Source organism: Somniosus microcephalus, chromosome 3, assembly GCF_052327205.1.
Source record: "Somniosus microcephalus isolate GS21.2 chromosome 3, FLI_Smic_1.0, whole genome shotgun sequence".
NCBI lineage: Eukaryota > Metazoa > Chordata > Chondrichthyes > Squaliformes > Somniosidae > Somniosus > Somniosus microcephalus.
This window is the reverse complement of record NC_140989.1, coordinates 217,880,509-217,952,597: the sequence shown is the minus strand read 5'-3', so window position 1 is coordinate 217,952,597 and position 72,089 is coordinate 217,880,509.

Here is a 72,089-nt window from a genome sequence, read left to right as displayed (position 1 = left end):
GGGGAAAGTGGCCTGGAGCGCGTTCTGGTCGACCATCCGGTCCATCTCCCGTTGAAAGACTGAAACCCCGTTGGTGACGCCGAAGGGAACTCTGAGGAAGTGGTAGAGACGACCGTCAGCTTCAAAAGCTGTGTACTGGCGGTCCTCAGCCCTGATGGGGAGCTGGTGGTATGCCGACTTCAGATCAATCGTCGAGAACACCCGGTATTGTGCTATCTGATTGACCATGTCAGATATGCGGGGGAGTGGGTATGCATCTAGCTGGGTGTAGCGATTGATCGTCTGGCTGTAGTCAATAACCAGGCTGTTGAGATACCGCGGCAAACGTGGGAGTCGAGACAGAGCTATTGAAAACACAACTGCTTTATTCTGACCACATGGCAAACAGGTACTAGAAAAGCCCGCGCATCCACTTAAATACTTCCCAGACAGGAAGTGCTCCCGGCAGCCTGTCCCTGCGGGAAACAAGTTGCTGGAGGAAAGGGCCCCCGGCTGGGGGCTTCTGCTTAGACTGTCTGTGCCGCCGTGAGCGGATTATGTCCAGTGGTGGCGTGTCGCCACAGAGCTCCCCCCAGAATCCGCTTAGGAGGAGTGGACGAGTCGTGACGGTGGTCTAATGGTTCTGCCGCAGCGGCTCTGAGTGGTCGCCGGTCTGGTTGGTTGGGTCGGGCGGTTCGCCGCCGGCTGTGCTGGCTTGCCGGGGGGACGGCCTCTGGCTGGAGGCTGGGCCACGGGGACCTGTTCCCCTGGTTCTGTGTGTGCTGGTTTGAGCCGGTCGATGGAGACTGTCTCGACCCTGTCGCCGAGTCGCAGCTTGAATACCTTGTCCCCGGTTTGTAGAACCTCGTACGGACCGTCGTACGGGGGTCGCAGGGGCCCGCGGTGCGCATTGTGTCGCACGAAGACGAAGCGCGCCTGCTGTAAATTTGGCGGGACGTGAGGTGCGAGTTCGCCGTGTCGGTTGACCGGAAGTGGGGCAAACTGCTGAGCGGAAGAGAAAGAGTCGAGCCGCTGCTGTTCGGCCGACCAAGGCTTGGTAGGCTCCGGAAGGAATTCGCCTGGGACGCGCAGCGGTTGTCCGTAGACTAACTCCGCTGCCGAGGACTGGAGGCCTTCCTTGACCGCGGTGCGTAGGCCGAGTAGCACCCACGGTAGGCGGTCAGTCCAGGTACTGTCCTGCAGGCCGGCGCGGAGTGAGGCCTTGAGTGACCTGTGGAAGCGTTCACAAAGTCCGTTGGCCTGCGGGTGGTACGCCGTGGTGCGGTGGAGTGTCACCCCGAGGTTGCGTGCTGTGGCCGTCCAGAGTTCGGAGGTGAACTGGGCGCCTCTGTCGGAGGTTATGTCGGCCGGTACGCCGAACCTCACAACCCAGGTGTTAACGAACGCCCTGGCGATGTCGGCTGTGGTGGTGGAGGTCAGCGGCACTGCCTCAGGCCAGCGTGTGTAGCGGTCGACCATCGTGAGGAGATAAGTTTGGCCTTGCGATGGCGGCAGGGGACCGACGATGTCGACGTGTACGTGGTCGAAGCAGCGGCTGGGTACCTCGAAGTCTCCCAGGGGTGCTTTGGTGTGCAGCTGTACCTTAGCCCGTTGGCAGGCGAGGCAGGAGGTGGCCCAAGTCCGAACATCTCTGCTAAGGCCGCGCGAGACGAAGCGCTTGGAGAGGAGTTTGACGGATGCGCGGGAACCCGGGTGAGAGAGCCCGTGGAGCGCGTCGAAGACGCGGCGGCGCCAGGTCTCAGGGACGACCGGCCTGGGTTGGCCGAGTGAGACGTCGCACGTGACTGCCGTGGCTTCGGGCCCGTGCGCGACCTTGGCTAGGCGTAGCCCTGGCAGGCTGGTAGCCGCCGAGAGGAGGTCTGGGTCCGTGAGCTGGGCCGCTGCTAGTTGTGCGTAGTCGACCGCGAGGTGATTCGCACAGACGGCGGGACGGGAAAGGCAGTCGGCGACCACGTTGTCTCTACCGGAGACGTGCTGAATGTCCGTAGTAAACTCGGAGACGGCTGCGAGCTGGCGTTGCTGCCTAGTGGACCAGGGTTCGGTGTGCTTGGCCATCGCGTATGTGAGTGGCTTGTGGTCCACATACGCGGTGAAGGGGCGGCCTTCCAGGAGGAACCTGAAATGGCGGACCGACAGGTGGAGTGCGAGAAGCTCGCGGTCGAAAGTGGAGTATTTGACCTCCGGGGGGCGCAGTTGGCGGCTGTAGAAGGCAAGTGGCTGCCACGCGCCATTGACCCACTGCTTGAACACGGCCCCGACCGCGTGGTCAGAGGCGTCGGTGGTGAGCGCGACCCGGGCATCGGCCCTCGGGTGTGCGAGCAGAGTGGCGTCGGCGAGCGCGTTTTTGGTGGCGTCGAAGGCGGCTGCCGTGTCAGTGGTCCAGGCTACGTCCATCTTGCCGGATTTTCCTCAGAGGGAGTCGTATAGGGGCTTCATAAGGGCTGCGGCTCTGGGGATGAACCTGTTGTAGAAGTTCACCATCCCGAGGAACTCCTGGAGGCCCTTGATGGTTGTGGGGCGGGGGAATTGCTGGACGGCCTGCACCTTGTTGGGCAGGGGGACGGCCCCAGCAGGGGTGATGTGGTGACCGAGAAAATCGATCTCGGTTAGGCCGAATTGGCACTTCGCCGGGCTGAGGATGAGCCCGTGTTGGGCTAGGCGCCCGAACAGGATGCGAAGGTGTTCGAGGTGTTCCTGTTTGGAGGAGCTGGCCACGAGAATGTCGTCTAGATAGACGAATAGGAAGTTCAGGTCCCGGAGGACTGAGTCCATAAGGCGCTGGAAAGCCTGTGCTGCATTCTTGAGGCCGAAGGGCATCCTCAGGAACTCGAACAGGCCGAATGGGGTGATGACGGCCGTTTTGGGGATGTCCGCGGTGTGTACGGGGACTTGGTGGTAACCGCGCACCAGGTCGACTTTGGAAAAGACGGTTCGTCCGGCCAGTCGGGCCGAGAAGTCCTGGATGTGTGGCACCGGGTACCGATCGGGGGTGGTGGCGTCGTTGAAGCGGCGGTAGTCCCCGCAAGGGCGCCAGCCTCCGCCGGGCTTGGGGGCGATGTGGAGGGGCGAGGCCCAAGGGCTGCTGGAGCGGCGGATGATGCCGAGTTGTTCCATGTTGGTAAACTCGGCCCGCGCAATTTCCAGCTTGGCCGGGTTGAGTCTGCGGGCGTGGGCAGAAACTGGGGGGCCGGTGGTGGGGATATAGTGTTCCACACCGTGCTTGGCGGCTTTGGCCAAAAAGGTCGGGTTAGTGAGGGCGGGAAACTCAGCTAGGAGTGCCGAGTAGTCGTCCGTGGCTCTGGCGAGGCAGTAGGTCGTCGGGCCGGCCGAACGGGCCGGCCGAACGGGCCGGGGTAAAGGCGCCGGGGATGGGGGCCATAGTGTTGATGTCGACGAGGCGGTGCCTCGGAATGTCGACAAGGAGGCCGTGGGCGCGTAGGAAGTCGGCGCCGATGAGTGGGCAGAGGACCTTGGCTGTCAGGAACTCCCAGCGGTAGCGGCGGCCCGCGAGGTCGAGCGTGACCATGCGGGTGCCATATGTGCGGATTTCAGAGCCGTTGGCTGCAGCCAGTGTGATACCCCATGTGCCGCGTTGGATCTCGAGGGCGGAGGCGGGGGTGATGCTGTGCTGGGCCCCTGTGTCGCACAGAAATCGGCGGTTGGTTCTGTCGTCAGTGACGTACAGTAGGGGCTCCTTCTGCCCCGCGGCCATCGCGGGGGCCGGTGCGGGGGGGGGTTTGAAGGAACACGGTGGCGTGCAGCGTTGAGCCCTAGCACCAAAACGGGTGTGGTAGTAGCAGTGACCCGGAGTGGTAGGGCGGTCAGGCCTAGCGGCCCGGGAAGACCGCGTGGTCGTTGCCGTGAGGTCGGGCGCGACGTCGCGAGCGGCCTGTGCAGAGAGCAGCCGGTCGGCCTTTTCGGCTATCTCATTCAGGTCCGTGGAGTCAGACTCCACAAGGAGCGGGCGGATGCTGGCGGGGAGCTGCCGAATGAAAAGCGTGCGAAAAAGGGCACCGGGATTTTTGTCATCTGAGAGGGACAGCATGTGGGAAAGCAGGTCTGATGGTGAAGCGTCACCAAGGCCGGGGAGGTCCAGGAGTTGGCAGTGGCGCTGGTAAGAGGACGTTTGAAATTTTTTAAGTAGCGCAGCCTTCAGATGCTCGTACTTGCCCTCCGCTGGTGGATTCTGCAGCGCTGCCCAAACCTTGGGGACTGTAGCGTAGGTGAGCGAGGCGACGAGGTAGTCGTACTTCGTGGCGTCGACTGTAATGCCTTTCAGCCGGAATCTGGACTCAGCTTGAACGAACCAGGCTTCGGCGAGGTTCTCCCAAAAGTCAGGTAATTTAACTGTGACTACGTTTGTATCCGCCATGCTAGCTTAGGATTCGTCCTGAGCGTCGGGGTCACCAGTGTTGAGATACCGCGGCAAACGTGGGAGTCGAGACAGAGCTATTGAAAACACAACTGCTTTATTCTGACCACATGGCAAACAGGTACTAGAAAAGCCCGCGCATCCACTTAAATACTTCCCAGACAGGAAGTGCTCCCGGCAGCCTGTCCCTGCGGGAAACAAGTTGCTGGAGGAAAGGGCCCCCGGCTGGGGGCTTCTGCTTAGACTGTCTGTGCCGCCGTGAGCGGATTATGTCCAGTGGTGGCGTGTCGCCACAAGGCGCTGTTTTTCGCCAGTCTTCACTACCACCACTTGTGCTCGCCATGGGCTGGTGCTACTTTCAATAATCCCTTCCTTCAGGAGTCTTGCTACCTCGGATTTAATGAAGCTCCTATCCCCGGCACTGTAACGCCTGCTTTTGGTAGCGATGGGCTTACAGTCGCGGGTGAGGTTAGCGAACAAGGAGGGGGGGGGGACTTTAAGGGTGGAGAGGCTGCAAATGGTGCGCGGCGGGCGATTTAAAAGCTGCTGGCTGCAGACTGTGAGTGGGGGGAGGGGTCCGTCGTATGCTAATGTGACACTCTTAAGGTTGCACTGAAAATCCAACCCCAGTAGAACGGCAGCGCAAAGATGGGGCAGGACCAGGAGTTTAAAATTTTTGTATTCTGTGCCCCTTACTGAAAGGGTCACTACACAGTAGCCACCGACGTCCGCTGACTGGGCTTTGGAAGCCAAAGAGATCCGATGTCGCGTCAGCAGGACCGGGAGAGAGTAACTGCGCACCGTGTTGGGGTGGATAAAGCTTTCCGTGCTCCCGCTGTCAAAAAGGCAGGTAGTGGCGCGGCCGTTTACCTTAATGTCCATCATGGACCTGGACAGTTGATGAGGGAGAGATTGGTCCAGTGTCACGGAGGCCAGCGTATGGTCGAGCGAGTCGATGTGGTCGTCAGATGAGGCGGTGGTTGAGTCCGGGTCCCCCGTGGTTGAAGTTGGAGACGTCCGAGATGGCGGACAAAATGGCGGCGCCCATGGTCCCGATCCCCACGCGGCTGGGGGAGCCCAAGATGGCGGACAAGATGGCTGCCCCCACGGTTTGCACGTGGCGCTGCTGGCGTTAGCGGTTTTACCTTTGCAGGCGCTGACATAGTGTCCTTTCTTCCCGCAGCCGGAGCAGGTAGCGTTTCTCGCCGGGCAGCGTGCTCTGGGGTGTTTTGCCTGGCCACAAAAATAACACTTCTGTGCCTTGGACATCGCAGCAGCAGTTGAAGGTGGCGGTCCCATGACCCAAGGTTGTGGCGTCCACGTTGCGGAGCGGTTAGGGGAGAAGGCGTCCATATTCCTGTGGGCCGCGTTGAGCGAGAGCGCGAGGGACACTGCCTTTCTCAGGTCCATTTCTCCCTTTTCCAACAGTTTCTGCCAGGAGCAGTCGGACCTTAGACACGCAACGAAAGCATCTCGGATCAGTCCCTCCGTGTGTGCTGCGGCTGATGCTTCTTTGCAATCGCAGTCTCGGCCGAGTATCCGTAGTGCCCGTAGGAAGGCCTCCACCGATTCCCCGGGCTGCTGTCTGCGGGATCTTAAGAGGTGCCGGGCATAGACCGTATTTACCGGGCGTGCGTATTGCCCTTTTAGCAGGCCGATAGCCGCCGCGTAGGTCGTCGCGTCCTGGATTATTGTATAAACTTGGTGGCTCACCTTTGAGGCCAGGATTTCCAACTTGTTTTCGTCCAGGGTCACAGTTGAGGCTTGCAGGTAGGCCTCGAAGCAACGCAGCCAATGCGCGAATTTGGTAGCCGAACCCGCTTCTTGCGGGTCTAGGTCCAGGCATGTTGGTCTGAGGGCTCGCAGCAGCTCCTGTTGCTCAGCGTTTGGTGCAGCAGCCTGCTGTTCAGCGTTTGGTGCAGCAGCCTGCTGTTCAGCAAATGTCAACATTTTGTTTTTGCTAATAAAATTGATGCGCTATCAATTACTCATAAAAGACTGAGAGTTAAGAGAGTAACTAAAGGCTTTTATTTGCAAAGAACAGAGCATGCCTCTCGTGGTTGACTGGGTTCCAAGAAGGCAGGGGGCTGCAGGTCAATCACCTTTATACCTGGGCCTGTGTGGGTGGAGCCAGCCGAGACATGTTGAGGCATGCACAGGTACAACCGTGTGTAATAACAACAACAACAACAACAACAACAGTGGTTTACCACAGAAGGCAACAGTTCCCTCTGAAAATTTCTTTTGCTATGTCCATCAACAAGGCCCAGGGGCAGACTTTGAAGGTTGCTGGCATCAACTTACACACGCCCTGCTTTTCACATGGCCAGTTGTACGTGGCATGTTCCAGAGTTGGTGCATCCAGGAATCTGTTCATTTTAACACCGTCAGGAAAATCACAAAGGCCTAGAAATTCAGTATAGCCACGTTTGGGGCACTAAAGTCGGGCGGCCGCTAAAGTTTGCGCCCGGCGCAAAGTCGCGCCACCTTCGCCGAAATTCAGTCGCATCGCCCCAAGAGGTTGCTGCTGCGCTAAAACAGGCGATGCACGACTATCTTTAGGTGCTAAGCCGGCGGTGCTGAGCGATACCCCCGAGGCCGGGCGCAGCGCAGGTGCGGCGAGTTGTTGATTGACGGCAGACACTCTGGCGCCGGTCAGCTCTTAAAGGGGGAGGGTGGATTTGTTTGCCTGCCACGCCCTGCACACTGCAGCCCTCAACCTAGGCCTGACCACTTCTGCTTCATCTGCACAACGCCCAGGGCTATGGAGAAGGCCAGGGAGAGAGCGCAGCGCTTTAGCGACGGTGACCTGAGGGTGCTGGTTGGCGGAGTGGAGCGCAGGCGCCATGTTCTGTTCCCAGAAGGTGGCAGGAGGCCGCTGGCCAGCGCCTACCGGAAAGCCTGGAGGGAGGTCTCAAACAGGGTGACTTCCAACAGCGTGGTTGCCAGGACTCCTGTGCAATGCCGGAAAAAGTTCAACGACCTCACTCGGGTTGTCAGGGTGAGTACCCTTTCCAGTGTCCTCCTCATCCCTGCATGTGCACCTCAGTTTATGGGCAAAGGGACCTGAAAGCCCTAATGGCCAGCCCTCATCCAGCAGCTATGGGACTGTCATGAAAATCACTTGCACATTCAGCACTTTACAAACTGTACAAGCTATTCGACCATGGGAGGCAGTGCAGACAAGATCAGTGCTTCACACTGTACTTAGAGGCCGTCCTTTCTCTTGCAGGCCAAGGTGGCGCACAACCGGCGGAAACTAAGTGAGACTGGGGGAGGCCGTCCTGACGTCAAAGAGCTCTCCGACCTCGACCAGTGTGTGGAGCGCATTATGGCAGGCCGGCTGATTGGCCCCGTCGCCAGTGGAGATGCCGACCCTGTTCTGGGCACCAATGGTAAGGGCATCACCTTTTTGACCTCTCTCTTTCCACTTGCGCCTCAGATCAGCATCCTTTGCCACTGTCCGACCAATGCAGTGCATGGCAGCACTCATGCCTCCCTCGCTGCCGCCCTGTCCTCACTCTAAAGCTACTCTTGTGCCTTCCTGCTTTCAGATGGTGAATCGCCAGGTGAGGAGGCGGGCCCTCAAGCTGCCACTGTCAGCGATTCCGAATTCGAGGAGGAGGAAGAGGAAGCCGGCCCATCAGTGCCACCCTCAGCCGTGCCAGCCCATGGCGATGAAGGGGACACGTCTTCCCTGGAGGGGAGCCGGGGGGAAGGGTCGGAGGAGAGTGAAACTCCGGGACCCAGCGGCCTGCAGCAACGCGGGAGGGGTGGGGAAGCTCGGCGGACTTCTCCCCAGAGGGTGAGTGCGGCCTCCAGTCCTGTGACGGTGAGCGCAGAGGAGGTGCGGCTCCTGGAGGAAATGGCCGTCCAGGCTGAGCGCAGGCACAATGAGCTCATGGCTGCAGTGGCAAGGATGCCTGACTCCATTGAGTCTCTGTCAAGGAGTGTGCAGCAATTTGGAGCAGCACAGGCCAGGAGTCTACAGGACTTCGCGGCAGCACAGGCGGCTTCGAGCCAAGTGCTCAGTCGTGCCATCCATTCACTGGCTGTTGTCATGCGGACACAGACCAGGGCCACACGGGCACTAACTGCTGCCACCCTCGCTGGATCAGCCAGGCATCGCCAGGGCACTCGCCGCGCAGCAGCAGCCTAGCAGTCTGTTCTTCAGCTGTTTGCTGCGCATGCTGCAGTGCTGGCCCGTGCGAGTGCCAATGTATCAGGCGACCAGGGAGCACCTGCGATCTGTCAGGTTGGCACCATTCCTGCAGCCGACACTGGCGCTCCGCCATTGCAGCTGCCACGAGCCGCTGGAGAGACTGCTGCCGCCCAAGCAGAGTTGGAGCAGTCAGCAGCCGGCCCCTCCAGGGCCCGAGCTGGTGCAGGCCGACCCCCAAGGGCATCTGCCGTCTCGCCATCTGACCCACAGCAGCCTTCCCCCAGCCTTGCTGCAGCCAATGGGCTCCCATTGAGGAGGAGCTGCAGGGCGGGCAGTGGCCAGGCAAGGATGCGAAAGGCATCGCCCTCGCAGGGCAAAAAGTAGAAGGTCTGCACAAATGCTTTGTGTTTGTTGAAAGGCCGAGACTGGTGTAGTTGTGTTTTTGTAAGGCCGAGACTGGTGTCTTTCTTTGTTTTTGTAAGGCCGAGACTGGTGTCTTTCTTTGTTTTTGTAAGGCCAAGACTGGTGTCTTTCTTTGTTTTTGTAAGGCTGAGACTGGTGTCTTTCTTTGTTTTTGTAAGGCCGAGACTGGTGTCTTTCTTTGTTTTTGTAAGGCCGAGACTGTTAGTTTTGTGTTTTTGGAGGGGGCTGCTCAACATGAGGTTGTAATGTGGGAAGGGCAGATGTTTGTGTATTGATTTCTTTGTGGGTTCAATGACGAGACATTTATGAAAGAGAATGAGTTTTAATCTACAGTCTGTTCAACTCTTTATACAGCTTTACAGGAGACACGATGCTAGTGATCCATCTAGAATGAAACTGAAACTAATCTGAACTGCCTTGCTTGTCTCGGTCACATGCCCTCTGCTGGTCAGGCACAAGCAATCAATACATACAAACATGCTGGTAAGGCATCATAATCAAACAGGCAAATACCATCTCTATTTGCTGATATCATTACATCTCCTTTTCTTAAAACAAAAGTATTTTACTTTTAACTAACAACATGTTTTCTTTGTATTAATCTGCATTTTAACTGTAACACTTAATGAACTTACATTATCATTAACATGATCAAGGTTTTTTAACCTTGCTTTGTGTGTTCACATGAAATATGTAAATACACTAGAACTTGAAGAAAGAATAAGATAACATTACTTCCTTCTATAACAATAGTCCTTAAATTTGCTCAATGAGTCTCTCAGGAGGCTTCATGTGTCTTGAGGATTTTCTGATTGATTGTCCTTGAATCTGAGTTGTTGCCTCAGATGATGTGTTCTCAGCTGTGTGATCAGGTTGTTCAACAGTATCAGTCTCTTGACCTGCTGTGGCTGGTCCCATGAGAAGATCTCGACGATTTCTTCTCAGAACAGCACCCTCATCTGTCTGAATGGTGTATGATCTTGGTTGAACTTCACTCAGGACAGTTCCCTTCTGAGTCCATGTGTTTGTTTTGTCTTTGAACCTTACTTGGTCACCAGTGTGGAGTTCAGGTAGGTTTTGTGTTCCTCTGTCATAGTAGTACTTTTGCTTTTCTTTCTTTTGCTCTTTGAACTTCCTCACTTTCTCCCCCTCTTTTGTTTTCAGGAGGTTCTCCGGGATGGGTAGGTTTGACCTTAGCCGACGTCCCATAAGGAGATGGGCTGGTGACTTACCACACTCGAGCGGCATTGTGCGGTATACAAGCATGCTCTGGTAGAAGTCAGTTCCACTGTCTTTTGCCTTGCACATCAGTCTTTTCACTGTCTGGACCGATTTTTCCACTAGACCATTGGACTGTGGAAAGTGAGGACTTGACGTTGTGTGGACAAAGTCCCACTCTTTGGCAAAGTGTCGGAAACTTGCATTGTAAAACTGGGGTCCGTTGTCTGTGAAGACCTCGCTTGCCACGCCATGTCTGGAGAATATGGCTTTCAGACATGTTATCACAGCATCTGCAGTGGTGGCGTACAGTCTACAAACCTCTGGATACAGGGAGTAATAGTCTGTGACTACAAGGTAGTCCTTCCCTTGACATACGAATAGGTCAGCGCCTACCTTCTGGTAAGGTCGGTCTGGTGCTGGGTGTGGCTTTATTGGTTCTACCGGATTGCTTGCTCGATATTTCCGGCATATTGTGCAGTTTGACACCTCATTTGTCACATCTTGGTTGATTCGTGGCCAGTACATCACCTCTCGTGCTCTTTTCTTACACTTTTCGATTCTCAGATGTCCTCCATGGATCTTTTTTAACATCTCTTTTCTCAGACTCTTTGGGATAACTATTTTACTTCCTTTGTAGATGATGTCTTCGACCACTGATAGTTCTGCCCTGCAGTTCCAGCACTCTGCCATGTCAGGTGAGCAGTCTTGCTTCATGTTGGGCCATCCATCCAAGATGCTTTTCCTCAGTCGTCTCATTGTTTCATCTTTGTTTGTCTCAGTCTTTATGAGCTCCATTTTTGCATCTGCTATGGGCAGTGCACTTGTGATCATGTCCACGTAGGTGTTCACTTTTTCATCCATTGTGGTGTTTGCGGGTTCACTTGGGTCAACAGCTCTGGACAACGTGTCTGCTGTATACATCAGTTTACCCGGTGTGTACGCAACATTCAGTGTATAGCGTTGCAGCCTGATCATCATTCTTTGAATTCTAAGCGGGCAGCTTTTAATGGCTTTTGGAACAATGCAATCAAGGGCTTATTGTCAGTCTCTACAGTGATTGCTTGTCCTGCCACAAACTGGTGAAATCTTTCACAGGCGTATGTGATGCTGAGCAGCTCCTTTTCTATTTGAGCATATCGCGTCTCCGCGTCTGTCATTGAGCGCGATGCATATGCAATAGGTTGCCAGTAGTCATATTGTTGCAGAAGAACGGCACCGAGCCCACTCTGTGATGCATCTGATGATATCTTGATGGGTCTCGTTGGGTCATAAAACCTCAGAACTGGTTCCTCTGTGAGCAGTTTCTTTAGATCGCTCCATGACTTCTCATGCTCATGATTCCATTCCCATTCTATGTTCTTTTCAGTTAGTCTTCTCAGTGGCGCTATCTTTTCTGAGAGGTTGGATATGAATTTCCCCATGTAGTTGATCATTCCATTAAACCTCTGCACGTCCTTTTTGCATTGTAGCTTTGGCATATTCTCAATGGTGGACACCTTTCTGGGATCTGGTCTGATGCCCTCACAGCTAAGGATATCTCCCACGAATGTCAGTTCTGTCACCCTGAGCTGGCATTTCTCTCTGTTCAACTTCAGGTTTGTTTTCCTTGTTGCTTCCAGCACTTTTTTCAGTCTCTCGTCATGCTCAGTTCTCGTAGTTCCCCATACTATGATGTCATCCATTGATGTATCAACTCCCTCCAGGTGCTCATAGATCATATGGATAGTTTTGTGATACACTTCAGGAGCTGAGGCAATGCCAAATGGTAACCTTAGGAATCTGTATCTGCCAAATGGACTGTTGAACGTGCACAGTCTTGAACTTGCTTCGTCCAATTTCATCTGCCAAAATCCTGATGATGCATCTAACTTGCTGAAATACTTTGCATTTGCAAACTGTGACATGATTTCCTCACGTGTAGGAAGCTTGAAGTGCTCTCTCTTTATTGCTCTGTTTAGATCTCTTGGATCCAGGCAAATTCTGAGCTTTCCATTCTTTTTGTCCACTACGACAAGGGAACTCACCCATTCAGTTGGCTCATCTATCTTCCGAATCACGTTCAGGCTTTCCATCCCATCCAACTCTGCCTTCAGTTGCTTTTGAAGAGCAAACAGAACTTTTCTGCATGGATGTATGACCGTTGGCATACTTTTATCTACTCTGATCGTGTGTTCCCCTGGCAGGCAGCCTAGACCCTTAAATAGGTCGTTGTACTCTTTCATGAGTTCATCATAGACTGTCTCTCCTTCGCTTTCCACAATGAGGACTCTCTTTACCAGGTTCAGTCTCTCACAGGCTTTTAAACCTAGTATGGCTTGCACATCCTTTGGCACCACAATTAATGCTAGCGTGTGCTCTCTGTCCTTGTGTGTTACTTTGACAATGCATCTTCCTTTCACTGGTATATCAGTACCTGAGTATCCTGTCACTTTCACTTTTATTCCATGTATCTTTGGTCTGGGTCTAATTTTCTTAAAATCAGTCTCTGATATCACATTAACTTGTGCTCCAGTATCCAATTTAAATGGAATGTGTATGTCATTCACTTTTAGTGTCAACATCCAGTCTCTTTCTTCTTTTTTGTTTTCAGACACAACATCTACATTGAACTCCTCTATCTCGCTTTCATCTACTGTATGGACCTTGCTTTGTTGCGCTTGGTTCTTACAGCAACGGGCATAATGGTTGTTTTTGTTGCAACTATTGCATTTTTTACCATATGCTGGGCACTTTCTTGTTGGATGCTGTGTACCGCATCGACTACATGTCTTTCGATTGTCCCTTTCATTTTCGTTCACTGGCCACGCCTGTTTTTTCACATTGGCGCTCTTTTTGTTAAACAGTTTGTATCCGTTCATTCTCACTGCATCCACGTTGCAGCTACTGTCACTGAACAGCTCCTTTGCCTGCGACTTCACAGTCTCTGTAGCCTTACACAGTGCTATGGATTTTCCCAGGTCTAGATCTTGCTCTCTTAGCAGTCTTTCCCTTAGACCATTATCTGGAATACCACACACCAGTCTATCTTTTATCAGCGAGTCTGTCAGTCCCCCAAATTCACATGTTTTGCTTCGGTTTCTCAGTTCAGTCACATGCTGATCAATAGTCTCTCCCATTTTCTGTACACATGTGAAAAATCTGTGCCTCTCAAACATCACGTTACTTTTAGGTATGCAGTAGGCCTCAAACTTTCCATTATTTTATCTAACTTCATTTTGTCTCCATCAGCAGCGAATGTAAAGTTATTATACACCTCCAGCGCTTCATCACCCACGACATGTAAGAACAGTGACGCTTTCATTTTATCACCTTTCTCGTCAGCTCCGATTGCTGATAAATACAACCCCAAACGTTGTTTGAACCTCCTCCAGCTTTCAGCCACATTACCTGTCAACTGAAGCATCGCCGGTGGGAGGAAACCTTCCATTTTTCACTTCGTTAGCTATTCTCTAATGGTAAGTAACGATGTTCTCTTTTGGCTTGCTAATCTGTGGAGAGCTGATTTAACTTCAGATTTTTCCTCTTCATCTCTTTCAATCACTTCTGACACCATGTATTGATTTCTTTGTGGGTTCAATGACGAGACATTTATGAAAGAGAATGTCTTTTAATCTAAAGTCTGTTCAACTCTTTATACAGCTTTACAGGAGACACGACGCTAGTGATCCATCTAGAACGAAACTGAAACTAATCTGAACTGCCTTGCTTGTCTCAGTCACATGCCCTCTGCTGGTCAGGCACAAGCAATCAATACATCCAAACATGCTGGTAAGGCATCATAATCAAACAGGCAAATACCATCTCTATTTGCTGATATCATTACAGTTTGCAATAAATTAATGTTCTTAAATCGCACTGTGCATGGTTTTTTTTGCAAGTCCTGGTTGCCCTGCTTGGCTGAGGGCTTGTGGAGTGGCTACATTCATCTGCTGACATTGGCACAAGCCATTCCCTGAGAGGGGGCCTAGAACCGACGTTCAATAAGCCGGCGATGGGCGGCCCTTGCACTTTCTGCCTCCCTCCTGTGCTGGTCCTCCTCCTCCTCCTCCTCCTCCTCCTCCTCCTCAGGTGGTCCTCCAATCTCTGGTGGCAGTGGCTGAGTCCTGTGGATATCCAGGTTGTGCAGCATGCAGCACACGACCACGAAATGGGAGACTCGCTCCGGCGAATATTGTAGGGCTCCACCGGAACGATCCAGACAGCGGAACCGTTGCTTCAGGACGCCGATTGTTTGCTCAATGATGTTCCTGGTCGCTTGATGGCTGTCGTTGTATCCCTCTTCAGCAGGGGTGCTGGGCACACGGAGCGGGGTCATCAGCCAGGTACACAAAGGATAGCCTTTGTCCCCGAGAAGCCATCCTCGTGGGTGAGGCTGGGCCTGGAACATGTCTGCCACAGAAGTCTGGCGCAGGATGAAGGCATCGTGGCTGCTGCCTGGAAAGCGGGCATTGACAGCTAGGATGAGCTGCCTGTGGTCACACACCAGCTGGACGTTGAGCGAATGGTAGCCCTTCCGGCTGCGGTAATCCTCGGAATTCTCCAGAGGTGCCCGCAAAGCCACATGTGTGCAGTCAATGGCGCCCTGCACCATGGGGAAGCCCGCGAATGCTGCAAAGCCCATTGCACACTGTTGCTGCTTGGCAAGGGCCATGGAGAAGGAGATGAACTGACGTCTCCTTTTGAAAAGGGCATTGGTCACCTGGCGGATGCAGCAATGCACGGCGAACTGGGAGATGTTGGAAATGTCCCCAGTAGCGGATTGGAAGGAGCCGGTGGCATAGAAGTTGAGAGCCACCGTCACCTTCACTGCCACCGACAGAGACGTCCTGCTCCTCAGATGTGGCTGCAGATCACCGCCAAGCAGGTGGCAGATCTCTGTGACCACCTCCCTTCAGAATCACAGCCTCCGAACACACTGCTCGTCAGATATGTTCAGATAGGAGAACTGCTGATGGTATACCCTGGGTGGGTAAGGCCTCCATTCCCGACGCCTGTTGCCCCCTCTCCATCTAGCCAGGACTGCCACTCTCTCACGGCATCTGTGAGCCCTTTGGATGCAATGGAGAAGGCCAGCGTTTGCACCCATTGCAGCCCCCATTATATGTTAGCAAACAATGATATGTCAATGAAGGCAAAGACAAGTGGAACGCTGTGGCCTGAAGCCACAAATACCTGTCCGAGTGTTGAGCCAAAGCAGAAAGTGTAGTGTCCGTGTGTAGATAAAGACACTGAAGACAGGAGTTGGTTCATAGGTATTTACTAAGCAAGTCTGGGGGGGGTTTCTAAAGGATATACGCAATACACAGGCTTATATAGCCCAAGTGGCAATTACCGGCATTACGCACACCTGGGGCTCTTAAAGGCACATACACCACAATTGCTCTTAAAGGCACATACACCACAATTCCTCCCCTTCTAGCTAACTAGTACATCATATTTTAAGTAATTATTAATTACATGTTATATGCAAAATAATATACATTGCTGTATTAATTAATTATAAGTTAGTCTCTCAGGAGGCTTCCTGACTCGGTCCGGATAATGCCTCGGGGGTGTAGTAGTTTCTGGTGGTGTAGTAGGTTCTTCTGGCAAGGCTGATTCGGCTTGAAGGCCAGTGTCGGGTTCATCGGGCTCCAGTGTCACCGGATCGGAGGTAGATATGGGTATCTCTACTTCATCGTTAGATGTATAGAGTGGTGGTGTAGGTTGTCCCTTTTCGGATGACTTGATGATTTGGTCAGCATGGCACCTTATTATGCTGTCTCCGATGTCCACGGTATACATCAGTGGTCCTAATCGTGTGCAGATAGTTCCAGGCTGCCATTTCTCGGTACGGTAGTCCCGGGCCAAAACCGATTGGCCTATCTGGAAGGCACTAGTTGGCCTTTCATTCATGCCCTGAAACTGCCGGTTCTCCACGTCCCTTCGGATGTTGGGCTTGACCAAATCCAGCCGGCATCTTAGGTTTCTATTGTAGAACATCATGGCGGGAGTTTGGTTAGTAACCATATGCGTTGCATTCCTATATGCAAATAAGAAGTTATCCACCTTGTGCTGAAGTTTTATGTCTTCATTACCCATGGCCTTGATGGCCTTCTTGAAGGTCTGGACAAACCTTTCAGCCAATCCATTGGTGGCGGGATGGTATGGGGCGGACGTGTAGTGCTTTACCCCATTGTTCTTTAAGAACTTTCTGAATTCTTCGGACACAAATTGCGGTCCATTATCAGAACATATCTGCTCCGGCAGCCCATTCCTGGCAAATATGGTCCTTAATACTGTGATGGTTTTTTCCGTGGTGGTGGAGGACATCTTTATTACCTCCGGCCACTTGGAGTGTGCATCAACTGCAATTAAGAACATTGAGTCCATAAATGGACCAGCAAAGTCGATGTGCACCCTTTGCCAGGGAGATGAGGGCCACTCCCATGGATGTAGAGGGGCCTGTGGCGGAGCATTTTGGACCTTCTGGCATCCTAGGCAGCTCTTGGTCATGTCTTCGATGTCTCCATCGATACCTGGCCACCATACAAATGCCCTAGCTAGGTTCTTCATTTTCACTCCACCCAGATGCCCCTCGTGAAGCTCCTTTAGCACTTTATCCTGGAGTTTGGGTGGAATCACCACTCTGGATCCACACATCAAGGTTCCTCGGCACACTGACAGCTGTTCTCTTCTTTGCGAGAATGCTGGCAACAGTGGTTCGCCATGTGCTGGCCATCCCTTCACTGTTAAATCGTAGACCCGTGAGAGAGTAGGGTCATTTCTTGTCTCCCTTTCAATGGCAGAATTTGTCACCGGTAGACATTCCACTATGGTAGAGTGGAATATCTCTACTGGGTCTACTGTAGGTGCCTCTTCTATCGTTGGCAATGGTAGGCGTGATAAACCGTCAGCATTACCATGCTGTTTTGACCCTTTGTATTCAATGTTGTATTGGTGTGCCCCTAGAAAAAGGGACCACCTCTGTAGTCTTTGTGCCGTCATAATGGGGACACCTTTTTTAGGGTTGAATATGGAGATGAGGGGTTGATGGTCAGTCAGCAAGGTAATTTTTTGTCCGTGTAGGTAATGGTTGAATTTCTTCACTCCCCATACCAGGCTGAGTGCTTCCCTGTCTATCTGGGCATAGTTACGCTCAGCTGAGTTCAATGAGCGTGACGCAAAAGCTATCGGCCGTTCCGAGCCATCAGGGAATCTATGGGACAATACCGCTCCTATGCCGTAAGGGGATGCATCGCACGCCAGTCTGATTGGTAGTGATGGGTTGTAATGAGCCAAAATTTTCTCGGATGTGATTAAGTCTTTACATTTATGGAAGGCACGTTTACAGTCTTCGTTCCATTTCCAAATCGCTCCTGTCTGTAGAAGATCATTAAGAGGGTGTAGAATAGTTGATAAGTTCGGTAAAAATTTATGATAGTAATTTATTAATCCCAGGAATGACCTTAATTGTGAAACATTCTCAGGTGCTGGGGCTTTTATAACTGCTTCAATTTTTTCAGGTGACTTATGCAACCCTTCCTTATTAATTATGTGGCCACAATATGATATCTGATTTTGGAAAAATTCGCACTTGGGGCGATTTGCTCGTAGGCCCCGTTCTTTCAGCCTAGTGAGCACCTGCTCCAAATTGGCAAGGTGCTCGTTGTCGTTTTCTCCTGTTATAAGGATGTCGTCTAGGTAGCATTGAGTCCCCGGAATCCCTTGCAGGACTTGCTCCATAGCTCTTTGCCAGATAGCTGGAGCTGATGCTATTCCAAAAACGAGTCGATTGTACTGGTACAGGCCTTTGTGTGTGTTTATTGTGAGATACTTTTTAGAGGTCTCCTCAACCTCCATCTGTAGATATGCCTGTGCCAAGTCAATTTTTGTGAAACGTTTCCCTCCGGATAGCGAGGCGAAAATATCTTCTATCCTCGGAAGAGGATACTGTACCGTGTGAAGGACCGGGTTTACAGTCACCTTAAAGTCCCACAGATGCGAATTTTTTCTGTTCCTCAGAGTTATTTTTCAATGTTTTTTTCATGACTGGAACGATGGGTGTTGCCCATTCGCTCCAATCTATTTTGGATAATACGCCTGCCTTTTCCAAATTCTTCAGCTCTGCCTCGACTGCCGGACGTATTGCGTATGGCACCGGTCTTGCCTTAAAAAATTTTGGAATTGCTGTATCTTCCACTTTTATTGAGGCGGGGTGATGCCTTTCAAGGTTCCTAGTTTCTCTTGAAACACTTCTTTGGCGTTGGCCAAGATGTCTTTTAATAGTTCAGGTATGATGTCATCATTGTTTTTTTCCTTACTGGTCACCGTCAGTGCCTGAATGGAGTGCCAGTCTAAACGTATCTTCCTTATCCATTCACGTCCCAACAACGGTGGACCACCATCTTGTAGAATGTATAAATACAACTTTTGTATTTCTTTGCCGTTGTATACCACAGGCACCCTTATTTTTCCTTTGGGGTAGACTTTCTGCCCCGTATATGTTTTTAAGATAATGGATGTGTCTTTTAGAGGTATATGCGAAAATAGCCTCTCGTAATCTCGTCGATTTATTACGGTTAGAGCTGATCCTGTATCTAGCTCCATTTTAACTGGGGACCCTGCTATTGTGAGGGTAACCCAAATGGTTTGGTAATCCTCTTTGGCAAGTACATTATGTAATTTGAGAGAGCTTAGTCTCTTGTTTCCGGAGTCGATATCGCTATTCTGTTCTTCGGAGCTATTGTCCGTCATCATTTGTACCTTCCTGTAATTTTCTTTATTGATTTTTTGTTTTCTGTCAGTGGATTTATTTTGTCCAGATTGGCATACCCGTGCAATGTGTCCAATCTTACCACATTGCCTGCATGCTTTGCCCTTGAACCAGCAGTCCCTCTGGTTATGGGTGGATCTGCCGCAGCGATAACATCTTCCGAACTCCTGTGTCATTTTATGGGTGCCGAAGTCTTGTGTCTCTTGTTGTATCTCTGCAGCTCCTTTTGCTGCTGCTTCGTATGATACAGCCATACTGAAAGCTTTGTCCAATGTTAAATCTTTTTCAGAAAGCAGTCTTTTTTGTGTTCCTTCACTTAAGAGACCGCAAACAAATTTGTCTCGAAGATAATCCGATAGTCCTGCTCCGAATTGGCAGTACTTTGATAGCTTTCTTAATTCGGTTAGGTAATCAGCGTTACTTTCATTCTTGTGTTGATTTCTCTTGAAGAACTTGAATCGTTCCGCTATCAGCAGCGGTGTTGGGTTTAAATGCTCCTGCAGGGTATCAACAATTTCTTTAAAAGTCTTGTCCTTTGGTTTGGCTGGAGTGATTAAATTTCGTAACAGCCCGTATGTCTTCGCGCCCATTAAGTTCAGAAGTACTGAAGCTTTTTTTTCATCTGTTATTCCATTTGCAGTGCAATAAACCTCTACTCTTTCCACGTATGTGGTCCAATCTTCTATTTCACCATCAAAAGCCTCAATATTACCAGATTTAGGCATTTCAGAAAAGATATGGCGCTTCTCGTGCGTTTTTTTCTCTCTCTGTAGCAACGATATGGCGCTTCCCGCGCTTTCCCGCCGCTGCTACCGATAACAATGCTGGTTTACTGTGGTTTCCGTTTATTCTCTGTTGGAGACTCGTTCCCGACGGAGGTCTAAACGCTGACCTGCTTGCCGCGCCGGCCGTCTCTCGAGTGCACCCTCCCAGTCCGTTATTGCTTGCCTCCGATTTCGCTGCCTGTCTCAGCTGTAGAGCCCGCCGCTGGAGCTCCAGCCTGACGCCCAGGAAGGATTAGCGCAGTACCTGTCACCAGCTTGGCCAGTTGGTGAAAGCACAGTTTCTCTTACTTCCTTGAGTCTTCTGGACGCTGGAGGAATCGATGTCCTTGAGGTGCTGCCGAATTGCAGGTAAGTCCGTTTCCACTTCGTCACCACTGTAATGTTAGTGTGTAGATAAAGACACTGAAGACAGGAGTTGGTTCATAGGTATTTACTAAGCAAGTCTGGGGGAGGTTTCCAAAGGATATACACAATACACAGGCTTATATAGCCCAAGTGGCAATTACCGGCATTACGCACACCTGGGGCTCTTAAAGGCACATACACCACAATTGCTCTTAAAGGCACATACACCACAGAAAGCTCTCTACCTTGGTCTCTCTGCAAGGATCCGTCGCTCAAGAAGGAGTGCTGCGAAATGGCAGCCTTTTCTAGTGCAGGAGGAGTGCCCTTTAATTTGCGCCCCCTGCGCCCCGCATCAACTGAGAACCGTTCCCCTCTAGCAGTCGCTAGGGGCGCCAGGCGCACAATCGGGCGTCGTGACTGAATTTCCGGTTTGGGGCGCACAAAGGGCGTTGCACGAGGAAATGACGTCAGGATCTGCGCGCGCAGCTGAGCGCGCGCAAAGCCTTTGCGCCGCCGCTAAATCGTGAGTGAAGTTGGGGAGAGGCGCAGATCGTGCTGCGCCCGGCCGTTAGCCGCCTAGCGCCCAACATCTACTCCTCCTAAGGCGCTTCCGGCTGGCGCAAGCAACTGAATTTCTAGGCCAAAATGTTGTCTATCCACAGGCTCTCAAATAACAGAGTGCTCCCACCTTCATCTACTCCTCCCATGAGGTTGCTGGCTGAACCTCATTTAATTACCTCAAAACTCTCACTGGCCATCTCTGTGCCTCCTTTGTAAAAGCTTGCAGCAACAGAGGACTCCTTCAGGATCACATTCGTTGGCATCCAACGATCACAGATGCTGGTCTGTCTTACTCCCACAAACGGCTACGACATCTCTTTGTGGCGATCCTTCGCTCTAAGGGATTCATTCCACTGGCTGTTGCCTCATCAGGAATCGCTGCAACTCTTCTCCAAGGAGGTCGCACTGCCCACTCAACCTTTCCTCTCCCTCTGGATCTGAATAGACAACAACACCCAGTGTGTAACATTACCACAGCAACTGCTGAGCTGCTTCCAAAGTCTAAAGTCATTGTGTGGGATCAGTGTACAATGACCCACAAGAGGGCACTTGAAGAACTCAACAGCACTCTACAAGATCTGAAAGGCTGCATGCCTCCTACAAGATAACAGATTTAACAGTGTAATGTTGAATACATTTTTATTGATTATAAAATCACTCTGTAAAATACCAAACCCATTGGATTTGCAAACCTTTACCAGAGCAATTATTCACTCAGTCTTTGGTTGTAACTCCACCATTTTGTAAAATGTTCTATTGTTCTACATTATTATTGGCATAAATGTTGACTGTTGATTTCTAAACTGACCTCTAAATGCCTAAGACAGTATCTTTTATTTCCCTATTCAACTCATACACTGAAACATTGTGAATAATGCTATATCACTCCTGGGACCCCCCCACCTCCCTCCCCTGCCCTTCCTCTACCTTCCCCTTCCTCTCTCTCCCCCCAGTCGCTCTCTCTCTTCCCTCCAGTCACTCTTTCTCTTCCCCCAGTCGCACTCTCTTCCCCCAGTCACTCTCTCTCTTCCCCCCAGTCGCTCTCTCTTCCCCCCAGTCGCTCTCTGTCTTCCCCCCAGTCACTCTCTCTCTTCCCCCCAGTCACTCTCTCTCTTCCCCCCCAGTCGCTCTCTCTCTTCCCCGTCACTCTCTCTCTTCCCCCCAGTCGCTCTCTCTCTTCCCCCCAGTCGCCCTCTCTCTTCCCCCCAGTTGCTCTCTCTCTTCCCCCCAGTCGCTCTCTCTCTTCCCCCCAGCCACTCTCTCTCTTCCCCCCAGTCGCTCTCTCTCTTCCCCCCCAGTCGCTCTCTCTCTTCCCTCCAGTTGCTCTCTCTCTTCCCCCCAGTCACTCTCTCTCTTCCCCCCAGTCGCTCTCTTCCAACAACAACATGCCCTCAAAAAACCCTCGGAACCGCCGGGCACTCCAGCTAGTATATAATAAAAGGATAGTGGTGTCTGTCTGCCTGTCCGGGCATCACTCAAACTTTATAGAGCGTACCTACACACATGTTATATCAAAAGAAAGGTTATGATTAGGAGGGTGTCCTAGGCATATTTACTTTTTGGTCAGACAAAAATTGTTCGGACAGTAGACAAAAAACTTTCAAAATTCCGCTCATTAGCGGTTGGCCAATCATACGGGGGAGATCCGCTCATTAGCATTGAGTGACGTGAATGTTGACCAATCCTACGGGGGAGAGCGCGCTGCGTCATGGGGGGTGTTTCATGGTGTTTGTGGGCGGGGCCTAATCCTTCAAACTGCCGTTATTCAGGTGATTGGCGGCCATTACAGACCGGCCAGGCCTGAAGCTCAAAAAATTTATTTCTCTCTCTCTCCTCTTCCCTCTCTTCTTCCCTCTCTCTCTCTCTCCTTCACTCTCTCTCTCTCTCTCCTTCCCCCTCTCTCTCATGCCATGAGTCCGGGACAGGCAAAACCGGGGCTTTCCAACGAGCCGTCCCCGACCGCAATCGGACACGGGAGTCCACAGCAAAAGGCTTTCGTTTGCCGCCCGGCCAACCGGGTCCAATGGCCTGCCGCGTTAACCTTCAGGAACCCTGGGCTTGCTTCGGAGTGCTGGGCACCTGGCCTCCCATTGTCAGACTGACTCCGTTCTGGTACCGAGGTGAGTCCGGCCGGGCCTGAGGCGCTAGGGAGGGAGAGGGGAGGGAGGGAGAGAAAGGAAAGGAGGGAGAGACGGTGAGGGAGAGAGAGATGGGGAGGGAGGGAGAGAGAGAGGGGACGGGAGGGAGAGGAGAGGGGGAGCGAGGGAGAGGAGAGGGGGGGAGGGAGGGAGAGAGAGGTGGGGAGGGAGAGAGACGGGGAGGGAGAGAGGGGGGGAGGGAGAGAGGGGGAGAGAGAGAGAGAGGGGGTGAGGGAGAGAGAGAGGGGGAGGGAGAGAGAGAGGAGGGGGAGGGGAGAGAGAGCGGAGGGGGAGAGAGAGAGGGGCGAGGGAGAGCGAGAGAGGGGGAGGGAGGGAGAGGAGAGGGGGAGAGAGAGAGAGCGGGGGGGAGGGAGAGAGAGGAGGGGGGAGGGAGAGACAGGAGGGGGAGGGAGAGAGAGAGGGGGGAGGGAGAGAGAGGGGGGAGGGGAGAGAGAGGGGGAGGGAGAGAGAGAGGGGGGAGGGAGAGAGAGTGGGGAGGGAGTGAGAGAGGGGAGAGAGAGGGGGGAGGGAAGAGAGGGGGGGAGGAGAGAGAGGGGGAGGGAGAGAGAGGGGGGGAGGGAGGGGGGAGGGAGAGAGAGGAGGGGGAGAGGGGGGAGGGGAGGGGGAGAGGGGGAGGGAGGGGAGAGGAGAGTGACCAGCCCACCAGTCTCATAACCAGTTTTACAAAAAAGCCCCTCTCTCTCTTCCCCCCAGTCCAATTCCAATTCCAATTCCAATTCAAATGCTTTATTGGCATGAAAGTTTACAGAGAACCATATTGCCAAAGCTTACATAGCAAAAAGGTACAGTTTTCCAACATTCTGTAGGTGTCAATCGATTTGACATTTGTTGGGTACATACAATATTACTTTTAACAATATTAATTTTAAACAGTCTTACTTTTAAACAGTCCTCAGGTTGTGACATGTTGTTACATATTTGGCCCCAAGGTATGGTCTGTCTCCTTCTCCCAGGACTAATCTTAATTTTGACAGGTCATCCAATTCCTTGAAATCTGGGGTTGTTTGGCTTAGCTTGTTGAATAATATGTTTCTTGATGTGTTGAATTTTTCGCATCTCTCTCTCTCTCGTCCCCCCCAGTCACTCTCTCCCCCCCAGTCACTCTCTCCCCCCCCGTCTCTCTCTTCTCCCCCCAGTCTCTCTCTTGATCCCTGGGCCTCTCTCCCCCCCCTCCCCCCAGTCTCTCTCTCTCTCTCTTTCCCTCTCTCTCTCTCTCTCCTTCCCACACAGACAGACAGACAGACAAACTCATTTATATATATATAATTATTTATACTTTTTTCACAACAACATGCCCTCAAAAAACCCTCGGCACCACTGAGCACTCCAGCTAGTGATTTATGCACCAGAGGGAGTCAAGCCAAATCCAGAGAAGATTGCGGCGGTTGCTGAAATGAAACCACCTAAAGACAAGAAAGAGCTGAGGAGTTACCTCAGCTTGGTCCAATACATGAGTTCTTTCATCCCACACATGTCGGAACATACAACAAATCTCAGAGAGCTATTGAAAGAAGACGCCGAATACCAGTGGTCTGAATCACACGAGAGGAATTTCAAACAACTTAAAGAACTGTTATGCAAAGAAACAAGTCTGTCATATTATGACAGAAGAAAACCAGTCACTCTGCAAGTAGACACTTCTACCAGAGGACTAGGGGCAGCTCTAGTGCAGGAAGGAAAGCCAATAGCTTTCGCATCAAAGGCCTTGACGTCAGCCGAGACGAGATACGCCAACATAGAAAGAGAACTATTAGCAGTAGTGTACGGATGCGAGAAATTCCATACATACCTATATGGCAGGCAATTTACAATAGAGAGTGACCATCGTCCACTAGAACAGATCTATAAGAAGAATCTGTGCAAAGCACCTGCAATACTGCTAAGACTACTTCTAAGGATCCAAAGCTATGACTTCATGCTTAAATATAAGCCAGGAAAGGAAATGGTGCTAGCAGATGCATTGTCTCGATTGTCACCATATGAGAAACACGAGGTGGAGGGCCTAACAGTAAAAATCCACCACCTAGTGAATGTTACCCCTACAAAGCTCAGTCAAATCAGAGATGATACTAGCAAAGATGAGGAGTTGCAACTGTAATGTATACACCTTTAAGGGGGGGAACTACTTTTTACAGCTCATGTATACTGCAGTACCGGCAGTAACCACACCTGTATATAGCACTGAGTAGTAATCTGTACAGTTCAGTTCCAGAGTGAGCCACGTTGAGTAAACACCTGTTGTACCGTTCCCCTGCAGTCTGGTGTCTTATTACTCTCAGACACAACATTGGCGACAAGACAAATTCAGTCCTACGTGCAACTCTGCATCACCTCCCAGGGATTCGCTCCTGGAGACCAGTAGATTGGAGGTCAAGGCCAGAGACTCGGGCGTCGACCACGGGCAACCGCCCAGTCATCCAGCAGAGACTCGAGAATTGCGGGGGAGGCTGTTGAGAGCCAGGCTTGGCTTTCCAGTTGCGGTGGTCCAGCGAAACGGGCTGGCAACAGGTAGTGCGCAGACCCTTCCCGGACAGCGGCGGGCTAGAGCCCGACCGAGCGGCACAACAAAGGGCCGAGCAGCGTCGACGGGGGGAGAGAGAGAGAGGGCAGAGCGCACAGGGCGCAATCGGTGTTCAGGGGCCGAGCAGCGTCGAGGAGAGGGAGAGGGATGTGCAGAAACCCACGAGGCACCGCCATTGCCATGAGGACCGGCGAGAGCGGCATTGGCAGCAGCGCAGGAGAAGCACGCAAAACCTACAGGGCGCCACCATTGCCACGAGGACCGCCGAGAGCGGCGTTGGCAGCAGCCGGGGGAGGAAGGAAAGCACGGGAGGTGCCATTTTAAGCCATTTTAAACCACATCCAAAATGCCGAAGAGTGGCAGTATCACTGCATTTGACAATGAAGTCGAAGATTGGACTACATATGTCTAACGAATAGAGCTATACTGCAAGGCAAATGAGGTGTCAGATGACAAGAAAGCGCCGGTATTGTTAAATTTAATGGGTGCAAAGACCTTTGGCTTATTACGAAATCTAGTAGCCCCAGCGAAGCCAGTGGAAAAGAGTTTTGGAGACATAGTGATGATACTACAGGAACATTTAAACCCCACACCGCTGCTGATAGCAGAAAGATTCAAGTTTCACAAACGGAACCAGCATAAGGATGAAAGCAATGCTGAATATTTAACAGAACTGCGCAAACTATCGAAACACTGCCAGTTTGGAACGGGACTGCCAGATACATTAAGGGACAAGTTTGTGTGTGGGCTTCAAAGTGAAGGAACCCAGAAACGGCTTTTATCTGAAAAGGACCTTACGCTGGACAAGGCTTTCAGCATTGCGGTATCATATGAAGCAGCAGCACGGGGCGCTGCAGAGATACAACAGAGACCGCAAGAATATGGCACAAATGAAATGTCATACAGAACAGAGAAGTGCTATCGCTGCGGCAGAACAACACACGACCAGAATGATTGCTGGTTCAAAGACAAAGTGTGCAGACAGTGTGGAAAAGTAGGACACATAGCACGAGTCTGCAGGTCGGGAAAGAAAACCAGCAATAAGAAATCTCCAAAAGAAAAGTACAAGAAGGTACATAAGGTGATGGAGAATAGTTCAGATGAACAAAAGAGTGATACCGACTCCGAAAACAGGGAGCTGAGTTGTCTGAAACTACATAATGTGATTAAGAAGGCCAATGGAATGTTGGCTTTCATTGCTAGGGGGATAGAATATAAAAATAGTGAGGCATTGCTTCAGTTGTACAAGGTATTGGTGAGACCGCACCTGGAATACTGCATACAGTTTTGGTGTCCATACTTAAGAAAAGACATAATTGCTCTCGAGTCAGTACAAAGAAGGTTCACTCGGTTAATCCCGGGGATGAGGGGATGGACATATGAAGAGAGGTTGAGTAGATTGGGACTCTAACTCATTGGAGTTCAGAAGAATGAGAGGCGATCTTATTGAAACATATAAGATTGTGAAGAGGTTGGATTGGGTGGATGCGGGGAGGATGTTCCCGATGATGGGTGAAACTAGAACTAGGGGGCATAGCCTTAGAATAAGGGGCTGCTCTTTCAAAACTGAGATGAGGAGGAACTACTTCACTCAGAGGGTGGTAGGTCCATGGAATATGCTGCCCCAAAAAGCTGTAGAAGCTACATCATTACATAAATTTAAAACAGAAATAGACAGTTTCCTAGAAGTAAAGGGAATTAAGGGTTACGGGGAGCGGGCAGGAATTTGGACATGAGTCTAGGTTCGGATTGGACATGGCCCTGTGGGTAGCGGAGTGGGCCCAGGGGCAGTGTAGCCTGATCCTGCTCCTATTTCATGTGTTTAATTCTGTTAGATTCAGGAGATGGTTCTGTGATAGTAGATTGGCGGTTAGGATCAGATCAGCCATGATCTTATTGAATGGCGGAGCAGGCTCAAGGGGCCGATTGGCCTACTCCTGCTCCTATTTTTTAGTTTCTTATGTTCTTAAAATGGAGGATCACAAAACCATTTGGGTCACTCTCAAGATAGCAGGAGTCCAGGTAAAAATGGAATTGGACACAGGATGAGCCCTAACAGTCATAAACCGATGGGACTATGAGCGGCTATTCTCACACATACCCTTGAGAGACACAAAAATTATTTTGAAGACGTACACGGGGCAAAAAGTCTACCCCAAATTAAAAATAAGGGTGATCGTTATATATAACGGTAAGGAAACACCAAAACTAGACCTGTATGTATTGCAAGATGGAGGACCACCATTGCTGGGAAGTGAATGGATCCGGAAAATACAGCTGTATTGGCATTCCATACAAGCACTGACTGTGGCTGCCAAAAAGGATGACGACGTCACACCTGGGTGACTGTCAAAGATCCTAACCGACGCGCATGAAGTGTTCCAGCAAGGACTCGGAACACTAAAAGGCATGACAGCAGCAATTAAAATCGAAGGAAACGCAAGCCCAAAATTTTTTAGTACCTTATGCGATCCGCCCAGCTGTCGAAGCAGAGCTGGAGAGTTTGGAACGTTCAGGAGTACTGTCCAAGGTAGACTGGAGCGAGTGGGCTACACCCATCGTCCATGTGATGAAAAAGTCATTGAGCAGCACGCCTGGGGAACCAAGGAAGGTTCGCAACTGTGGGGACTTTAAGGTAACAGTGAACCCAATCCTTCACATCGTACAATATCCACTTCCGCGGATTGAAGATATTTTCGCCTCGCTATCTGGAGGGAAACACTTCACTAAGATTGATCTGGCCAAGGCGTATCTGCAAATGGAGGTAGAAGAAGCACCAAAAAAATACCTCACAATCAACACCCATAAAGGTCTCTACCAATACAACCGGCTGGTATTCGGGGTAGCATCAGCTCCGGCTATTTTGCAAAGCGCAATGGAACAAGTCCTGCAAGGGATCCCAGGGACCCAGTGTTATTTGGAGTTACTATGTAGACAATGGAAGTATTAATGTGCGTAACCCTGTAGACAATGGTGGTATTAGAGTGAGTTAGCCTGTAGAAAATGGGTGTATTACTGTGATTTACCTTGCAGACAATGAGTGTGTTACAGTTAGGTACAGTGTAGACAATGGGAGTATTACAGAGATTTACCATGTAGACAATGGGAGTATTAGAGTGAGTTACCCTGCAGACAATGGGTGTATTACAGTGAGTTACCCTGTAAACAATGGGCATATTACAGTGAGTTACCCTGTTGACATTGGGGGTATTACAGTGAGTTAAACTGTCAACAATGGGTGTATAACAGCGAGATACCCTGTAGACAATGGGTGTTTTACAGTGAGTTACCCTGTAGAAAATGGGACTATTACAGTGAGTTAGTCTGTAGCCAATGGGTGTATAAATGTGAGTTACCCTGTAGACAGTGGGAGTATTACAGTGAGCTACCCTGTAGACAATCGGTGTGTTACAGTGAGTAACCCTGTAGACAATGGGAGCATTAAAGTGAGTTACCCTACAGAAAATGGGAGTATTACAGTGAGTTACACAGTAGACAATGGGTGTATTACAATAAGTTACCATGTAGAAAATGGGAGTATTACAGTGAGTTACACAGTAGACAATGGGAGTAATAAAGTGAGTTACCCTGTAGACACTGGGGCCTAGAAATTCAGTATTGCCACTTTTGGGGCGGTAAAGTCGGGCGGCCGCTAAAGTTTGCACCCGGCGCAAAGTCGCGCCCCCTTCGCCGATCTTCAGTCACATTGCCCCAAGAGGTTGCTGCTGCGCTAAAACAGGCGATGCATGACTATCTTTAGGCGCTAAGCCGGCGGTGCTGAGCGATACCACCGAGGCCGGGCGCAGCGCAGGTGCGGCGAGTTTTTGATTGACGGCAGACACTCTGGCACCCGTCAGCTCTTAAAGGGGGAGGGTCGATTTCTTTGCCTGCCACGCCCTGCACACTGCAGCCCTCAACCAAGGCCTGACCACTTCAGCTTCACCTGTACAACGCCCAGGACTATGGAGAAGGCCAGGGAGAGAGCGCAGCGCTTCAGCGACGGTGACCTGAGGGTGCTGGTTGGCGGAGTGGAGCGCAGGCGCCATGTTTTGTACCCAGAAGGTGGCAAGAGGACGCTGCCCAGCGCCTACCGGAAAGCCTGGAGGGAGGTGTCCAACAGGGTCTCTTCCAACAGCGTGGTTGCCAGGACTGCTGTGCAATGCCGGAAGAAGTTCAACGACCTCACTCGGGTTGTCAGGGTGAGTACCCTTTCCAGTGTCCTCCTCATCCTTGCATGTGCACCTCACATTATGGGCAAAGGGACCTGAAAGCCCTCATGGCCAGCCCTCATCCAGCAGCTATGGGACTGGCATGAAAATCACTTGCACATTCAGCACTTTACACACTGTCCAAGCTATTCGACCATGGGAGGCAGTGCAGACAAGATCAGGGCTACACACTGTACAAGCTATTTGACCATGGGAGGCAGTGCAGACAAGATCAGGGCTACACACTGTACTTAGAGGCCGTCCTTTCTCTTGCAGGCCAAGGTTGCGTACAACCGGCGCAACCAAACTGAGACCGGGGGAGGTCGTCCTGACATCAAGGAGCTCTCCGACCTCGACCAGCGTGTGGAGCGCATTATGGGAGGCCGGCTGATTGGCCCCATCGCCAGTGGAGATGCCGACCCTGTTCTGGGCATCAATGGTAAGGGCATGACCTTTTGGACCTCTCTCGTTCCACTTGCGCATCAGATCAGCATCCTTTGCCACTGTCCGACCAATGCGGTGAATGGCACCACTCATGCCTCCCTCGCTGCCGCCCTGTCCTCACTCTAAAGCTACTCTTGTGCCTTCCTGCTTTCAGATGGTGAATCGCCAGGTGAGGAGGCGGGCCCTCAAGCTGCCACTGTCAGCCCTTCGGAAGACGAGGAGGAGGAAGAGGAAGCCGGCCCATCAGTGCCACCCTCAGCCGCGCCAGCCCATGCCGATGTAGGGGACACGTCTTCCCTGGAGGGGAGCTGGGGGGAAGGGTCGGAGGAGAGTGAAGCTCCGGGGCCCAGCGGCCTGCAGCAATGCGGGAGGGGTGGGGAAGCTCGGCGGAATTCTCCCCAGAGGGTGAGTGCGGCCTCCAGTCCTGCGACGGTCAGCGCAGAGGAGGTGCGCCTCCTAGAGGAAATGGCCGTCCAGGCTGAGCGCAGGCACACTGAGCTCATGGCTGCGGTGGCAAGGATGCCTGACTCCATAGAGTCACTGGCAAGGAGTGTGCACGAATTCGGGTCAGCACAGGCCAGGAGAAGCAACAATTCATTGCAGCACAGGCCAGGAGTCTGGAACAATTCAATGCAGCACAGGCCAGGAGTGTGCAGGACATCAATGCAGCACAGGCCAGGAGTCTGCAGGACATCGCGGCAGCACAGGCCACTAGTCTGCAGGACCTCACGGCAGCACAGTCGGCTTCTAGCCAAGTGCTCAGTCGTGCCGTCCATTCACTGGCTGGTGTATTGCGGACACAGACCAGGGCCACACGGGCACTAACTGCTGCCACCCTCGCTGGATCAGCCAGGCCTCGCCAGGGCACTCGCCGCGCAGCAGCAGCCCAGCAATCTGTCCTTCAGCTGGTTGCTGCGCATGCTGCACTGCTGGCCCGTGCGAATGCCAATGTGTCAGGCGACCAGCGAGCACCTGCGATCTGCCAGGTTGCCACCATTCCTGCAGCCGACACTGCCACTCCGCCATTGCAGCTGCCAGGAGCTGCTGGACACACTGCTGCCGCCCAGCCAGAGTTGGAGCAGTCAGCAGCCGGCCCCTCCAAGGCCAGAGCTGGTGCAGGCCGACCCCCAAGGGCATCTGCCGTCTCGCCATCTGCCCCTCAGCAGCCTTCCCCCAGCCTTGCTGCAGCCACTGGGCTCCCATTGAGGAGGAGCAGCAGGGTGGGCAGGGGCCAGGCAAGGATGCGCAAGGCATCGCCCGCGCATGGCAAAAAGTAGAGGTATGCACAAATGCCTGGTGCTTGTTGGAAGGCCAACACTTGTGCAGTTGTTTTGGTGTAAGGCCGAGACTGGTGTCTATCTGTTTTTGTGTAAGGCCGAGACTCGTGTCTATCTTTATTTGTGTAAGGCCGAGACTGGTGTATATCTTTATTTGTGTAAGGCCGAGACTGGTGTCTTTCTTTATTTGTGTAAGGCCGAGACTGGTGTCTTTCTTTATTTTTGTAAGGCCGAGACTGGTAGTTTTGTGTTTTTGGAGGGGGCTTCTCCACATGAGCATGTAATGTGGGAAGGGCAGAAGTTTTCAATAAATTTTTGTGGTTAAATTGCAGTGTGCATGGTTTTTTGGTTAAGTCCTGGTTGGCCTGCTCGGCTGAGGGCTTGTGGAATGGCTACATTCATCTGCTGACATTGGCACAAGCCAGTCCCTGAGAGGGGGCCGAGAACCGACATTCAATAAGCCGGCGACGGACGGCCCTTGCACTTTGTGCCTCCCTCCTGTGCTGGTCCTCCTCCTCCTCCTCCTGCTCCTCCTCCTCAGGTGGTCCTCCAATGTGTGGTGGCAGTGGCTGAGTCCTGCGGATAGCCAGGTTGTGCAGCATGCAGCAAACGACGACGAAATGGGAGACTCGCTCCAGCGAATACTGCAGTGCTCCCCCGGAACAATCGAGACAGCGGAACCGTTGCTTCAGGACGCCGATTGTTTGTTCGATGATGTTCCTCGTCGCTTGATGGCTCTCGTTGTATCGCTCTTCAGCAGGGGTGCTGGGCGCACGGAGCGGGGTCATCAGCCAGGTACACAAAGGATAGCCTTTGTCCCCGATAAGCCACCCTCATGGGTGAGGCTGGGCCTGGAACATGTCTGCCACAGAAGTCTGTCGGAGGATGAAGGCATCGTGGCTGCTGCCTGGAAAGCGGGCATTGACAGCTAGGATGAGCTGCCTGTGGTCACACACCAGCTGTACGTTCAGCGAATGGTAGCCCTTCCGGTCGCGGTAATCCTCGGCATTCTCCAGAGGTGCCCGCAAAGCCACATGCGTACAGTCAATGGCGCCCTGCACCATGGGGAAGCGCGCGAATGCTGCAAAGCCCATTGCACGCTGTTGCTGCTTGTCAAGGGCCATGGAGAAGGAGATGAACTGACGTCTCCTTTTGAAAAGGGCATTGGTCACCTGGCGGATGCAGCAATGCACGGCGAACTGGGAGATGTTGGCAATGTCGCCAGTAGCGGATTGGAAGGAGCCGGTGGCATAAAAGTTGAGAGCCACCATCACCTTCACTGCCACCGACAGAGACATCCTGCTCCTCAGCTGTGGCTGCAGATCACCGGCAAGCAGCTGGCAGATCTCTGTGACCACGTCCCTTCTGAATCGCAGCCTCCGAACACACTGCTCCTCAGACATGTTGAGATAGGAGAACTGCTGGCGGTATACCCTGGGTGGGTAAGGCCTCCTTTGCCGACGCCTGTTGCCCCCTCTCCGTCTAGCCAGGGCTGCCAGTCTCTCATGGCGTCTCTGAGCCCTTTGGATGTAATTGAGAAAGCCTGCGTTTACACCCATTGCAGGCCACATAATATGCTGGCAAACAATGAGATGTCAATGAAGGCAAAAACTTTTTGAAAGCTGTGGCCTGAAGCCAGAAGTACCTGTCCGAGTGTTGGGCCAAAGCAGAAAGCTATCTACCTTGGTCTCTCTCCAAAGATCCGTTTCGCAAGAAGGTGCGCTGCAAAATGGCAGCCTTTTATATTGCAGGATGAGTGCCATTTAATTTGCGCCCCCCGCGCCCCGCATCGGCTGAGCACTGTTCCACTTAACAGTCGCTAGGGGCGCCAGGCGCACAATGGGGCGGCGCGACTCAAGTTCCGGTTGGGTGCGCACAAAGGGCGTTGCACGAGGAAATGACGTCATGATCTGCGTGCGCAGCTGAGCGCGCGCAAAGACTTTGCGCCGCCGCTAAATCTCTAGTGAAGTTGGGGTGAGGCGCAGTTCGCGCTTCGCCCGGGCGCAAGCCGCCTAGCGCCCGGAACCTACTCCTCCTAAGGCGCTAACGGCTGGCGCAACGAACTGAATTTTTGGGCATTGGTGTATTAAAGTGAGTTACCCAGTAGACAATGGGTGTATTACAGTGAGTTACCCAGTAGACAATGGGTGTATTACAGTGAGTTACACTGAACAGAATAGGTGTGTTACAGTGAGTTACCCTGTAGACAATGTGTGTATTGCAGTGAGTTACCCTGAACAGAATAGCTGTGTTACAGTGAGTTACCCGGTAGACAATGGTTGCATTACAGTGAGTTACCCTGTATCACTGGGTGTATTACAGTAAGTTACCCTGTAGACAATGGGAGTATTACAGTGAGTTACACTGTAGACAATGGGAGTATTACAGAGAGTTGCCCTGTAGACAATGGGAGTATTACAGTGAGTTACACTGTAGACACTGGGGCCTAGAAATTCAGTCGCGTTTGCGCCCACTTATTGGCTATAAAGTGGTTTGCGCCGGAAGTTTTTTAGCGCCCGAAATTGAGTTGGTCCCTAACATCGGCGTTAGCCGGTAGCGCTGCGCCGGCCCCGATGACGTCATCGGTGTGCGCAGCGCCCCGGTTCCAATGGTAATCCGTCCCGATGGCCAAATTCAGCTGCGGCCGCCTCGCCCGTCGCGGCCGCAAACAGCGTTTGCAAAACGGTGCCTTACAGCTCCGAGAGGCCGGCGCATAAAGGTGGAGGGGCGGCCGGCCGCTTTCCCGGCGGCCGCCTGGCCGCACCTTCCTCCCCGGACTCCTGCACCACCCCCCAGCGGCATTGGTGTGTGACTCCCGCGAGCCCGGCACTTCTCCGTGGTGCCGGGCTCATTTGACGGGGGAATCCAGCGGCGATCTCACGGCTGCAGGCAGCTCCTCCTTAAGAGAAGGAGGAGGCCTGCAGTACCCCAGCCTGCCGCACCGCATCGGTTGCCGCAGCGGCAGCTGGGCGCCGGAAACTGACATTCTTCGCCCCAAACGAGGCGGCCAAACCCTCCAATAGCGCCCGCCTCCGTCTTGGGGTGGCGCTACTGAATTTCAGGCGGGCGCTAGGGGAATCCGGCCCAGCGCTAAATTTCGGGCACTAAAGACCTGGCGCCCCGATACCGAATTTTTAGCCCTGGGTGTATTACAGTGAGTTACCCAGTAGACAATGGGTGTATTAAAGTGAGTTACCCAGTAGACAATGGGTGTATTACAGTGAGTTACCCTGAACAGAATAGTTGTGTTCCAGTGAGTTACCCTGTATCACTGGGTGCATTACAGAGTGTTACCCTGTAGACAATGGTTTTGTTACAGTGATTTACGCTGCAGAAAATGGGTATGTTACAGTGAGTTAACTGTAGACAATTGGTGTGTTATAGTGAGTTACCCTGTAGGCAATGGGCATATTACAGTGAATTACCCTGTACACAGTGGGGGTATTACAGTAAAATACCGTGTAGACAATAGGTGTATTACAGTGAGTTAACCTGTCGACAATGGGAGTATTACAGTGAGTTGCCCTGTAGGGAATGGAAGTATTACAGTGAGTTGCCCGGTAGACAATGGGAGTATTACAGTGAGTTACACTGTAGACAATGGGTGTATTACAGTAAGTTACCATGTAGACAATGGGAGTATTACAGTGAGTTACACTGTTGACAATGGGAGTATTATAGTGAGTAACCCTGTAGACAATGGGAGTAATACAGTGAGTTACCCTGTAGACACTGGGGGCTAGAAAGTCAGTTGGTTGCGCCAGCCGTTAGCGCCTTAGGAGGAGTAGATGTCGAGCGCTAGGTGGCTAGCGCCCGGGCGCTGCGTGATCTGCGCCTCGCCCCAACTTCAGTAGAGATTTAGCGCCGGCGAAAAGTCTCTGCGCGCGCTCAGCTGCGCACGCAGATGATGACGTCATTTCCTCGTGCAACGCCCTTTGTGCGCTCAAATCCGGAACTTGAGTCGCGCCGCCCCATTGTGCGCCTGGCGCCCCTAGCGGCTGTTGAGTGGAACAGTGCTCAGCCGATGCGGGGCGCAGGGGCGCAAATTAAAGGGCACTCCTCCTGCAGTAGAAACGGCAGCCGTGTTGCAACACTCCTTCTTTGTGAGAGACGGATCTTCTGGTTTGGGAGGAGGAGGAGGAGGAGGAGGAGGAGGAGTGCCCATACCACATAACAAACGAATGCCGGCCTGTCAAAAGCACAAATGCACCCCTTCCCTTTAAGAGCTCACCGGAGCCAGAGTGCCTGCCGTCAATCAGCAGCTCGCCGCACCTGCCCTGCGCTCAACTTCCGGGGTTTCGCCCAGGCCCGCCGGCTTAGCGCCTAATGATAGTTGTGCATCGCCTGTTTTAGCGCAGCAGCAGCCTCTTGGGGCGATGCCACTGAATATCGGCGAAGGGGGCGCGACTTTGCATCGGGCGCAAACTTTAGCGGCCGCCCGACTTTACCGCCCCAAAAGTGGCTATACTGAATTTCTGGGCCTGGGTGTATTACAGTGATTTACCCAGTAGACAATGGTTGTATTGCTTTAAGTTACCCAGTAGACAATGGGAGTATTAGTGAGTTACCCTGTAGACAATGGGTGTATTACAGTGAGTCACCTTGTAGACAATGGGAGTATTACAGTGAGTTACCCTGTGGAAAATGGGAGTATTAAAGTGAGTTACACTGCAGACAATGTGTGTATTACAGTAAGTTAACATGAAGACAATGGGAGTATTAGTGAGTTACCCTGTAGACAATGGTGTATAACTGTGATTTACCCTGCAGACAATGTGTGTATTACAGCGAATTACCCTGTAGACAATGGGTGTATTACAGCGAATTATCCGGTAGAGAACGGGTGTGTTACAGTGAGTTACCATGTAGATAATGGGAGTATTACAGTGAGTTACATTGTAGACAAAGGGGATATTACAGTGCGTTACCCTGTAGACAATGGGGGTATTAAAGTGAGTTACCCTGTAGACAATGGGTGTATTACACAGTTTTACCTTGCAGACAATGGGTGTGTTACAGTTTGTTACTCTGTAGACAATGGGTGAATTGCAGTGAGTTAACCTGTAGACAATGGGAGTATATCAGTGAGTTAACCTGTAGACAATGGCAGTATTACACTGAGTTAATTTGTAGACAATGGGGGAATTCCAATGAGTTGCCATGTAGACAATGGGTGTATTACACTGAGATACCTTGTAGACAATGGATGTGTTACAGTGAGTTACCCTGTAGAGAATGGGTGTGTTACAGTGAGTTACCATGTAGACAATGGAAGTATTACTGTGAGTTACACAGTAGACAATGGTGGTATTAGAGTGAGTTAGCCTGTAGAAAATGGGTGTATTACTGTGATTTACCTTGCAGACAATGAGTGTGTTACAGTTAGATACCCTGTAGACAATGGGTGTATTTCAGTGAGTTACCATGTAGACAATGGGAGTATTACAGTGAGTTACCCTGTAGAAATGGGAGTATTACAGTGAGTTACCCTGTAAACAATGGGCATATTAAAGTGAGTTACCCTGTAGACATTGGGCGTATTACACTGAGTTAAACTGCAGGCAATGGGTGTATAACAGCGAGATACCCTGTAGACAATCGGTGTATTACAGTGAGTTACACTGTAGAAAATGGGACTACTACAGTGAGTTACTCTGTAGCCAATGGGTGTATAAATGTGAGTTACCCTGTAGACAGTGGGAGTATTACAGTGAGTTACCCTATAGAAAATGGGAGTATTACACTGACTTGCCCTGTAGACAATGGGTGTATTACAGTGAGTTACGCTGTAGACAAGGGGTGTATTACACTGAGATACCCTGTAGGCAATGGGTGTATTACAGTGAGTTATGCTGTAGACAATGGGTGTATTACAGTGAGGTACCCTGTAGACAATGGGAATTCAGTGAGTTACCCTGTAGACAATGGTGGTATTAGAGTGAGTTGCTATGTAGACAATGGATGCATTACAGTGAGTTACCCTGTAGACAATGGGAGTATTACAGTGAGTTACTCTGTAGACAGTGGGAGTATTACAGTGACTTACCCTGTAGACAATCGGTGTTTTACACTGAGTAACCCTGTAGACAATGGGTGTATTACAGTGAGTTACCCTATAGAAAATGGGAGTATTACAGTGAGTTACGCAGCAGAAAATGGGTGCATTACAGTGAGGTACCCTGTAGACAATGGGAGTATTACAGTGAGTTACCCGATAGAAAATGGGAGTATTACAGTGAGTTACGGAGTAGACAATGGGTGTATTACAGTGAGGTACCCTGTAGACAATGGGAGTATTACAGTAAGTTACCCAGTAGACAATGGGAGTAATAAAGTGAGTTACCCTGTAGACACTGGGGCCTAGAAATTGGGTTTTGGCTTAGCCAGGGCTTTAGCGCCGGAAGTTAGTGCCGGCGCTAAGTCCCCCTGCGCGCGGCAAAAATTCAGTAGCGCCGCGCCCAAACGGCTGCCGGCGCTACTGAAGGGTCTTAGCGCCTGGAAAAGGGCGCTAACTGCCGTTTAGCGCCGCAATTCCGGCGCTGCGGCACCCGATGCGGTGCGGCAGGCTGGGGAAATGCAGGCCTCCTCCTTCCGTTAAGGAGGAGCTGCCTGCACCCGGCCGCGGCCCGCGCAAATCTGTTTAAAAATGAGCCCAGCACCTCGGACAAGTGCCGGGCTTGCATCTGTTCCGGTGGGGGGGGGGAGAAGTCCGGGGAGGGAGCTGCGGGCAGGCAGCCGGCGGGAAAGCGGCCGGCCGCCGCGGGGCCTTTAATGCGCCGGCGCAAACACATGTTGGACTCTGTTGCCAGAGTCTTAGTTGCGGCTGCCACGGGCGAGGCGGCCGCAACTGAATTTCGGCGCTGGGGCCCGTCGGCATGGCAACCGGGACGCTGCGCACACCGATGACGTCATCGGTGCCGGTGCAGCGCTACCGGTGCAACGCCGCTTTAGGGCCCCAGGGAATTTTTCAACTGGCCATAACTCTGGCGCTAGTCCCTCTAGCGCCTCAAAAGCGGCGCTAAGGCTAGTGAATTTCTAGGCCTGGGTGTATTACAGTGAGTTACCCAGTAGACAATGGGTGTATTACAGTGAGTTACCCAGTAGACAATGGGTGTATTACAGTGAGTTACCCTGAACAGAATAGTTGTGTTACTGTGAGTTACCCTGTAGACAATGGTTGCATTACAGTGAGGTACTTGTATCACTGGGTGCATTACAGAGTGTTACCCTGTACACAATGGGGGTATTACAGTGAATTACCATGTAGACAATAGGTGTATTACAGCGAGTTAACCTGTCAACAATGGGAGTATTACAGTGAGTTGCCCTGTAGAGAATGGGAGTATTACAGTGAGTTGCCCTGTAGACAATGGGAGTATTGCAGTGAGTTACACTGTAGACAATTGGTGTATTACAGTAAGTTACCATGTAGACAATGGGAGTATTACAGTGAGTTACACTGTAGACAATGGGGGCTAGATTTTCAGTATAGGCAGTTTTGGGGCGCTAGCTTTAGCGCCCGCCCGAAGTTAGCGCCCGCCCCAAAGTAGCGCCCCGTTGCCGGGAATTCAGTGGCTTCGCCCTAAGAGGTTGGTGGAGCGCTAAAAGAGGCGTTCCACTACTCTCTTTAGGCGCTAAGCCGGCGGTCCAGAGGGATAGCGCCCAGGCGGGGCGCAGCACGGGTGCGGTCATTTTTGCACTGACAGCAGACCCCGTGGTGCCGACCAGCTCTTAAAGGGGGAAGGGACGAATTGGTCTGCTGCCACGCCCTGCACACTGCAGCCTTGCAAAGAGGCCTCAACACTACTGCTCAGCCCCAGGGAGTCATGGCAACGCCAGAGAAGGCCCGTCAGCGTGCCCTGCGCTTCTCAGAGGGTGATCTGGACATAATGGTCACAGCTCTGGAGGTGAGGCGCAAGATCTTGTTTCCAGAGAGTGGGAGGAATCCAACCCACCACGACTACACCAAAGCCTGGAAGCAGATCGCCCAGAGGGTGACGTTCACCGGCGAGGCCCCCAGGACCCACACACAATGCCGTAAGAAATACAACGATCTGACCAGGATTGTGAGGGTGAGTAGCCTTTCCAGTCTCCTCCTCATTCTTGCATGTACACCTGACATGATGGGCAAAGGGACCTGAAAGTCCTTTTGGCCAGCCCTCAGCCAGCAGCATTGGGACAGTCATGAGCATCAAATGGCCATTCGGCACTCTACACTTTGGCCAAGCTATTCCACCATGGGAGGCAGTGGACAGTACATCAGGGCTTCACTCTGTCCAAGCTATTCCACCATGGGAGGCAGTGCACACTACATCAGGGCTTCACTCTGTCCAAGCTATTCCACCATGGGAGGCAGTGCACACTACATCAGGGCTTCACTCTGTCCAAGCTATTCCACCATGGGAGGGCAGTGCACACTACATCAGGGCTTCACTGCGCACTTACAGCCCGTCCTTTCTCTTGCAGGCTGAAGTAGCGTTTAATCGCCAGGCCCGTGCCAGGGGTGGCCGCGCCAAGCTGCAGAAGCTCACTCGGCTGGAGGAGCGCGCGTGTGTGTGCTCATGGGAGCCCGTGTGATTGTCCCCACAGCGTGCGGTGTATCCGACCCTCCACTGCCCGGCAATGGTAAGGACCTCGCCTTTTGGCCCTCTCGCGTCGCACTGGCCCATCCGAGCTACCTCCTTTGCCACTGTCCCACCAATGCGCTGAATCCCACCAGTCCTAACTCCCTCGCTGACGCCGTCTCCTCACTCTGAAGCTACTCTTGTGCATTCCTGCTTTCAGCTGGTGACGACCAGGACCCTGAGGCTGCCAGTGACAGCACCTCCAACCAGGAGGAGGAGGAGGAGCAAGCCGGACCTTCGGGGGAACAGTCACGTCCCGCAGGAGAGGAGGAAATGCTTGACACCTCCTCACTGGACGAGTGCCTGGAGGAACTGTCGCAGGGCAATGCAGCTTCTGGGACCAGTGGCGTCCAGCCACCCAGCAGCCGTGCGCGTGGCCCGCGGCCTTCCCCCCAAAGGGGGGAAGGATCAGAGGGGAGTGCTGCTGCTCGGCACACTCGCCGTCACCAACGCGGCAAGGGTCCCCTAGTTCGGCCCCCTCCTCCCCAGCGGGGAGAGTCGCGACTCCAGTCCGGACACCTTCACTTCGGAGGAGGTGCGGAAGCTCGATCAGATGGCCGACGACTCGGACCGGCGCCACACGGAGCTCATGAGCGTGGTGGGGCGCATGCCTGAGGCCATCGAGTCGCTGGCGACCAGTGTGCGCGAGTTCGGGGCAGCAACTGCCGCGACTGGCCGCATGCTAACTGATGCCGTCAAGACCCTGGCGGATGTGATGCGCGCGCACACCAGGACCACAGGGCCACTCACTGCTGCCACACGCGCTGTCTCAGGCAGGCATCGCCAGGGCAGGCGCCGCGCTGGACCATCCCAGCAAGCCGGCCGTCGGCTGATTGCTGCGGATCCTGCAGTGCGGGCCCGGCCGAGTGCCACCGCGCCACAGCACCAGCCAGCGCATCCCAGACGCCAGCTGGCCCACATTGCGCCATCCGTCGCCGCCATTCCCCCTCTGGGGCGTCGACGGCAAGCGGCTGCAGCTGATGGTGGCCAGGCTCAGGTGCGCCACTCAGCAGACGGCCCCTCGAGGCCCAAACGCCGTGTAGGCCGCCCCCCAGCGGCATCTGGCGGAAGGGCATCTGAGCCTCAGGCGCCTTCCCCCAGCCTCGCAGCAGCCACTGGGCAGAGCTTGCGAAGGAGCAGCAGGCAGGGCAGAGGAGGCAAAATGCTGGCCAAGGTCTCGCCCTCGCGGGCCACTCAGTAGAGGGTGTGGCCAGCTTTCCTTTAATATGGCGGTGGCCATCTTTATTTTGCCCATGGTTGTGCTTTTGGAGGGCTTTTTTTTTGCGTTAGGCCGACGTTGAGGCCCGGTTTCAATAAAGGTGGAGTGGCTCCTCCCCAGTTTGTGGGAGTGAGTCGTTTGTTGGGCTTTTTGTGGGGCCCGTTTATTGTTTTTGGGGATTCATGTGGGAAGGGCTTTTCATTTTTGTGTAATAAAAAATTATCTTTATTCATGCAGTCTCCATGGTTGTTCTTCTTAGTGTTTGTTGGCTTCGCCGGCTGAGGGCTTGCGGAGCGGCTGCATTCATCTTCCCTCATGGCCCCTGGCCATTCCCTGACAGGGGGCTTAGAAGTACCGTGTAATAAGGTGGCGTCGTGCGGCCCTTGGCCCTGGTCGCTCCCTCCTGGGAACGTACTCCTGCTCCTCCTCCTCCTCCTCCTCCTCCTCCTCATGCTCCTCCTGCTCCTCCTCCTGAGGTGCTGGTCCAACGTCAGGTGGCAGTGCCTGAGTCCTGCGGATAGCCAGGTTGTGTAGCATGCAGCAAACCACCACAAATTGGGAGACCCGGTCCGGCGAATACTGGAGAGCTCCTCCGGAGCGATCAAAGCAGCGGAACCGCTGCTTGAGGACCCCAATAGTTAGCTCGATGATGTTGCGGGTGGTTTGATGGCTCTCGTTGTAGGCTTCTTCAGCAGCGGTCCTGGGCGCGCGGAGCGGGGTCATGAGCCAGGTGCACAAAGGATAGCCTTTGTCCCCGATGAGCCATCCTCTTGGGGGAGGCTGTGCCTGGAACATGTCATGCACAGTACTCTGCCGCAGGATAAAGGCATCGTGGCTGCTGCCTGGGAAGCTGGCATTGACTGCCATGATGCGCTGCTTGTGGTCACAGACCAGCTGCACATTCAGAGAATGGTAGCCCTTCCTGTTGCGATACTGCTCGCCATGCTCCAGAGGGGCCCGCAAAGCCACATGCGTACAGTCAATGGCGCCCTGCACCAAGGGGAATTCCCCGAGTCTGGAAAATCCCAATGCGCGCTGATGCTGGCTCTCCAGGGCCATGGGGAAGGAGATGAATTGGCTTCTCCTTCTGAACAGTGCTTCGGTCACCTGGCGGATGCAGCGATGCGCGCCGTACTGGGAGATGTTGTGCTATGTCCCCAGCAGCGTATTGGAAGGAGCCGGTGGCATAGAAGTTCAATGCCACCGTCACCTTCACTTCCACCGACAGAGACGTCCTGCACCTGAGCTTTGGCCGCAGATCTCGGCGAAGCAGGTGGCAGATCTCTGCAATCACCCCCTTTCGGAATCGGAGCCTTTTAACACATCGCGCGGCACTCATGTTTAGGTAGGAGCGCTGCTGGCGGTATAGCCTGACTGGGTAAGGCCTACGTGGCCGACGCCTGTAGCCCCCTCTGCCTCTAGCCAGGGCTGCCCCTCTCACAATGCGTCTGCGAGCCCTACGGACATGGAGCTGCAGCTCCGCGTTGGCACCCCATGCAACCCCCATCAAATCCTGGCAAACACTCTAATTTCCAAATGGCCACTTGCAGCGCTGTTGCCTGAGTCCAAAAATACCTGGCTCTTGCTGCTTGAAACCAGTTAGCTATCCTCCTTGTTGTGTCTCCAGAAATGCGTTGCACAAGACTGTTTTCTGAAAAAAGGATGGCCTTTACACTGGAGAGGACGTTCCCTTTAATTAGCGCCCCCCGGGGCCCGCGCTGGTTGTGTTGCGTTCCTTTTTCCAAACGCTCCGGCCGCCCGCCGCACAATGGGGCGGTCCGACTGAAGTTTGCAATCGGGGCGGCCAAAGGGCGTTGCACGAGGATGTGACGTCATTTTCTGCGCGCGCATCCGGGCGGGCGCTAAACTTTGCGCCGGCGCTAACGGGCAACTTAATTTGGGGCGGAGCGCAAACTGCGCTGCGCCCCGGGGCGCTACACGCATAGCGCCCGGAAATCACTTCTCTTAAGGCGCTAACTGCTGGCGCAAGCTACTGAAAATCTAGCCCCAGGAGTATTATAGTGAGTAACCCTGTAGACAATGGGAGTAATACAGTGAGTTACCCTGTAGTCAATGAGTGTATTACAGTGTGTTACCCTGTAGTCAATGTGTGTATTAACATGAGTTACCCTGTAGACAATGGGTGTGTTACAGTAAGTTACCTTTAGGCAATGGGTGTGATATAGTGAGTTACTCTGAAGAAAATGGGTGTATTACAGTGAGTTACCAGCAGACAATTGGTGCATTACAGTGAGTTACACTGTAGATAATGGGTGTTTAACAGTGAATTAACCTGTAGACAATGGGAGTATTACAGTGAGTTACCCTGTAGACAATGGGAGTATTCCAGTGAGTTATCCTGTAGACAATGGACAGTATTACAGTGAGTTACATTGCACTCAATGGGTGTATTACAGTGAGTTACCCTGTCGACAATGGGCAGTATTACAGTGAGTTACCTGTAGACAATGGGTGTATTACAGTGAGTTACGCTGTAGACAATGTGTGTATTACAGTGAGGTACCCTGTAGACAATGGGAATTCAGTGAGTTACCCTGTAGACAATGGTGGTATTAGAGTGAGTTGCTATGTAGACAATGGATGCATTACAGTGAGTTACCCTGTAGACAATGGGAGTATTACAGTGAGTTACTCTGTAGACAGTGGGAGTATTACAGTGACTTACCCTGTAGACAATCGGTGTTTTACACTGAGTAACCCTGTAGACAATGGATGTATTACAGTGAGTTACCCTATAGAAAATGGGAGTATTACAGTGAGTTACGCAGCAGAAAATGGGTGCATTACAGTGAGGTACCCTGTAGACAATGGGAGTATTACAGTGAGTTACCCGATAGAAAATGGGAGTATTACAGTGAGTTACGGAGTAGACAATGGGTGTATTACAGTGAGGTACCCTGTAGACAATGGGAGTATTACAGTGAGTTACCCAGTAGACAATGGGAGTAATAAAGTGAGTTACCCTGTAGACACTGGGGCCTAGAAATTGGGTTTTGGCTTAGCCAGGGCTTTAGCGCCGGAAGTTAGTGCCGGCGCTAAGTCCCCCTGCGCGCGGCAAAAAATTCAGTAGCGCCGCGCCCAAACGGCTGCCGGCGCTACTGAAGGGTCTTAGCGCCTGGAAAAGGGTGCTAACTGCCGTTTAGCGCCGCAATTCCGGCGCTGCGGCACCCGATGCGGTGCGGCAGGCTGGGGAAGTGCAGGCCTCCTCCTTCCGTTAAGGAGGAGCTGCCTGCACCCGGCCGCGGCCCGCGCAAATCTGTTTAAAAATGAGCCCAGCACCTCGGACAAGTGCCGGGCTTGCATCTGTTCCGGGGGGGGGGGGAGAAGTCCGGGGAGGGAGCTGCGGGCAGGCGGCCGGCGGGAAAGCGGCCGGCCGCCGCGGGGCCTTTAATGCGCCGGCGCAAACACATGTTGGACTCTGTTGCCAGAGTCTTAGTTGCGGCTGCCACGGGCGAGGCGGCCGCAACTGAATTTCGGCGCTGGGGCCCGTCGGCATGGCAACCGGGACGCTGCGCACACCGATGACGTCATCGGTGCCGGTGCAGCGCTACCGGTGCAACGCCGCTTTAGGGCCCCAGGGAACTTTTCAACTGGCCATAACTCTGGCGCTAGTCCCTCTAGCGCCTCAAAAGCGGCGCTAAGGCTAGTGAATTTCTAGGCCTGGGTGTATTACAGTGAGTTACCCAGTAGACAATGGGTGTATTACAGTGAGTTACCCAGTAGACAATGGGTGTATTACAGTGAGTTACCCTGAACAGAATAGTTGTGTTACTGTGAGTTACCCTGTAGACAATGGTTGCATTACAGTGAGGTACTTGTATCACTGGGTGCATTACAGAGTGTTACCCTGTACACAATGGGGGTATTACAGTGAATTACCATGTAGACAATAGGTGTATTACAGCGAGTTAACCTGTCAACAATGGGAGTATTACAGTGAGTTGCCCTGTAGAGAATGGGAGTATTACAGTGAGTTGCCCTGTAGACAATGGGAGTATTGCAGTGAGTTACACTGTAGACAATTGGTGTATTACAGTAAGTTACCATGTAGACAATGGGAGTATTACAGTGAGTTACACTGTAGACAATGGGAGTATTATAGTGAGTTACCCAGTAGACAATGGATGTATTACAGTGAGTTACCCAGTAGACAATGGGAGTATTAGTGAGTTACCCTGTAGACAATGGGTGTATTATAGTGAGTCACCTTGCAGACAATGGAAGTATTACAGTGAGTTACCCTGTGGAAAATGGGGGTATTAAAGTGAGTTACACTGCAGACAATGGGTGTATTACAGTAAGTTAACATGAAGACAATGGGAGTATTAGTGAGTTACCCTGTAGACAATGGGTCTATTATATTGAGTTACCCTGCAGACAATGTGTGTATTACAGCGAATTACCCTGTAGAGAACGGGTGTGTTACAGTGAGTTACCATGTAGATAATGGGAGTATTACAGTGAGTTACCTTGTAGACGATGGGGATATTACAGTGAGTTACCCTGTGGACAAAGGGGGTATTAAAGTGAGCTACCCTGTAGACAATGGGTGTATTACACAGTTTTACCTTGCAGGCAATGGGTGTGTTACAGTTAGTCACCCTGTGGACAATGAGTGAATTGCAGTGAGTTATCCTGTAGACAATGGCAGTATTACACTGAGTTAATTTGTAGACAATGGGGGTATTACAGTGAGTTGCAAATAGACAATGGGTGTATTACACTGAGATACCCTGTATACAATGGGTGTATTACAGTGAGTTACCCTGCAGACAATGGGAGTATTACAGTGAGTTAACATGTAGACAATGGGAGTATTACAGTGAGTTACACTGTAGACAGTGGGAGTATTAGAGTGAGTTAATTTGTAGACAATGGGGGTATTACAGTGAGTTGCCATGTAGACAATGGGTGTATTACACTGAGATACCCTGTAGACAATGGATGTGTTACAGTGAGTTACCCTATAGACAATGGGAGTATTACAGTGAGTTAGTCTGTAGACAATTGGTGTATAACAGAGAGTTACCCTATAGAAAATGGGAGTATTACAATGAGATGTCCTGTAGACAATTGGACTACTACAGTGAGTTACTCTGTAGCCAATGGGTGTATAAATGTGAGTTACCCTGTAGACAGTGAGAGTATTACAGTGAGTTACCCTATAGAAAATGGGAGTATTACACTGACTTGCCCTGTAGACAATGGGTGTGTTACAATGAGTTACCCAGTAGACACTGGGCATATTAATCTGAGTTACCCTGTAGGCAATGGGTGTATTACAGTGAGTTACGCTGCAGACAATGGGTGTATTACACTGAGTTCCCCTGCTGCCAATGGGTGTATTACACTGAGTTACGCTGTAGACAATTTGGGCTAGATTTTCAGTTGCTTGCGCCAGCAGTTAGCGCCTTAAGAGAAGTGATTTCCGGGCGCTATGCGTGTAGCGCCCGGGCGCAGCGCAGTTTGCGCCCCGCCCCAAATTAAGTTGCCCGTTAGCGCCGGCGCAAAGTTTAGCGCCCGCCCGGATGCGCGCGCAGAAAATGACGTCACATCCTCGTGCAACGCCCTTTGGCCGCCCCGATTGCAAACTTCAGTCGGACCGCCCCATTGTGCGGCGGGCGGCCGGAGCGTTTGGAAAAAGGAACGCAACACAACCAGCGCGGGCCCCGGGGGGCGCTAATTAAAGGGAACGTCCTCTCCAGTATAAAGGCCATCCATTATTTCAGAAAACAGTCTTGTGCAACGCATTTCTGGAGACACAACAAGGAGGATAGCTAACTGGTTTCAAGCAGCAAGAGCCAGGTATTTTTGGACTCAGGCAACAGCGCTGCAAGTGGCCATTTGGAAATTAGAGTGTTTGCCAGGATTTGATGGGGGTTGCATGGGGTGCCAACGCGGAGCTGCAGCTCCATGTCCGTAGGGCTCGCAGACGTATTGTGAGAGGGGCAGCCCTGGCTAGAGGCAGAGGGGGCTACAGGCGTCGGCCACGTAGGCCTTACCCAGTCAGGCTATACCGCCAGCAGCGCTCCTACCTAAACATGAGTGCCGCGCGATGTGTTAAAAGGCTCCGATTCCGGAAGGGGGTGATTGCAGAGATCTGCCACCTGCTTCGCCGAGATCTGCGGCCAAAGCTCAGGTGCAGGACGTCTCTGTCGGTGGAAGTGAAGGTGACAGTGGCATTGAACTTCTATGCCACCGGCTCCTTCCAATACGCTGCTGGGGACATAGCAAACATCTCCCAGTACGGCGTGCATCGCTGCATCCGCCAGGTAACCGAAGCACTGTTCAGAAGGAGAAGCCAATTCATCTCCTTCCCCATGGCCCTGGAGAGCCAGCATCAGCGCGCATTGGGATTTTCCAGACTCGGGGAATTCCCCTTGGTGCAGGGCGCCATTGACTGTACGCATGTGGCTTTGCGGGCCCCTCTGGAGCATGGCGAGCAGTATCGCAACAGGAAGGGCTACCATTCTCTGAATGTGCAGCTGGTCTGTGACCACAAGCAGCGCATCATGGCAGTCAATGCCAGCTTCCCAGGCAGCAGCCACGATGCCTTTATCCTGCGGCAGAGTACTGTGCATGACATGTTCCAGGCACAGCCTCCCCCAAGAGGATGGCTACTCGGGGACAAAGGCTATCCTTTGTGCACCTGGCTCATGACCCCGCTCCGCGCGCCCAGGACCGCTGCTGAAGAGGCCTACAACGAGAGCCATCAAACCACCCGCAACATCATCGAGCTAACTATTGGGGTCCTCAAGCAGCGGTTCCGCTGCCTTGATCGCTCCGGAGGAGCTCTCCAGTATTCGCCGGACCGGGTCTCCCAATTTGTGGTGGTTTGCTGCATGCTACACAACCTGGCTATCCGCAGGACTCAGGCACTGCCACCTGACGTTGGACCAGCACCTCAGGAGGAGGAGCAGGAGGAGCATGAGGAGGAGGAGGAGGAGGAGGAGGAGGAGCAGGAGTACGTTCCCAGGAGGGAGCGACCAGGGCCAAGGGCCGCACGACGCCACCTTATTACACGGTACTTCTAAGCCCCCTGTCAGGGAATGGCCAGGGGCCATGAGGGAAGATGAATGCAGCCGCTCCGCAAGCCCTCAGCCGGCGAAGCCAACAAACACTAAGAAGAACAACCATGGAGACTGCATGAATAAAGATAATTTTTTATTAAACAAAAATGAAAAGCCCTTCCCACATGAATCCCCAAAAACAATAAACGGGCCCCACAAAAAGCCCAACAAACGACTCACTCCCACAAACTGGGGAGGAGCCACTCCACCTTTATTGAAACCGGGCCTCAACGTCGGCCTAACGCAAAAAAAAAGCCCTCCAAAAGCACAACCATGGGCAAAATAAAGATGGCCACCGCCATATTAAAGGAAAGCTGGCCACACCCTCTACTGAGTGGCCCGCGAGGGCGAGACCTTGCCCAGCATTTTGCCTCCCCTGCCCTGCCTGCTGCTCCTTCGCAAGCTCTGCCCAGTGGCTGCTGCGAGGCTGGGGGAAGGCGCCTGAGGCTCAGATGCCCTTCCGCCAGATGCCACTGGGGGGCGGCCTACACGGCGTTTGGGCCTCGAGGGGCCGTCTCCTGAGTGGCGCGCCTGAGCCTGGCCACCATCAGCTGCAGCCGCTTGCCCTTGACGCCCCAGAGGGGGAATGGCGGCGACGGATGGTGCAATGTGGGCCAGCTGGCGTCTGGGATGCGCTGGCTGGTGCTGTGGCGCGGTGGCACTCGGCCGGGCCCGCACTGCAGGATCCGCAGCAATCAGCCGACGGCCGGCTTGCTGGGATGGTCCAGCGCGGCGCCTGCCCTGGCGATGCCTGCCTGAGACAGCGCGTGTGGCAGCAGTGAGTGGCCCTCTGGTCCTGGTGTGCGCGCGCATCACATCCGCCAGGGTCTTGACGGCATCAGTTAGCATGCGGCCAGTCGCGGCAGTTGCTGCCCCGAACTCGCGCACACTGGTCGCCAGCGACTCGATGGCCTCAGGCATGCGCCCCACCACGCTCATGAGCTCCGTGTGGCGCCGGTCCGAGTCGTCGGCCATCTGATCGAGCTTCCGCACCTCCTCCGAAGTGAAGGTGTCCGGACTGGAGTCGCGACTCTCCCGCTGGGGAGGAGGGGGCCGAACTAGGGGACCCTTGCCGCGTTGGTGACGGCGAGTTTGCCGAGCAGCAGCACTCCCCTCTGATCCTTCCCCCCTTTGGGGGGAAGGCCGCGGGCCACGCGCACGGCTGCTGGGTGGCTGGACGCCACTGGTCCCAGAAGCTGCATTGCCCTGCGACAGTTCCTCCAGGCACTCGTCCAGTGAGGAGGTGTCGAGCATTTCCTCCTCTCCTGCGGGACGTGACTGTTCCCCCGAAGGTCCGGCTTGCTCCTCCTCCTCCTCCTGGTTGGAGGTGCTGTCACTGGCAGCCTCAGGGTCCTGGTCGTCACCAGCTGAAAGCAGGAATGCACAAGAGTAGCTTCAGAGTGAGGAGACGGCGTCAGCGAGGGAGTTAGGACTGGTGGGATTCAGCGCATTGGTGGGACAGTGGCAAAGGAGATAGCTCGGATGGGCCAGTGCGACGCGAGAGGGCCAAAAGGCGAGGTCCTTACCATTGCCGGGCAGTGGAGGGTCGGATACACCGCACGCTGTGGGGACAATCACACGTGCTCCCATGAGCACACACACGCGCTCCTCCAGCCGAGTGAGCTCCTGCAGCTTGGCGCGGCCACCCCTGGCACGGGCCTGGCGATTAAACGCTACTTTAGCCTGCAAGAGAAAGGACGGGCTGTAAGGGCGCAGTGAAGCCCTGATGTAGTGTGCACTGCCTCCCATGGTGGAATAGCTTGGACAGAGTGAAGCCCTGATGTAGTGTGCACTGCCTCCCATGGTGGAATAGCTTGGACAGAGTGAAGCCCTGATGTAGTGTGCACTGCCTCCCATGGTGGAATAGCTTGGACAGAGTGAAGCCCTGATGTAGTGTGCACTGCCTCCCATGGTGGAATAGCTTGGCCAAAGTGTAGAGTGCCGAATGGCCATTTGATGCTCATGACTGTCCCAATGCTGCTGGCTGAGGGCTGGCCAAAAGGACTTTCAGGTCCCTTTGCCCATCATGTCAGGTGTACATGCAAGAATGAGGAGGAGACTGGAAAGGCTACTCACCCTCACAATCCTGGTCAGATCGTTGTACTTCTTACGGCATTGTGTGTGGGTCCTGGGGGCCTCGCCGGTGAATGTCACCCTCTGGGCGATCTGCTTCCAGGCTTTGGTGTAGTCGTGGTGGGTTGGATTCCTCCCACTGTCTGGAAACAAGATCTTGCGCCTCACCTCCAGAGCTGTGAGCATGATGTCCAGATCACCCTCTGAGAAGCGCAGGGCACGCTGACGGGCCTTCTCTGGCGTTGCCATGACTCCCTGGGGCTGAGCAGTAGTGTTGAGGCCTCTTTGCAAGGCTGCAGTGTGCAGGGCGTGGCAGCAGACTAATTCGTCCCTTCCCCCTTTAAGAGCTGGTCGGCACCACGGGGTCTGCTGTCAGTGCAAAAATGACCGCACCCGTGCTGCGCCCCGCCTGGGCGCTATCCCTCTGGACCGCCGGCTTAGCGCCTAAAGAGAGTAGTGGAACGCCTCTTTTAGCGCTCCACCAACCTCTTAGGGCGAAGCCACTGAATTCCCGGCAACGGGGCGCTACTTTGGGGCGGGCGCTAACTTCGGGCGGGCGCTAAAGCTAGCGCCCCAAAACTGCCTAAACTGAAAATCTAGCCCTTTGTGTATTACAGTGAGGTACCGTGTAGACAATGGGAGTATTACAGTGAGTTACCATTTAGACAATGGGGCCTAGAAATTCATTATAGCCACTTTTGGGGCGGTAAAGTCCGGCGGCCGCTAAAGTTTGCGCCCGGCGCAAATTCGAGGCCACTTCCCCGATATTCATTAGCTTCGCCCTAAGAGTTTGCTCGAGCGCTAAAACTGGCGATGCACGCCTCTCTTTAGGCGCTAAGCCGGAGGTGCTGAGCGATCGCGCCGAGGCCGGGCGCAGCGCAGGTGCGGCCATTTCTTGATTGACAGCAGACACCATGGTGCCGGCCAGCTCTTAAGGAGGAAGGGTCGACTTGGTCTGCTGCCACGCCCTGGATAGTGGAGCCCTCCAGCTAGGCCTGAACACTGCTGCTGGACCCAAATAGCGCCTGAAACCATGGAGAAGGCCCGTGAACGAGCGCAGCGCTTCTCAGAGCTTGATCTGAGGGTGCTGGTTGGTGCTGTGGAGAAGAGACGCCATATTTTGTTTCCGGACAATGGCAGGAAGCCGCCGGCCCGCGTCTACCGGAGAGCCTGGAGGCATGTCGGCACCAAGGTGACATCCAACAGCGAGGTCCCCAGGAGCGGTGTCCAATGCCGCAAAAAGCTCAATGACCTCGCCAGGATTGTCAGGGTGAGTACCCTTTCCAGTGTCCTCCTCATCCTTGCATGTGCACCTCACATTATGGGCAAAGGGACCTGAAAGCCCTAATGGCCAGCCCTCATGCAGCAGCTATGGGACACTCATGAACATCAATTGCACATTGTGCACTTAACACACTGGCCAGGCTATTCGACCATGGGAGGCAGTGCACACAAGATCAGGGCTACACACTGGCCAGGCTATGCCACCATGGGAGGCAGTGCACACAAGATCTGGGCTACACACTGTACTTAGAGGCCGTCCTTTCTCTTGCAGGCCAAGCTGGCCAATAATAAGAGGAGCCGGAATGCGACCGGGGGAGGCGGCCCCCAGATCCAGCCGCTCACCGAGCTGCAACATCGCGTGGAGCGCATTATGGGTGCCCGGGTGATTGGCCCCGTTGCATCTGGAGATGCCGACCCTGTTCTGGGCACCAATGGTAAGGACATCACCTTTTGGACCTCTCTCGTCCCACTTGCGCATCAGATCTACATCCTTTGCCACTGTCCGACCAATGCGCTGAATGCCACCACTCATGCATCCCTCGCTGATGCCCTCTCCTCACTCTAAAGCTACTCTTGTGCCTTCCTGCTTTCAGATGGTGAGGAGGAGGCCCCTGAAGTTGCCAGTGACAGCCCCTCAGAAGAGGAGGAGGAGGAGCAAGAGGAAGGCGGCCCATCAGGGGAACCCTCAGCCGTGGCAACCCATGCCAATGTAGGGGACACGTCTTCCCTGGAGGGGAGCGTGGGGGAAGTGTCGGAGGGGAGGGTAGCTCCTGGTACCAGCGACCTGCAGAAACGCGCAAGGGGGGTGGAAGCTCAGCGGCCTTCTCCCCAGAGGGGGGAAGGGTCGGAGGGGAGTCCAATTGCTGGGCCCAGCGGCGTCCAGCAACGCAGGAAGGGTCGGCCAGCTCAGCGGCCTTCTCCCCAGAGGGAGAGTCCGGCCTCCAGTCCGGAGACGGCCAACGCCGAGGAGATGCGCCGCATCGAGGACTTGTCCGCAGACTCGGAGCGCCGGCACACGGAGCTCATGGGGGTAGTGGCACGGTTGCCTGGGGCCATCGAGTCCCTGTCTCGGAGTGTGTCCGAGTTCGGGCCCTCAGAGGCCACCAGTCGGGCGGAATTCCAGGCAGATCAGGCAGCGAGTCGGGCGGAATTCGGGGCAGCTCTGGCAGCGACTGGCCAGGTGATCAGTGGTGCCGTGCAGTCACTGGCTGCTCTGATACGGTCACTGAACAGGTCAACACGGGCACTCACTGCTGCCACACTCGCTGTGTCAGCCAGGCATCGCCAGGGCACCTGGCGCGCTGCAGCAGCACAGCGGTCTGTCCCTCGGCAGATTGGTGCGCATGCTGCAGTGCTGGCCCGGGCGAGTGCCAGTGCCTCAGGCGACCAGCGAGCGCCTGCCATCTGCCAGCTTGCCCCCATTCCTCCAGCCGCCACTGCCACTCCCCCAGTGGAGCTGCCAGGAGCTGCTGCAGCGACTGATGCTGGCCAGCCACAGCTGCAGCATTCACCAGCCGGCCCCTCGACGGCCAGACATCGTCTAGGCCGACCCCCAAGGGCATCTGCCATCACGACATGTGCCCCTCAGGAGCCTGCCCGCAGCCTTGCAGCAGCCAATGGCCTCACTTTGAGGAGGAGCAGCAGGGCGGGCAGGGGCCACACAAAGATGCCCAAGGCATCGCCCTCGCGGGCCAAAAAGTAGAATGTGTGTGCAGTTGTGTTTGTTTTTTGAGGCCGAGAATTTGTTGTTTGTTTTTTGAAGGCCGAGGATGACGGCCATTTTTGTTGCACTGTTTTGTTAATTCTCTCCAGGTTGTGGGAGCGAGTAATGTGTGTGAGTGTTTTTTGGGGGTTTCGTCTGTTTTTGGTTTTCATGTGGGAAGGGCCCTGAGTTTGTACAATAAACCATTTTATTTATTCACATTGTCCATGTTTGATCTTTGAAGTGTTTGGTGCCTTAACCGGCTGAGGGCTTGCGGAGCGGCTGCAATCATGTTCTTTCATTGGCACAAGCCATTCCCTGACAGGGGGCCTAGAAGGATGGTCAATAAGCCGCCGACGGGCGGCCCTTGGACCTTCTGCCTCCTTCCTGGGCTGGTACTCCTCGTCCTCCTCCTCCTCCTGCTCCTCCTCCTGGGGTGGTGGTCCAACGTGAGGTGGCAGTGCCTGAGTCCTGCGGATAGCCAGGTTGTGCAGCATGCAGCAAACGACGACGAATTGGGAGACTCGCTCCTGCGAATACTGGAGGGCTCCCCCGGAGCGATCCAGACAGCGGAACCGTTGCTTGAGGGCGCCGATTGTTTGTTCTATGATGTTCCTAGTCGCTTGATGGCTCTCGTTGTATGCCTCTTCAGCAGGGGTCGTGGGCGCGCGGAGCGGGGTCATGAGCCAGGTACACAAATGATAGCCTTTGTCCCCGATAAGCCATCCTCTTGGGGGAGGCTGTGCCTGGAACATGTCAGCCACAGTTGTCTGTCGCAGGATAAAAGCATCGTGGCTGCTGCCTGGAAAGCGGGCATTGACAGCTAGGATGCGCTGCCTGTGGTCACACACCAGCTGTACGTTGAGGGAATGGTAGCCCTTCCGGTTGTGGTAATCCTCGGCATGCTCCAGAGGTGCCCGCAAAGCCACATGCGTGCAGTCAATGGCGCCCTGCACCATGGGGAAGCCCGCTATTCTTGCAAATCCCACTGCACGCTGCTGCTGCTTGTCCAGGGTCATGGGGAAGGAGATGAATTGATGTCTCCTTCTGAAAAGGGCATTGGTCACCTGGCGGATGCAGCAATGCACGGCGAACTGGGAGATGTTAGCGATGTCCCCAGCAGCGGATTGGAAGGAGCCGGTGGCATTGAAGTTGAGAGCCACCTTCACCTTCACTGCCACCGACAGAGACGTCCTGCGCATCAGCTGTGGCTGCAGATCTCTGTGAAGCAGCTGGCAGATGTCTGCAACCACCTCCCTTCTGAATCGCAGCCTCCTAACACACTGCGCGGCAGACATGGTCAGATAGGAGGACTGCTGGCTGTATACCCTGGGTGGGTAAGGCCTCACTTGGCGACGCCTGTTGCCCCCTCTGCGTCTAGCCAGGGCTGCCACTCTCTCACGGCGTCTGTAAGCCCTTCCGGCATAAGGCTGAAACTCAGCGTTGGCAACCAATGCAGCCCTCATTATGTCCTGGCAAACACTGAGATCTCAATGAAGGCAAAGATAATTGCTAAGCTCTGGCCTGAGCCAGAAATACCTGTCCTAGTGTTGGGCCAAAGCAGTAAGCTCTCCTCCTTGGTCTCTCTCCAAAAATCCGTTGCACAAGAGTGAATGCTGCAAAATGGCTGGCCTTTATAGTGCAGGGTAAGTGCCCTTTAATTTGCGCTCCCCGCGGCCCGCCTCGGCTGTGTACCGTTCCACTTCACAGTCGTTAGGGCCGCCCGGCGCACAATGGGGCGGCGCGAGTGAAGTTCCGGTTCCGGCCGCACAAAGGGCGTTGCACGACGAAATGACGTCATGATCTGCGCGCGCAGCAGGGCGCACGCTAAGACATTGCGCCGGCGCTAAATGTCTACTGAAGTTGTGGCGAGGCGCAGATCGCGCTGCGCCCGGGCGCTAAGCGCCTAGTGCTCGAGATCTACTCCTCCTAAGGCACTAACGGCTGGCGCGCCCAACTGAATTTCTCGGCCCGAATGTCTACAGGGTAACTCACTGTAATACACCATTTGTCTACAGGGAAACTCACTGTAATACTACCATTTTCTACAGGGTAACTCACTATAATACTCCCATTGGCTACATGGTAACTCACTGTAATACTACCATTGTCTATAGGTTAACTCACTGTAATACCAGCATTTTCTACAGGGACCTCATTGTAATACTCCCATTGTCTACAGGGTCACTCACTGTAATACACACATTTTCTAGAGGGTAACTCTCTATAATACTCCCATTGTCTACAGGGTAACTAAATGTTATACCCCGATTTTCTCACGGATTACTCACTGTAATACAGCTAATGTCTAAAAGGTAACTCACTTTAATGCTCCCATTGTCTACATGGTAACTCTTTTTAATACACCAAGGTTACCTCATTGTAAAATCCCTTTGTCTACAAGTTATCTCACTGTAATACACCCACTGTCTACAGGTTAACTCACTGTAACACACCCAGATTCTATAGGGTAACTCAGTGTAATATAACCATTGTCTACAGTGTATGTGACTGTAATACACCACTTTTCTACAGGGTAACTCATTGTAATACAGCCCATTGTCTACAGGGTAACTCCCTGTAATACAACCAATGTCTACAGGTAACTCACTGTAATACTGTCCATTGTGCACAGGGTAACTCTGTGTAATACACCCATTGACTACAGGGTAACTCAGTGTAATGCACCCATTTTCGACAGGGTAGCTCCCTGTAATACACCAATTTTCTACAGGATAACTAACTGGAATAATCCCATTGTCTACAGGGTAGCTCACAGTAATACTCCCATTGTCTACAGAGTAACTCACATTAATACTCCCATTGCCTACAGGGTAACTGACTGCAATACAACCATTGTCTACAGGTTAACTCACTCTTATACACCTATTATCTACAGGGCTATTCACTGTAATACACCCTTTGTCTACAGGGTAACTCACTGTAACACACCCATTCTCTGCAGGGTAACTCACTGTAATACACCCATTGTCTACAGCATAACACACTGCAATACACCAATTATGTGCAGGGCTATTCACTGTAATACACCCTGGCCTAGAAATTCAGTATAGCCACTTTTGGGGCGTTAAAGTCGGGCGGGCGCTAAAGTTTGCGCCCGCTGGAAAGTGGAGGCCACTTCGCCGATATTCAGTAGCTTTGGCAAGGAGTTTGCTCGAGCGCTAAAACTGGCGTTGCACGCCTATCTTTAGGCGCTAAGCCGGCGGTGCAGACTGATACCGCCGAGGCCGGGCGCAGCGCAGGTGCGGTCATGTTTTGATTGACAGCAGACACCCTGGCGCCGGCCAGCTCTTAAAGGGGGAAGGGTCGACTTGGTCTGCTGCCACGCCCTGGATACTGCAGCCCTCCAGCTAGGCCTAAACACTGCTGCTGGAGAGAAATAGCACCAGCAAGGATGCAGAGGGCCCGTGAGCGAGCGCAGCGCTTCTCTGCCCATGATTTAAAGGTGCTGGTTAGGGCTTTGGAGAGGAGAAGCCATATCTTGTTCCCGGACAGTGGCAAGAAGCCTCCCAAGAGGGTGTACAGGAGAGCCTGGAGGGAAATCGCCCAGAGGGTCACAGCCAACAGCGATGTCCCCAGGACTGCTGACCAATGCCGGAAAAAGTTTAACGACCTCACTCGGGTTGTCAGGGTGAGTACCCTTTCCAGTGTCCTCCTCATCCTTGCATGTGCACCTCACATTATGGGCAAAGGGACCTCAAAGGCCTAATGGCCAGCCCTCATCCAGCAGCTATGGCACTGGCATGAACATCAATTGCACTTTCTGCACTTTACACACTGGCCAAGCTATTCGACCATGGGAGGCAGTGCATACAACAACAGGGCACCACACTGGCCAAGCTATTCGACCATGGGAGGCAGTGCACACAACAACAGGGCACCACACTGGCCAAGCTATTCGACCATGGGAGGCAGTGCACACAACAACAGGGCACCACACTGTACTTAGAGGCCGTCCTTTCTCTTGCAGGCCAAGCTGGCCCGGAATCTGAAGAGCCGGACTGACACCGGGGGAGGCCGTGCCCAGTTCCAGCAGCTCAGTGACCTGGAGGAGCGTGTGGGTCGACTCATGGGTGCCCGGGTGATTGGCCCCGTTGCAATTGGAGATGCCGACCCTGTGCTGGGCCCCAATGGTAAGGACATGACCGTTTGGACCTCTCTCGTTCCCCTTGCGCTTCAGATCTACATCCTTTGCCACTGTCCGACCAATGCGCAGAATGCCACCGCTCATGCCTCCCTCGCTGACGCCCTGTCCTAACTCTAAAGCTACTCTTGTGCCTTCCTGCTTTCAGCTGGTGAGGAGGAGGTCCCTGAAGCTGCAAGTGTCAGTCCCTCGGAAGAGGAGGACGAGGAGGAGCAAGAGGAAGGCGGCACATCGGGGGAACCCTCATCCACGCCAGGGGATGGCAATGGAGGGGACACGTCTTCCCTGGAGGAGAGCCAGGGGAAAGTGTTGCAGGGGGGTGTAGCTCCTGTGCCCAGTGGCGTCCAGCCATGCGGGAAGGGTCGGGCAGCTCGGCTGCCTTCTCCCCAGAGGGGGGAAGTGTTGCAGGGGAGTGTAGCTCCTGTGCCCAGTGGCGTCCAGCCACGCGGGAAGGGTCGGCCAGCTCGGCGGCCTTCTCCCCAGAGGGAGAGTCCGGCCTCCAGTCCGGAGACGGTCCTCGCCCAGGAGGTGCGCCTCCTTGATCAAATGTCCGCGGACTCGGATCGTCGGCACACCGAGTTCATGGGGGTTGTGGGACGGTTGCCTGAGGCCATTGAGTCCCTGGCTCATAGTGTGGCCGATTTCGGGGCCTCACAGGCTAGGGGTTTCGAACAACTCACGGCAGCACAGGCCAGGGGTCTCGAACAATTCGGGGCATCACAGGACGCGAGTCGGGCCGAATTCAGGGCATCACAGGACGCGAGTCGGGCCGAATTCAGGGCATCACAGGACGCGAGTCGGGCCGAATTCAGGGCAGCACAGGATGCGAGTCGGGACGACTTCAGGGCAGCACAGGCAGCGAGTGGAGAGTTGATCAGTGGTGCCGTGCAGTCACTGGCTGGTCTGATGCGGGCACAGACCAGGGCAGTACGGGCACTCACTGCTGCCACACTCGCTGTGTCACGCACGCATCGCCAGGGCACCCGCCGCGCTGCAGCAGCACAGCGGTCTGGCCTTCAGCAGATTGCTGCGCTTGCTGCAGTGCCAGCCCGGCCGAGTGCCAGTGTCTCTGGTGACCAGCGAGTGCCTGGCGTCAGCCAGCTTGCCCCCATTGCTGCAGCCGCCACTGCCACTCACCCAGCAAAGCTGCGACGAGCTGCTGGAGAGACTGATGCTGCCCAGCCACAGCTGCAGCAGTCAGCAGCCGGCCCCTCGAAGGCCAGAGCTCGTCTAGGCCGACCCCCAAGGGCATCTGCCGTCACGCAATGTGCCCCTCAGGAGCCTTCCCCCAGCCTTGCAACACCCACAGGGCCCAGGTTGAGGTGGAGCAGCAGGTCGGCCAGGGGCCGGAAAAGCCTGGACAAGGACTCGCCCTCTCGGCACACAAAGTAGAGTGTGTTGCCAAATGTTTTTTTATCTGGGGGTGTTTGTGTTCTCTATGGGGGGGGTTTATTGTGGTAAGGCCGAGGATGAAGGCAAATGTTTTTTTATATGGGGGTGTTTGTGTTCTCTATGGGGGGGTTTATCTTGGTAAGGCCGAGGATGAAGGCCATTGTTTTTTTATATGGGGGTGTTTGTGTTCTCTATGGGGGGGGTTCTTTTGGTAAGGCCGAGGATGAAGGCCATTTGGATGGACAAGTTTTGTTATTCCTCCCCAGGTTGTGGGAGTGAGATATGTTTTTGACTGTTTTTTGGGGGTGTTGTCTGTTTTTGGGTTTCATGTGGGAAGGGCCCTGAGTTTGTTCAATAAAGCTTTTTATTTATTCAGCTTGTCCATGTGTGATGTTTCAAGTGGTTGTTGCGTTAACCGGCTGAGGGCTTGCGGAGCGGCTGCATTCATGTGCCTTCATTGCCGCAAGCCATTCCCTGACAGGGGGCCTAGAAGTGTCGTTCAATAAGCCGCCGACGGACGGCCCTTGGACCTTGTGGCTCCCTCCTGGGCTGGTACTCCTCCTCCTTCTCCTCCTCCTCATGGTCCTCCTGCTCGTCCTCCTGAGGTGGTAGTCCAACGTGAGGTGGCAGTGCCTGAGTCCTGCGGATAGCCAGGTTGTGCAGCATGCAGCAAACGACGACGAACTGGGAGACTCTATCCGACGAATACTGCAGAGATCCGCCGGAGCGATCCAGGCAGCGGAACCGTTGCTTGAGGACGCCAATCGTTTGCTCTATGATGTTCCTTGTGGCTTGATGGCTTTCGTTGTATGCCTCCTCAGCAGGGGTCTTGGGCGCGCGGAGCGGGGTCATGAGCCATGTACACAAAGGATAGCCTTTGTCCCCGATAAACCATCCTCTTGGGTGAGGCTGTGCCTGGAACATGTCAGCCACAGTTGTCTGTCGCAGGATAAAGGCATCGTGGCTGCTGCCTGGAAAGCGGGCATTGACAACTAGGATGCGCTGCCTGTGGTCACACACCAGCTGTACATTGAGGGAATGGTAGCCCTTCCGGTTGCGGTAATCCTCGGCATTGTCGATAGGTGCCCGCATAGCCACATGCGTGCAGTCAATGGCGCCCTGCACCATGGGGAAGTCGGCGATCCTCGCAAATCCGACTGCACGCTGCTCCTGCCTCTCTAGGGTCATGGGGAAGGAGATGAATTGGTGTCTCCTTGTGAAAAGGGCATCGGTGACCTGCCGGATGCAGCGATGCACGGCGAACTGGGATATGTTCGCTATGGCCCCAGCAGCGGCTTGGAAGGAGCCGCTTGCATAAAAGTTCAGAGCCACCGTGACCTTCACTTCCACCGACAGAGACATCCTGCACATCAGCTGTGGACGCAGATCTCTGTGAAGCAGCTGGCAGATCTCTGCAACCACCTCCCTTCTGAAGCGCAGCCTCTTAACACAATGCGCGGCAGTCATGGTGAGATAGGACACCTGCTGGCGGTATTCCCTGAGTGGGTAAGGCCTACGTTGCCGACGCCTGATGGCCCCTCTGCGTCTAGGCATGGCTGCCCCTCTCACACAGCGTCTGCGAGCCCTTCGCACATAATGCTGGAACTGAGGGTTGGAACACCATGCAGCCCCCATAATATACTTGCAAGCAGTGAAATCACAATGAGTCAAATTTCCAAGCTCTGGCCAGAAGCCAAAAATACCTCTCCTATGTTGGCCCAAATCAGTAAGGTCTCTTCCTTGGTCTCTGTCCAGAAATCCGTAGCACTAAAGTCATTGCAGCAAAATGGCAGCCCTTTATAGTTCAGTCTAAGTGCACTTTAATTAGCGCTCCCCAAGGCCCGCAGGGCCTCTGCTGCGTTCCACCTCACAGTTCTTAACAGTGCCACGCCCACATTGGGCGGGCGCCACTGAAGTTCCGGTTTGGGGCGCACAAACGGCGTTGCACGACGAAATGACGTCATAAGTTGCGCGCGCAGCTGAGCGCGCGCAAACACTTTGCGCCGGCGCTAAATGTCAACTGAAGTTGGGCGTAGGCGCAGATCGTTCTGCGCCCGGCCGCTAAGTGCCTAGCGCTCGAGATCTACTCCACTTATGGCGCTAACGGCTGGCGAACGCAACTGAATTTCTAGGCCCCTTTTATCTACAGGGTAACTCCCTGTAATACACCCATTGTCTACAGGGTAACTCACTGTAACACACCCATTTCTACAGGGTAACACACTGTAATACCCACATTGTCTACTGTGTAACTCATTGTAACACACCCATTGTCTACAGGGTCACACACTGTAATACACCCATTGAGTACATGGTGACTCCCTGTAATACATCCATTGTCTACAGGGTAACTCACTGTAACACATCCATTCTCTGCAGGGTAAATCACTCTAATACACCCATTGTCTACAGGGTAACACACTGCAATACACCCATTATCTACAGGGTAACTCACTGTAATACACCCATTGTCTACAGGGTAACTCACCGTAATACGCCCAGTATCTACAGGTAACTCACTTTAATACACACATTTTCTACAGGGTAACTTTCTGTAATACCTCCATTTTCTACAGCATAGCTCACTGTTATACTCCTATTGTCTACAGTGTAACTCACTGTTACGCACCCATTTTCTGTAGAGTAACTCACTGTAATACTCCCTTTGTCTACAGGGTAACTCAGTGTAATACTCCTATTGTCTACAGGGTAACTCACTGTTATACACCCATTTTCTGTAGATTAACTCACTGTAATATTCCCATTGTCTACAGGGTAACTCACTGCATTACACCCATTGCCGACAGGGTAACTCACTGTAATACAACCATTGTCTACAGCATAACACATTGTAAAACTCCCAATGTCTACAGGGTAACTCCCTGTAATACAACCAATGTCTACAAGTAACTCACTGTAATACTGTCCATTGTGCACAGGGTAACTCTATGTAATACACCCATTGACTACAGGGTAACTCACTGTAATACTGACCATTGTCTACAGGGTAACTCAGTGTAATACACCCATTTGCTACAAGGTAACTCCCTGTACTGCACCAATTTTCTACAGGATAACTAACTGGAATAATCCCATTGTCTACAGGGTAGCTCACAGTAATAATCCCATTGTCTACAGAGTAACTCACATTAATACTCCCATTGCCTACAGGGTAACTGACTGTAATACAACCATTGTCTACAGGTTAACTCACTCTTATACACCCATTATCTACAGTGTTATTTACTGTTATACACCTATTGAGTACATGGTAAACGCCCTGTAATACACCCATTGTCTACAGGGTAACTCACTGTAACACACCCGTTCTCTGCAGGGTAACTCACTGTAATACACCCATTGTATACAGGGTAACACACTGCAATACACCGATTATGTACAGGGTAACTCACTGCAATACACCCATTTCTACAGGGTAACACACAGTAATACCCCCATTGTCTGCAGTGTAACTCATTGTAGCACACCCATTGTATACAGGGTCACACACTGTAATACACCCATTGAGTACAGGGTATCTCCCTGTAATACTCCCATTGTCTACAGGGTAACTCACTGTAACACACCCATTCTCTACAGGGTAAATCACTGTGTTACACCCATTGTCTACAGGGTAACTCACTGTAATACCCCCATTGTCTACAGGATAACTCGCCATAATACGCCCAGTGTCTACAGGTAACTCACTTTAATACACCCATTTTCTACAGGGTAACTCTGTGTAATACCTCCATTGTCTACAGCGTAACTCACTGTATAACTCCCATTGTCTACAGGGTAACTCACTGTAATACACCCATTGTCTACAGGGTAACACACTGCAATACACCGATTATCTTCAGCGTAACTCACTTTAAAACACCCATTGTCTACAGGGTAACTGACTGTAATACACCCAGGGGGAGAAATTGCTATAGCCTCATTTGGGGCGCTAGATCTGGCGAAGCGCAAAGCCTAGCGCCAGTTGTGATTTAGCGCCACCTGTCACTATATTGGGTCGTTGCGCCCCTGAGGGTGATTGCGGCGCTAAATCAGGCGGTGCACGAGGCTCTTAACGCGCTATCCCGGGGGCGCAACCCAATTTAGTGGCGGCGGGGCGCAGCACAGTTGCTTTCAATAATCACTGACCCCGAGACACACTGGCACCGGCCAGCTCTTAAAGGGGTGGGTCGAGTAGGATCACCAGACCCAGCACTTCCTGGCACGCCTTAAATTTTGCGCTAACTTACCTGAGGTGCTCCATCCTGTCAAAACATGGAGAGGGTGAGACAAAGGGCAGAGCGCTTCACCGAGGAGTCCCTTGAAGCTTTGGTAAGCGCTGTGGACTGCAGGCGTGATATTCTCAACCCTGAGGATGGGAGGAGGGCTCAACATGCAGATTACCGGTGAGCATGGAGGGATGTGACCACCAGAGTGACCTGCAGAAGCGTGGTGGCCAGGAGCGCCGTACAGTGCCGGAAAAAGTTCAATGACCTCACTCGGGTCGTCAGGGTGAGTGCCTTTTCCACGATCATCCTCATCCCTCCATCTGCACCTGACTTAATGGCTGGAGGGTGCCCGAACTCCCAAAGGCCATCTGTCTGCCTGCACCCATGGCCCTTCCAGGAAACACACACGCATATTCAGCTCAATGTATAATGAAAGGGCTAATCTACCATGGGGGGCATGTAATATCAGCTCATTGCTCAATGTAAGGGCTAATCTTCCATGGGGGGCATGTAATGTCAGCTCATTGCACAATGTAAGGGCTAATCTACCATGGGGGGCATGTAATGTCAGCTCATTGCTCAATGTAAGGGTTAATCTACCATGGGGAGCGTGTAATGTCAGCTCATTGCACAATGTAAGGGCTAATCTACCATGGGAGGCATGTAATGTCAGCTCATTGCATAATGCTTCTACACTTCCCGTTCTTTCTCCTTTTGGCGAAGCTGGCGAGGAACCGCCGAGAGCAGCTGGCCACCGGTGGAGGCCCACCTCACCTGCAGAACCTAAGCGAGTTGGAGCTGAGAGTGCAGATGATAGTGGGACACCGGCAGACTGGACCAGTCGCCTCTGGAGCTGCCGACCCCAGAGTGGACAGCGATGGTAAGGCTCTCACCTTTTTGGTCTCTCTCCTACCAATTGCTCCCCCCAGCAGCATGATTCTCCACTGCCGAGCCACTACAGTACATTGCAGCACTTATGCCTCCCTCGCTGCCACCCTGTCATAAGAACATAAGAACATAAGAAGTAGGAGCAGGAGTAGGTCATACGGCCCCTCGGGCCTGCTCCGCCATTCAATAGGATCATGGCTGATCCGAATCTAGAATCACGTCCACTTCCCTGCCCTCTCCCCGTAACCCCTAATTCCCTTATCTGCTAAGAAACTGTCTATCTCCATTTTAAATTTATTTAATGTTGCAGCTTCCACAGCTCTCTGGGGTAGCAAATTCCATAGATTTCCTACCCTCTGAGTGAAGAAGTTTCTCCTCATCTCAGTTTTGAAAGGGCAGCCCCTTATTCTTAGATAATGCCCCCTAGTTCTAGTCTCACCCATCAGTGGAAACATCCTCCCCGCATCCACCCAATCAAGCCCCCTCACAATCTTATATGTTTCGATAAGATCGCCTCTCATTCTTCTGAACTCCAATGAGTAGAGTCCCAACCTACTCAACCTTTCCTTATACGTCAACCCCCTCATCTCCGGAATCAACCGAGTGAACCTTCTCTGAACCGCCTCGAGAGCAAGTATATCTTTTCTTAAATATGGAAACCAAAACTGCACGCAGTATTCCAGGTGTGGCCTCACAAATACCCTGTATAACTGCAGCAAGACTTCCCTGTTTTTATACTCCATCCCCCTTGCAGTAAAAGCCAAGATTCCATTGGCCTTCCTGATCACCTGCTGCACCTGCATACTAACTTTTTGTGTTTCATGCACCAGGACCCCCAGATCCCTTTGTACTGTAGCACTTTGCAGTTTCTCTCCATTTAGATAATAACTTGCTCTTTGATTTTTTCTGCCAAAGTGCATAACCTCACACTTTCCAACATTATATTGCATCTGCCAAATCTCTGCCCATTCACTTAACCTGTCTATGTCCTTTTGCAGGTTTTTTATGTCATCCTCACTCATTTCTTTCCCTCCCATCTTTGTATCGTCGGCAAACTTGGATATGTTGCACTCGGTCCCTTCCTCCAAATCGTTAATATAGATTGTAAAGAGTTGGAGTCCCAGCACTGACCCCTGCGGAACACCACTAGTTACTGATTGCCAGCCCGAGAATGAACCATTTATCCCAACTCTTTATTTTCTGTTAGATAGCCAATCTTCCACCCATGCCAGTATATTACCCCCAATCCCGTGATTTCTTATCTTGATCAGTAATCTTTTGTGTGGAACCTTGTCAAATGCCTTTTGGAAGTCCAAATACACCACATCCACTGGTTCCCCTTTATCCACCCTGTATGTTACATCCTCAAAGAATTCGAGCAAATTTGTCAAACATGACTTCCCCTTCATAAAACCATGCTGACTCTGTCCTATTAAATTATGTTTATCCAAATGCTCTGTTACTGTTTCCTTAATAATGGACTCCAACATTTTGCCAACCACAGATTTTAGGCTAACTGGTCTATAGTTTCCAGCATTTTGTCTACTTCCCTTCTTAAATAAGGGTGTTACATTAGCAGTTTTCCAATCTGCCGGGAACTTTCCTGAGTCCAGGGAGTTCTGGAAAATAATCACCAATGCATCCACAATCCCTACCGCCACTTCTTGTAATGTATATACCTTTAAGTGGGGAACTATCTTTTACAGCTCATGTATACTGCAGTACCGGCAGTGACCACACCTGTATATAGCCCTGAGTAGTAATCTGTACAGATCAGTTGCAGTGTGAGCCATGTTGAGTAAACACCTGTTGTACCGTTCTCCGCAGTCTGTGTCTTATTATACACGGACGCAACATTGACGACGAGGCAAGTTCGAACCTACCTGCAACTCTGCATCACCTCCCAGGGATTCGTTCCTGGAGATCAGTGGATTGGAGAACAAGGCCAGAGACTCGGGCGTCGACCACGGGCAACCGCCCAGTCATCCAGCAGAGACTCGAGAATTGCGGGGGAGGCTGTCGAGAGCCAGGCTTGGCTTTCCAGTCGAGGTGGTCCGGCGAAACGGGCTGGCAACAGGTAGTGCGCAGACCCTTCCCGGACAGCGGCGGGCTAGAGCCCGACCGAGCTGCACAGCAAAGGGCCGAGCAGCGTCGACGGGGGGAGAGAGAGAGGGCAGAGCGTACAGGGCACAGCCAGTGTTCAGGGGCCGAGCAGCATCGGAGAGAGGAATAGAGAGACGCGCAGAAACCCGCGAGGCGCCGCCATTGCCACGAGGACCGCCGAGAGCGGCATTGGCAGCAGCGGGGGAGGAAGAAAAGTGCAGGAGACGCCATTTTAAGCCATTGGGAGACGCCGTTTTAAACCACACCCAAAATGCGAAGAGTGGCAGTATCACCGCATTTGACAATGAAGTCGAAGATTGGACTACATATGTCGAACGAATAGAGGTGTACTGCAAGGCAAATGAAGTGTCAGATGACAAGAAAGCGTCGGTATTGTTAAATTTACTGGGTGCAAAGACGTATGGTTTATTACGAAATCTAATAACCCCAACAAAGCCAATGGAAAAGAGTTTTGAAGACATAGTAACGATACTAAAGTAACATTTAAACCCCACACCGCTGCTGATAGCAGAAAGATTCAAGTTTCACAAACGGAACCAGCATAAGGATGAAAGCAATGCTGATTATTTAACAGTACTGCGCAAACTATCGAAACACTGCCAGTTTGGAGCGGGACTGGCAGATACCTTAAGGGACAAGTTTGTGTGTGGGCTTCAAAGTGAAGGAACCCAGAAACGGCTTTTATCTGAAAAGGACCTTACGCTGGAAAAGGCTTTCAGCATTGCGGTACCATATGAAGCGGCAGCACGGGGCGCTGCAGAGATACAACAGAGACCGCAAGAATATGGCACAAACGAAATGTCATATGGAACAGGGAAGTGCTATCGCTGCGGCAGAACAACACACGACCAGAATGATTGCTGGTTCAAAGACAAAGTGTGCAGACAGTGTGGAAAAGTAGGACACATAGCACGAGTCTGCAGGTCAGGAAAGAAAACCAGCAATAAGAAACCTATCAAAGAAAAGTACAAGAAGGTACATAAGATGACGGAGAATAGTTCAGACGAACAAAAGAGTGATAACGACTCCGAAAGCAGGGAACTGAGTTGTCTGAAACTACTTAATGTGATCACAACGGAGGATCACCAAACCATTTGGGTCATTCTCAAGATAGCAGGAGTCCAGGTAAAGATGGAATTGGACACAGGATCAGCCCTAACAGTCATAAACCGACGGGACTACAAGCGGCTATTCTCACACATACCCTTGAGAGATACAAAATTATTTTGAAGACGTACACGGTGCAAAAAGTCTACCCCAAAGGAAAATTAAGGGTGACCGTTATATATAATGGTAAGGAAACACCAAAACTAGACCTGTATGTATTGCAAGATGGAGGACCACCATTACTGGGAAGTGAATGGATCCGGAAAATACAACTGGATTGGCATTCCATACAGGCACTGACTGTGGCTGACAAAAAGGATGATGACGTCACACCTGGGCGACTGTCAAAGATCCTAACTGACACAAAAGAAGTGTTCCAGCAAGGACTCGGAACACTAAAAGGCATGACAGCGATGATTAAAATTGAAGAAAATGCAAGGCCAAAATTTTTTAAGGCCACACCGTTACCTTATGCGATCCGCCCAGCCGTCGGAGCAGAGCTGGAGAGTCTGGAACGTTCAGGTGTACTGTCCAAGGTAGACTGGAGCGAGTGGGCTAATCCCATCATCCCTGTGATGAAAAAGTCATTGAGCAGCACGCCTGGGGAACCAAGGAAGGTTCGCATCTGTAGGGACTTTAAGGTAACAGTGAACCCGGTCCTTCACACCATACAATATCCAATTCCGCGGATTGAAGATATTTTCACCTCGCTATCTGGAGGGAAACGCTTCACTGAGATTGATCTGGCCGAGGCGTATCTGCAAATGGAGGTAGAAGAAGCATCAAAAAAATACCTCACAATCAACACACATAAAGGTCTCTACCAATACAACCGGCTGGTATTCGGGGTAGCATCAGCTCCGGCTATTTGGCAGAGGGCAATGGAACAAGTCCTGCAAGGGATCCCAGGGACCCAGTGTTATTGGGACGACACCCTGGTCACGGGCGAAAATGACACCTTGCCAACCTGGAGCAGGTGCTCACTAGATTGCAGGAATATGGGCTCTGATCTAACTGCCCCAAATGCGAGTTTTTTAGAAAACAGATCTCGCATTGTGGCCACGTTATCAATAAAGAGGGGTTACATAAGTCCCCAGAGAAGATTGAGGCAGTAGTCAAGGCTCCAGCACCGGAAAATGTGTCACAACTGAGGTAATTCCTCGGGCTGGTAAACTACTACCATAAGTTCTTGCCAAATTTGTCTGCAATACTACACCCACTGCACACCCTACTGCAAACTGGGGTGCCATGCAAGTGAAGTGACGAATGTAGACGAGCTTTCCAGAAGAGCAAAACGCTAATCACATCGAAAGAGGTATTGGCCCATTACAACCCAGCATTACCAATTCGGTTGGCATGTGATGCGTCACCCTACGGCATTGGAGCGGTGCTGTCGCACAAATTCTCGGACGGCTCAGAGAGGCCAATAGCCTTTGCGTCACGATCACTAACCTCAGCCAAGCGTAACTACGCCCAGATTGACAGGGAAACCCTCAGCCTAGTGTGGGGAGTCAAAAAGTTCAATCACTATCTGCACGGGCAGAAATTCACCTTGCTGACTGATCACCAGCCTCTTGTCTCCATTTTTAATCTGAAGAAGGGCGTTCCGGTGATGACTGCGCAATGACTACAAAGATGGTCACTTTTTCTAGGGGCGCACCACTATGAGATTGAATATAAGGGCACGAAACAGCATGGAAATGCTGATGGGCTATCACGCCTGCCACTGCCTACTGCGGAGGAAGCACCAGCAGTGCATCCTGTCGAAATATTCCATTCGACTATAGTTGAATGCCTACCGGTAACTAACGCTTGTATCGAAAAGGAAACCCGAAATGACCCGACACTGTCTCGGGTATATGATTTGACGGTGAAGGGATGGCCAGCACATGGCGACTCACTGTTGCCAGCATTCTCGACAAGAAGAGCTGTCAGTGTGCCGGGGGACCTTGACGTGTGGATCCCGAGTGGTAATTCCACCCAAGTTAAGGGATAGAGTGCTCAATGAGCTTCATGAGGGTCATCTGGGAGGGGTAAAAATGAAAAGCCTAGCCAGGGCTTATGTGTGGTGGCCAGGAATCGCTAAACAAATCGAGGACCTGACCAAGAACTGCTCAGGATGCCAGAAAGTCCAAAATGCACCACCACAGGCCCCTCTACACCCATGGGAGTGGCCCTCATCTCCATGGCAACGGGTGCATATTGATTTTGCTGGTCCATTCATGGACTCAATGTTTTTAATAGCCGTGGATGCGCACTTGAAATGGCCTGAGGTCATCAAAATGTCCTCCACCACCACGGAGAAAACTATTGCAGTCCAACGGACCATTTTTGCCAGGAATGGCTTGCCAGAACAGATTTGCTCCGACAACGGACCACAGTTTGTGTCCAAAGAGTTCCGGAGGTTCTTGAAAAAGAATGGGGTAAGGCATTACACATCCGACCCGTATCATCCAGCCACAAATGGATTGGCTGAGAGGTTTGTACAAACCTTTAAGAAGGCAATAAAGGCTATGTACAATGACAACATTCCGCTGCAGCACAAGGTGGACAATTTCCTGTTCGCCTACCGGAATGCGACACATGCAGTCACCAACCAGGCCCCAGCCATGATGTTCTTTAACTGAAGGTTAAGATCTCGCCTGGATTTGCTCAGGCCAAACGTACAAAGAGATGTTGAGAGTAAGCAATTCCAGCACATCCATGAGAAGCCAACAAGGAGCTTCAATGTAGGACAACCAGTCTTGGCCCGCGACTACCGAACAGAAAAATGGCAGACGTTGGGGAGAGCATCGTGAGACGCCATGCTGACCAGATCCTAGAGTCACAGGAACAAGTCAACCCCATGCCTCGCCCATACGTACCTGGTGATGAACCCGACGTACAGGTCACATCTACCCCAGAAACAGTAGCATCGGAAGCTGATGAACCAACCGACGACAGGGGGCCAGAATCACCTCCGCACCAAGAGCAAGACACTCGGGAAAAGCGCTATCCAGAAAGGATCAGGAAGCCTCCCCAAAGACTGAATATATAAATAGACTATTTTCAGCTAATGTTGCATGTTAAAAGTGTTAATTGTAATTAGTTTGATATTTAATTGTTAAACAAGTGTTATGGTACTGTTAATCTAAAAGGGGAGGAATTGTAATGTATATACCTTTAAGTGGGGAACTATCTTTTACAGCTCATGTATACTGCAGCACCGGCAGTGACTGTAAAGTATGCGCATATACTTGATACAAAAAGGAAGAGACAGCTTGGAAGGGTTTAACTTAGGTCTTTACTTCATACCCACAGGCGGGAACTGAGGGGAGATCAGTACCCGCAGTACTATTTATACCCCTATGGCCAGGAGTGGCACTACGGTATCACTACGCCCTACAAAGTAGTGCTGCCCTGGCCATAGGGTTAAAGTAGCATACATATTACATACACAACATTCCTCCTCTTTTAATTAAAACGTACCCGTGCAATTAAGTCAACAGATGCACCATAACTAGGGCTAATAACATTTGGTAACACAACATACATAACATATTTACATCAGAGTTGTCTACCTATATATATATAAAAAGAAACATGTTATAGATTCAGTCTCTGAGGAGGCCTCCTGTCTCGACTAGGATAACGTCTTTCTCTAGTCGGTCTCGGTGTAGGCGGCGGTACTTCCGTCACCACTTCATCGCTGGAGTCGTCGGTGTCTGATGGCACATCCTGTGCCGTGGAGCTCACTGGAGTGCTGAACTCCTCGCCATCCTGAGACTTCTGTAGCGACGAGCTGGGCCGTGATTCCGCTGGAACAATGTGCTGAGACGTTTGAGGTAGTGAATCAGTTGGGTTTCTGGACTCCACAAGTTGATCAGCATGTCGTCTGATTATGCCGTCCCCTGTCTCCACTGTGTACATCAAAGGTCCCTGGCGGGCCTTTATCGTACCAGACCGCCACTTTTCATTTCTATAATCACGGGCCAACACTTGCTGCCCCACCTCGAAGCTCCGTGTCTGTCTGTCAGGAGCCCTACGAAATACTCGGTTTTCCACATCTCTCCGGATGTTTGGTCTGAGCAATTCGAGGCGAGACCTTAACCTTCTATTAAAGAACATGACGGCGGGGGCCTGGTTGGTCACCGTATGTGCAGCATTACGGTACGCGAATAGGAAATTGTCCACCTTGTGTTGTAGTGGCAACCTTTCCTCCCCCATCGCCTTGATGGCCTTTTTAAAAGTCTGTACAAAGCGCTCTGCCAGCCCATTTGTAGACGGATGATATGGTGCGGACGTATAATGTCGCACTCCATTCCTTTTTAGGAATGCTTGAAATTCTTCTGCCACAAATTGTGGCCCATTGTCCGAACAGACTTGCTCGGGCACCCCATTTCGGGCAAAAATGGTCCTTAAGGCTGCGACCGTCTTTTCGGCTGTCGTTGATGACATCTTTATGACCTCCGGCCATTTTGAGTGGGCGTCCACTACAATAAGGAACATCGCATCCATGAAGGGCCCAGCGAAGTCCACGTGGATCCTTTGCCACGGCGTTGAGGGCCACTCCCACGGATGTAGTGGGGCTTGGGGTGGTACGTTCTGTACCATCTGGCACCCTTGGCATGCTTTTGCTACTTCCTCGATGTCCCTGTCAATGCCGGGCCACCAGACGTAGGCTCTGGCGAGGCTTTTCATTTTGACACCCCCCAGATGACCTTCGTGTAAGTCCCGCAACACTTTATGTTGTAATTTTTGAGGGACCACCACCCTGGCTCCGCACATCAATGTGCCCCGGCATACGGACAACTGGTCCTTCCTTGCCGAAAACGCCGGCAATGATGCGTCACCCTGCGCCGGCCAGCCTTTCACGGTCAATTTGTAAACCCTTGCCAGTGTCGGGTCATTCTGTGTTTCCCGCTCGATACATTGGCTGGTGATGGGCAAGTGTTCCATAACCGCCGTATGATATATTT